The following is a 72,089-nucleotide window of genomic DNA, read 5'->3' as shown; positions in this document are numbered from 1 at the left end:
CTGCCATAGCAAATACACATATTTGTTATGTCCTTCAGGTACCTCATGATACCCTTCATGGTATCCCAATGTTTCCTGCCAAGTGTAGCCATATAGCGTGCCACAACACCAACTGCAAAGGCAATATCTAGACGAGTGGCTATCATGGCATACATCAAACTGCCCACGGCTGAAGCATAAGGGATCTGGGCCATCTCGGCCCTTTGCTCATCGGTCTGTGGACAATCGGCCTGTGATACCTTCACATAAGAAGGCAATGGACAACCAATAGGCTTTATGTCCTGCATGCGGAAGCGCTCAAGGACTTTATGAATATACTCTCTCTGTGACAAGTAGAGGAGTCCTTGATGCCTGTCGCATCTAATGCGCATACCAAGTATGTGAGAGGCCTGTCCCAAATCCTTCATCTTAAAGCTCTTCTTCAGCTGAGATTCGTATGCGCGCGTAGTGAGTGACAGAAGGTCCCGAAGAACAAAAGAACTCTACTTTTTACACAAAAACCAATGAAGAAAGCTTACACGACATGAACAAGAGACCAATTGGGTGCAATCTCCCCCCATGCCTTGTGTGAGCGCTCCACAAAGCATGTATTTATATATTATTCATCTTCAAGCTCAAGAAATAGCCCAATTTACAAAATAGCACGCTTTAGCTTTTGTGTTTGCTTTTGTGCCACTAAAGAAGTAAAGCTATTGGACACCCAAGAAGTCAGGCGGTACCCAAATACAATATCCAATACAAATATTTAAATCATGCGCCCATGCGCCATGCCTAAGATACGCGCCGATAAAAAATTGATGATAATTTGAAGAGCATCTAGCTCATCATGAGCTTTCCCTGCTATCAGCATATCATCCACATAGAGTACCAAAATAAGCAATGAACCATCACGGGCTTTCTTCGTGTAAAGACACGGATCCATAACACTCCTGCTGTAGCCCTGTGACTACATAAAGGCATCAAACTTATGATACCATTCCCTAGGTGCCTGCTTCAAGCCATAAAGACTTTTCTTCAACTTGCACACTAGGTGCTCCCTGCCAGGTTCTGCAAAGCCCTTAGGCTGCTCCATATAGATCTCATCATGCAAGTCCCCATGTAAGAAAGCCATCTTGTAAAGGATATAAGAGTTTTCTTCTTCTTCTTCTGCATCAGCTTCAACTCTACAACCACGACCCTATCACCACAATTCTCCAAAATGTAGCTCACACAAAATCGAATCCAATAGAAAATCACCACGTTCTTTTTACATAAATGAACTCACAACACAAACACTACATACAATACAACCATCTGAATGACTCCTCCAAAAAGAGAGATTTTCATTAAAAAGCATCCACCATACATTGGAAAGGTATCAATGAAGATGATCCCTCTTGAAAGATTGATGTTGTCGAAAACGATCCATAGACAAGGATTCATCTACAAATGTTTTGGGAGGATTTTGAAAAAACTGAAGACAGCACATCCTTTCCAAAATGACCAAGTATTTGGTAGGTAAACAAAGGGCATGAAAATAAAATATATCCAGCTGCTGGGAATCAATGCTCACATTGACATTCATGCACAACTTTGGAATAGGCTTGGAATCATTATGAGAGTGCCTATACATATACGCCAGGTACCAAGCAAAGTGAGCAGTTAATCGCACTGAGGGATCTGCAGACTGTGAATACTGCTGAGCAAAATGAATATAGTTCTGATAAGCTTGACTGGTCTGTCCATTCTCCTGGAATTACTGGCCAATTGATCTGAGGTCTTGTAAGGGAATCATTCGAACTCCATCCCCTTCTTCTAGAAATCTGATGATCAAACCCGTCATAGTCACTAACCAACTGAGGTGGTTGAGATATAGAAGTGTTAGGTGAGGAAAGTGGAATAAGGAAAAGTGGATGAAGGGAGGGATAGGCAAAATCATAAAAGGAAGAATGATTTAAAGAAGGAGTGGCTGAAATTTGTAGGGAATCACTAAGGAAGGGTGTTAAACGATAAATAGGAAATGTGGAGGGTACATGAATGGATGGAGAAGGACAGGGTGGAGAAGGGAAAAATACTCTATCCTCAATAAAGGAACAATATGTAAAAATGGGAATTTGAGGGAAAGAGGAAGGTTGGAAAAGAAGGGGTAAAATAGTGGTGGAATTAGATTGACAAAGGGAAAGATATAGATCATATCGGTGAGCCATTTGTTGGTAATATAAAAGGGTAGGAACAGAATGTCCTAAGAGAGATCTTCTATGATAGGCATCAAAGAAGGTAGAATCAAACAGATTATGTTTTGAAAGATAGGCTAAGAAATCCATCCTCAGTTGATTAGTACTCTGGGCATAGGTAGGAGCTGTGTTTTGTCTTTGATTCAGGACCACAGAATCAATCATGGTATGCCAGGAATTATCATGACAATCAGCCACTTCGGAGGAGTAACTCTAAAACATGTCAGCTATGCGCAACTCCAAATGGTTGACATACAAAACAGCTTGTAGAACCACATCTCCCACATACCATGCCATATCCACCTCATCTGGAATCAACAAGTCGCCTCGTAGATACATGTATGACATCAACATGGTATCTGTCATGACAGAATCTTCAAACACCATCCTCACCACCTCTGTCAGCAACTCAGCAGACCAAGCCCCACTCCATCCATCCTCTGGAAGAGGTAAATCCATCGTGGAAAGCTTCAAGTAGAAGGCCAACTTCTGTAATTGGTAGTGGACAAAGAAAGAATGGTCTGGTGGAACATATTCTTGAAATTGCTCAAATGTAGACCATAACAAGTCCATTATGGACTGCAATCTTTCCACTTTATCTTGGAATAGAGGACACAAGGTAGCCTGTCTCTGAAGAGCAGCCAAGTCCTGCTGTGAGAGAGAAGGGATCAAGGGAACATTAGGGCTTGGAGGAACAGACTGTGACTTTGCCAGTTGATCTTGCAACTGCTTGATTTGGGAAGCTTGGGATTCCACTGTGTCATTAGCAGTCTGTAAGGCTGAAAGTTTGTCATCTAAGAGAGTTTGGAACTCTTGCGCTTCTCTGGACATCCTCTCCTTCTCCTTTGAAAGGCTAGTAACCGCCGTTGATTGAGCCTCTAGTAACTGGATCTTCAAAGAAGAGATCTCATCTCTTTGGGTGGCAACTAAGTGGGTTTGTTGTTCCATCTGCTTAAACAAATCTGCTAGGGTATCCTTAGTAGAAGCTAACTCGGATGTTGCCTTATGCAACTGGTCCTTAGACTGCATGAGTACTTCATAAAAGGACGCGTACAGCTGTTGAATACAGGCTGCCACTTACAATTCAATGGAACTCTGAATATCTTTACAGAGAAAAGGAATTGCATCTCCCGAGACTAGATTGTTCAGTGAGGGAATTGATATGTCCAACGAACCTTCTCTATGCGCTCTGAACAGGTTATTACAAGTGAGATACCCAGGGAGATCACTGCCAGAGGTAGCAGGAATGGGCACTGAAGGAAGTACCGAAGGAGCTTTATCCGCTACCCGCTTCAAGCGTTTGCGCTGGATGACCAGGGGAGGTGGAGAATCATCATCCTCTATGTCAATAGGTTCGGACTCATCTGAAGGTGGAGGAGGAGGTACTGGATCTGATGGAGGAGGTGGAGGCACACTCTTCTGTAAACCTGAATAGGTTAAGAAGGCAGACAAATATGATCCATATGTGACATTGATAATATTACCCCTGGTGACTTTGACGAAATGTTGATCCATTTTAGTGAGGAGGTAAGTGCTCCAATCTATAGCAACTCCTTTCAACACCATCCTAGAAGCTGTAAAAAGCTCTTTGGACAAGTACTGGGATGGCGTTTTGGCAGGCATAAACCTGTCCTGGAAAAACTGACAGACCATCTTCCATACGAGATCAGTGATCATAGAAAAGGAAACTCATGAAGAGTTTATCACCTTCTTAACATCCAGCATTTCCCTTGTTTGCTTTTGCAACAGCTTCAGAATCTCTTCATTAGAGAAAAGCTGACGAGTGGTAACAAAAGATTCACCTTTGGAGGGAAGAGACAGAGCCTTCCCGAAGCCTCGAGGTGTCAAAGTCATAGAAATTCCCTGGACTAGTCCTGTCTTCTTGCTGTAGGAGGCCAGAAACTCATCACATAACGATGGATCCTCTGGAAGCAATGGAAAGGAGGCAGCCACAAAAGCAGCAAGTCCCGCCTTCGTGAGAGGCTCAAAAGTGAGTAGGGAAGAGTAATCCCTACTAACTAATGGGCCGTACTGGATAGGAGGAGGAGCGTGAGAAGGCGCCATTCAGATGGTTACACACACACCACAAACACAGACAATCAAGAAGAATACCTGCAAAGCAATAGACAAAAAACCAAGGATAAGAGAACAACTAAAACAATAAAACGTGACTCGACCAACTAACCCCAAGCAAACCACAACCTAGAAAAAATTCGACATGACCTTGAGACATATGTGACTGAAAGCTTCATGTTATGCATCAGACAAACACCCAGAACCCCGTATCAGGCAATAAAAGAAAAAACTACACACCGTACCCGTAACCGTAACAAAGACAGTAAACCAAAACATCACCACATCCGACACATATCAAGACTACATCGTGGATAAACCAGTGTTTGACCATGGTAATAACTCCAATGACTGCGCATACCCATCCCACGAAACGGGTTCATTAAAAATGGAAATTTAAGTGCAGTGAGGGAAAAATTAATTTAATGAAATGTGCATTTTAATAAATTATTAAGAATGGGTGAATTTTTGTTAAGTGATAAACCTTAGCAAGAAAACGGTGGTTCCTTCTTAAAAAATTAAAATACCAATTATTAGGTGAAAATGGTGCTTTAATTCGAATCCCGGACTTCGATACCCAGACTAGGTCTCTAAATGCAAGTTCACTGATTACAAATTAAGGTGATGTGGAGCGCTTTTTTGCCAGCGCGTGCTCTTGTGACGACTGGTTCATTTTAATTAAAAATTATTAAAGTGCCTCTTTAGTGCACTTAGCGCGTGCTAAGTGAACGACGGGTTTATTTTAATTAAAAAAAAGGTATGTTGAGCGCGAATACGCGTGCCATGGTGGTATGTAGGTTTCATTTATGTTAATTATTGGTTTGTTTGTTTGTTTTTGTTTTTGTTTTTGTTTTTTTTCCTCTTTGTTGTTTGTTATTTTTATATTAACCGTGGGTTTTGGGGTAGCTGAAAAAAAATAACAAATAAAAAGGGAAAATACCTGGTAGTGGGTGTATGGAAATGCAAAGAATGTGCTCTCCTCAATCCAAAAATATCTGGATGGTTTTGCTAGATGTTTAGTTGGTGTGTGGATGAAAAAGAGTGTTTTTATTAGTATTTTTGTATTTTTAAGGAATTTAGGTGGAAAATAAAATAGTATGAGAGCTTAGAAAAATATGCCAAAAATAAATAAAAATATTAAGGGAAGTATTAGGAATTTTTCAGAAATCAATTTAGAATTTTTATAGCATTTTTAATGAATTTTTCAAATTGTTTGGGTATTTTTTAAAATATTTTGGAATTTTAAAATGGGCAAAAATATTTTTTTCTGAAATTTACAAGTGTAGAAAAATATGTGGCCATGGGTTGCAGAAATAAAAGGAAATTTTCCTAGATTTTTCTGTAAATTTTTCAAAATTTTAAGTGTTTTTTAATGATTTGTTTGTATTTTTCAATGTTTTTGTTTTTTTTTTGTGTTTGTTTTGTTTTTTTTAATTTTAAAAGGGTTTGCGGGTGTGGGAATTAAAAATCGGGGAAAATACCCAGAAATAAGCTGCGTGGCAGCAACCGACGATCAAAGTCCCGCAGCCGCGCACGAACAATCGCGCGATCAACCGCATGCGCGTACACACCCGCGCGTGTGTTGACGTCTCGAGGGAAAACCGGCATTTGGATGGGGTTGTTTGCGAGGTGCTGCGTGACGGGGGGTTAAGGAGGGGTCAGGTGCTGCGGGGCTGCTGGGGTAGGACAGGGGGCTTACAGAAGGATAGGGGGTGGGTGTGTGCAAAGGTGGGGGGAAAGGGGCCTGGTTAGGGGTGGTGGGGAGTCTGTAGGTATGGGGTGTGAAGGGGGGTTAGTGGAGTGGGTTTAGTGGGTGTTCTGGGGGTGGGAACAGGTTTTAGTGGGGGGGGTAGGTTATGGGGGCAGGAAGGGGGATTAGTGGGAGGGTAGATTTAGTGGGTGGGAAGGGGGGGTTAGTGGGGGGGGTGGAGGAGGTGGGATTGCTGAGGGTGGAAAGGGGGGTTAGTGGAGGGTTAGGTTTAGTGGGTGGGAAGGGGGGTTAGTGGGGGGGTGGATTGCAGGCACGTGGCAGCGAGGGTCAACGGGCTGGAGCGCAGGTTGTCAGCAGGCGGGCACGGGCGGAGCTCTGCGGTGGGGGGGCACAGGGCGAAGGCAGGCAACCCAGGCGCTGCAAGGGCGACTGGGAGGCCGGCTGCGACGGCGTGGAGGCGACGAGGCACTGCAGGGGCAACGTGGAGGCGACGTGGGCGGGCGGCTCCGACAGCGTGGAGGCGACGAGGCACTGGACCACCGGGCGGAGCAGGGCGGCGCGGCAGGGGCGAGGCAGACGCGGGCGATGGACGACGTGGAGGCCGGGCGCAGGGCGGCTCGAACAGGGTGGAGCAGGGCGGCGATGGGCGATGGTCGAGGAGGCAGGCCGCGACGGCGTCCAAGAGGCGGGCCGGACTGGAGGGCGGCGCTGCAGAGGACTGACGAGCAGGAGGGACAGGAAGGAGGGGAAGGATAGGGGAGGAAGGAGGAGAGAAGAACAAGAAGAGGAGGAGGGGAAATGGCGGGGACGAAGGAGGAGAGAAGAACAAGAAGAGGAGGAGAAGAAGGGAAAGAGAGGGAGGTGGAGATGGAGGGAGGGGGGGGCACGCAGAAGGAGCAGGAGAGGGAGAGAGGGAGGGGAGGCAGTTGGGATGGGGAGGGGTCGTGGGAGGGGGGGAGATAGAGAAGGACATGGGGGGGGGGGGGGGGGGGTGGAAAGGGATATGGGCGGGGTCCATAGGGGGGGTGCCCAGGGGTTGGGAATGGGCGGGGTGCCCAGGGGGTGGGAAGGGGGGTAGGGTAGGGTAGGAAGATGGGCAGGGGCCCAAAGGGGGAAAATGGGCAGGGGGTCCCATAAAGAAGAGGCGTACCCCCCCGTCCCGCGCGCGTGCGCGGGGCAGGGGTAAAAAAATTTGCCGTGACGGGATGGAAAGGGTGTCCGGATATGGGGACAAGGCACGCAGATGCGACCGAGGTGCGTTAAAACGCGTAAAATCGAAAAAGGGCACGTTCACGCGCGGGACGGGGCGCGTAAAAACTCATAAAAATAAAGAAAAAATAATAACGCCCAATCCGGACGTCAAAACGAAATGTTGTAAAAACAAAAAGTGGGTAGGGCGACAGGGGGAAGACAGGGAAAATATGTGACGGAGGTTGCGGGAGGGGTAAAGGGCGGTCATGTGCAAAAATCACAAAAAACATATCAAAAACCACAATTAAAAATTAATATCAGAAAATCCGTATATCGGAACGAGGTGCAGAAAAAAGAAAAACTGTGCAGAAAGATGTGCCCGACAATCCTATCACATCAAAACATAGTTCCGACTGAGATAAGACACGTTCACATGGGAAAAACCCAAAAAAAAACCGAAAATGGGATCGGAAACTAATATTGGACGAACCGTGTGCCGGATTGACATGCAATAAGAAGGAAAAATCTCCACAGGAAGGAGTGGCACAGGGTTGTCACGTTAAATCGCAGTTCCGGTTGAAGTAGGAGGGTTTCACATGCAAAAGACACCAAAAATACGCCCGAAAGCTCATTGAAAAATTAATAATAAAAAATCCAGAAGGTGAAAGAGGGTAGAGAAAGAAGGAAAAAGGTGGGGGAAGGCACGAGGGACACAACTGTCAAATCAAATTGGAATTCCGATGCAAACAGGGCAGGTTCACATGAAAAGAGTCAAAAAGATGCACGAAAAAATCTTAAAAAATCGGAAAATTAATATTGGACAAAGCGTGTATTGGAAGGACTCGGAATAAAAAGAAAAAATGTCAGGGGAAAAGTGGTTGTCAGGGCTATGATGTCAGATCATGGTTTCGAAGCAAGCAAAGCACGTTCATATGGAAAAACCAGCTAATTTGCGTAAAATGCTTCAAAAATTAATAACTCGAAAACCGTGCACCAGAACAGGGGTAGATAAAAAGGAAAAATGGTCAGTTCAAAGGGAAGAACAGGGCGATAAGGTTGGATTTGGACTTCGGTGAACGTAGGGTGCATTCACATGGCAGGACCTCAAAATCAGAGAATGAAGGAAAACTGCAAGGAAACAGCCCCAAGGGTGGGTGGAAAATGAATGATCGGGTGGGAAGGGACCGCATTAGGGTAACAGCAAGTCATGGCATACATGCATTAGCAGGTTGAGGCATATGCAGAAGGGTATGCAATGTAGACGCGCAGGGACGCGTCCCCACACTTAAGACCTTAACGGATAGGGTTAACCGAGCAACACGGACTTAGGACCACGCCACAGACCATCCACTAACGTCCCCACACTTAAAACATGAACGTCACTGAGAAACAAAAGTTGTAGGGTTAGAAAAACTTGGCCCAGTTTGTCAAGAATCAAGGTTGATTGTCAATGGCACATCCTGTGTCGTTGTCGGCTCTGCTGGAGGTACCAAGGCATCTTCACAGCACTCGTCCGTCATGGCAGGGACCACGCGGCAGCACCCAGGGAGGTAGCTGATTGAAGGGATCGCAGGAAATTTGTCGATGATGAGGGATGTTGCACTCAACTCATAGTCACTCATATGGAATGAAAGAACTGTCACTCACCCCATGACGAATATCACTCGAGGAAGAATGATGGAAACCCATATCTCATACCCGGTTTAGAAATCGACAGGGGAATGGTGCAGAGGGAGTACGCCAGGGTGCACAGTTGATGGTGCATTAGTGCGTCCAACCCGTTTGGCATAAGTGCAAGGAGGAAGGCAAGGGAGCCTTAGAGTGCAGTGTACAAAACAGGGTGACGTGTCATGTGATGACGGTAGAGACCTGTCCCGTGGGTGCATAGGGAAACGGGAACATACCTGACTCCAAGTGTCGTAACGTCCCTCAATCTCACCTCTCGATAATTGATTGAAGAAACTCCAGTCACACTTAGCCTACCCTCGCTCTCACGCTCTGTTGATAGATACAGGAGGGCAACCATGTCCTGAAACCCGTTGATGTAATCCTCACAATCACTTGTGCAAAGGTTGTATGCCTTGTGCGCATTTGATGGTGCAACTGTGCATCCCGCCCTGTGCCGGCATACGGTGCGAGAAGGAAGGCCAGGGAGCCCTATAGTGCAGTGCACAGAAATAAATTGTGCTTTGTGCATTGAGAGGCCCATCCCTGCATGCAACACTCCATTCACACTAGTCACCTCTCATTTGATTTGAAGGGAAAAGACTAGTCTCTCGGCCCACCCTCTGTCTCACACTCTGTGGATAATTACAGAGGGCAACCATACTCACTTTCCCATCCGGTTAGGATGAAAGCTCACATCACTCGATTGTTTGTCGATGAAGATCGTGTCGTCAATTGTTGAAGAGGCGTATCCAGGAAGGTAGCCATCAAATCGAATGTTGTGTTGGATAGGTCATGTCGTCTGCTAGAGGACAATTAGACACTCTGCAGAGAGACCCAGGACACAGCGTACCAAGGGAGGTAGCTTCAGAATTGGATCCTGGGGATATCAATTAATAAATCCACTTTCTGGATTGCTAGGTGTTGCCACCTTTTCCACAGCCAGCTTCCCGCCCAAGGGTGTTTACCACCTTTTCTTGGAACGAGGCCTGTTATGACAGGGAATTTCTTCCTTTTCTCTCATAACAGATTTGTGTTTCTTATCTTGTTTTTTTTTTCTTTTTTTTTTCTTTTTTCCCCCTATTCCCGAGGGTGTTTCCTCCTTTTCTCGAAGAATAGGTCGGCATGACAGGAACCTAAGTCATTTTCTCGCATGACCGATATATATTCTTTTTTTTTTTTTTTCTCTTCGAATTAAGCAAGGGAATGGTAGAAAGACCATTTATCAGAACCAACCTCACCACTGTCGCTGGTGGAAAATAGAGGATAAGAGATCAAGGCTGGAAGGTAGGGTTGAGGGGACAGAGGGTTGCGTCCACCTCATCAGGAGTGGCTGAAGAACGGCTATCAGAAGTAGCATCATAAGAAGTACAGTGCCGCGCCAACGAGGGAAAGGATCAGATGACCATGATTGTCAAGATCCTCAAGGAGGGAAGTACTTCTTCAGGCGATATCCATTAATCAGGAAGGGATCATCAGAGGCATCAACGGTCTGCACTTGGACAGAGCCATTAGGGTTGACAGCAAGTACCTTATATGGGCCCATCCACCGCTGTTGGAGCTTACCAGGAAACTTGCCAAATCGTGAATCATAGGCTAGGACCAAATCACCTTCTTTGAACTCCTTGTGCTTGATGAAGCTATCATGGTAAGCCTTGCGTCGAGCTTGCGTGGCTTCCATGTACTGTAGAGCCATCCTACGAGTTTCGTCCAAACATTCCAGGTGCAGGAGACGACGTTGCAGTGAATCATCGTTCCCCAAACGCTCTTTGATAGCCACTCTCAAAGAGGGTAATTCCAGTTCAACAGGGAAAACAACTTCTGTACCATACACCAGCTGGAAGGGTGTCTGTCCTGTTGCTGCCTTATGGGAGGTTCTGTACGCCCAGAGGGCCTCTGTAAGTCGATCATCCCAATCACGACGATGTGCGGCAATTGTTCTTGTCAGAATCGAACAGAGAATCCGATTCATGACTTCGACTTGGCCGTTGGATCTGGGGTAATAAGGAGTGGACTTGCGATGGCGGATCTTATACAACTCTGTCAACCCTTCCATGACTTTGTTAAGAAAATGAGTACCTCTATCACTTACTAGCTCTAAGGGACTGCCAAAATGGGTGATGATATTCTCGTACATGAACAGGGCCAATCTCATCTCCTGCAACACATCTTCTGAGCACTTCATATTTGCCTTTCTTGTATAGTGCAACGCCTAGCAAGGTGTAGGGGGTTGATTCTAACATGAGCTTCTTCCTCTCCCGATTAGAAATACCAGGAGGGTACTATTGGGTTGCCAGTAGATTGGTAATGTCTGTATACCAGGGAGTTACAGTTTCTACCAGGAATAGGGAAGCATCAGGGAGGTCTGGATCATCCTGCTCCTCATCTGCAGTTTGTGGGATACGTGACAGATGATCAGCCAGAACATGGGAATGACCAGGCTTAGTAATCACCTCAAAGTCGAACTCCTGGAATAGAAGGAGCCATCTTATCATTCATCCTTTCACATCTGCTTTGTTCATCAGGAAGGACAAGGCCTCATGATTCACATAAAATTTAAAGTGGGTGGATAGGAGATAGTGGCAGAACTTCTCTAGGGCAAACACCATTGCCAAGCACTCCAGCTATGTCACTGTATAGTTCCGTTCCCTATCAGTGACTTTTCGGCTTGCGTAATAGATCGATTGATCCAGCTTGGAGGAGCCCTTTTGGCAGAGAACTGCGCCTAAGCCTTCAATTGATGCATCAGTGTGTACATGGAACTCTTTCGTCCAATCAGGAGGTTGAAGAATGGGTGCCTCAATCAGACAATGCTTCAGAGTGTGGAAGGCTTTGTCACGTTCTTCCATCCAAGTAAAATCTGCATCTTTCCTCAGAAGCTTGTGCAAGGAGGTTGCCTTTGTTGCAAAATGGGCTATGAACCTTCTGTAGTAACCCACATGGCCTAGGAATCCCCTTAACTGTTTGAGGTTGGTGGGTGCTGTCAGAGCTGCGATCTTTTCGATCTTTGCAGGGTCTGTTGATATTCCTTGTGCAGAGACAATGTGGCCCAACAAAACTCCAGAAGAGACCCCAAAAATACATTTGTCGGGGTTGAGGAAAATCCCATACTCTCGGCATCGGTCAAAGCATTGTTCCAGGTGTCCCCACTGTTCACGGATCAAACTATAGACACAAAAGTCATCCAAATATACCTCAATAAAGTCGTGCAGATGATTTTGAAATGCGGCCATCATGACTCGCTTGAAAGTAGTAGGGGCATTGCAGAGTTCAAATGGCATCACTCGGTAAGCGTAGGTGCCCCATTCTATGGTGAAGGTTGTTTTGGATTGGTCTTCTTCTGCAATTTGGACTTGGTTATATCCGCTGAATCCATCCAGAAGGGAATAAAGCTCATGTCCTGCCACTGTGTCCAATAGTTGGTCTGTGAAAGGGATAGGAAAGTGATCCTTCTTGGTCTTGGAATTGAGCTTGCGGAAATCCACACATATACGAAGCTTTCCATTCTTCTTGGGTACGACCACAATGGGTGAGACCCATTCACTATTTGCCACTCGATAGATGAACTCGGCTTCCAAAAGCTTCAACAGCTCTGCTTTCACCAATGTGGAACAATTCGGGTTCATTCGCCTCTGTCGTTGCCGTACTGGCTTGGCATCAGGCTCCAAGTCAATATGATGCTGACATATTGTGGGATCAATCCCCTTTAGGTCTTTGTAGGACCATGCAAACACGTTCAAATTCTCTTTCAACAAGTTGTACAAAGTTGACAACTCCTCTTCTGGGAGACTGCTACCCACCTTCAAGTGGCGTTTAGTGCCATCTGCAACCACAAAAGTTAACTGCCTTTCACCTTCTACTTCACGGATGAAGGTCCTGCGGACTGCTTCTGGATATAGATCCGACTCCTTCAAGGGAGTGGTATCCTCTTTTGATGTCCCACTAGAACCAACTTCTTCTTTTGGTGGAGACTTAATTTGCTCCTTGAGATGTTGAAATGGAATTAGAGCCGTTTCGGGTTTGGTTTCAAAATTAATTACCTCTTGACTTGAAGACTCATCTTTTGATGACACATCTAAGAATGTCACATAACAGGGACCCTCTGATTTCTGTTGGGTTTGTGGGACTGGTGCTTGTTGGCACGGTGCATCATCATCATCTTTTCTTGGCAAAGGTGGTTGAGGACGGCAAGAGCCATTGCTGAAAGACGACGTGTTCTTCTTAACCCATGTCTTATAAAGATTTTGCATATGAGAAGATCCATTTACCAAACCAAATGGTACCATCACCATTCTGTTCCATAGCATGAGCTAGTCTGCTTCTGATGCTTCTGGAACTTCTTCTTCATATATATCCTCTTTAGGTGGGATAGATTCTTTTGGCTCACTTTCATAACCTTCTTCGTCCATATCATCTCCATCCTCTTCTGTCTCTGTCTCTGTCTCTGCTTCTGCTTCTGTCTTTGTGTTTGCTTCTGTCTCTGTCTCCGCTTCTGCTTCTGCTTCTGTCTCTGTAGAAGCTCTGTAAGAGAAGAACAGGTTCTCTATTTCATCTTCTGCCTCTGTCCTTGGCTCTGCTATGGCCATGTAACAGGGAGAGCAGTACATCCATGCTTCTATCTCACTGTCAGAATTGATTTCGGAAATCGTTACTGGTTCAGGCAGGAAGTATTCACCCATTGATAATGGCTTTGCATCTTTTGGGAGTTGGCTTACAGTATCCACTGTTAAGGAACGTGCCACTGTTTTCTTGGGAAGGATCTGTTTGATAGCATCTTCGTCTGCGGATGTTCCATCGGTAGCCTCATTAGGCGAGTCAGAAGATAATTCCAAGGAGGTGGATCCATGTCCTTTTTGAGAACCATACAGTTTCAGCACCACTTTATTGGGTCCTCTACCCAAGGTCAAGGTTCCTTTGAACCAATCCGTCCTTGCTCTGGCTTCAAAAAGCCATGGTCTGCCCAGTAAACAGAGGGTAGGATGTACCATAAGAGTTTGGATTCACCATTAGATAGGTTAGCCAATAATCTTTTCCAGCCACTATAGTCTTCACATATGGGAAAATGCCCAAAGGCTTGATTCTGCTCTGATCCGCCAGTCTGATGAGTCATTGGGTGGGTTGCACACCTTGTAGGGCTAGATCCTTCATTGTCACATCCGTCATAATGTTCACTGATGAACCTCCATCAATCAGTGCATTTGCAATGAAGTAGCCTTCTATCCACACGCCAGTCTCTGGGGTACCCGGATCTAGGAAGGCGTTAGCTACATCCACTTCTTTGACAGGCTCTGGAGCTTTGTTGTACTTTATCGCTGTTGAGGGAGCAATCCTTAAGCCACGTCTTCTTGTCAATATACTTTTGAACCTTTTTCGGCAAACTGGGAGACAACATCAATAATTGTCGGAATGTGAGGTTTGGTTTAAAGGTATCTAGATCTCTAACCAGATCGTATTCCTTAATAGGATCCACTGGCTTCTCTAACTGGTTAGGGAATGGGGCAACACCCATTTTCATTTTCCCTCTTTCTTCCAATAGAGGAATTATGGAAACTTCTTCTGCCACTTGCGGCACCTCCGCCTCCTTTGTCTCCTGGACCTCTGGTCCTGTCTCTGGAACTGTCTCTGTAACTCTCTGTGGCACTGTAGTGCTCTATACGGCACTGTCAGGCTCTGTTCTATTATGTTCTTCTGGTGGAAGATTGAACTTCACTGTTCTGGCAGGAGGGTTATTTTCTTTCTTGATAGGTGGTTCCTTCTTGTCTGCACGTGTGATGGCAACAACTTCCAATTCCACTAAATTGGAGATAGGCTCTTGGGCCTTAGCCAGACTATCAGTAGCACTGTTTTTCATTGGGGATGGGCTTGGACAGTCTTTTGCAATGTGGCCTTCTCCTTTGCATCGACTGCATAAAGGCTTGTAATCCACTGACCTTCTGGGATTTGGACAATTTGGTGAAATGTGTCCCTTTTCTCCGTATCTGTAACACTCCACTTCTGTTCTCTGACCACCGCCAGACTGTCTTCCTCTGTAACTTTGAGAAGGAGATCTTCTGGGTCCGAAATTAGGACCAAACTCTCTAGGCTTGGGTTCAATATCCTGTGTTGTCATTTTGGATTCCAGCAACTTGAATCTTGCATCTTCTTCCTTTCTTCTCCTATCATGCATCTCTTTCAGAGAGTAAATGTTCTTTGTATGGTTCTTCCGCAAACAGTAGGAACAGAAGGCTCCAGGGATGGTTGGTTTTCGTGTACATTCAGTGGCTAAATGGCCTGCTTGATGACACTTACCACACCAAGTATTTGACCGCGTTACATCTCTTCCTGCTCCTACAACGTTGGATATGCTAGCGGTATTCACTTTCGGCGTCTGTAGCTATTCTGTAATCACATCCATCAACTCCTTTTTGATGTTTGCAACTGAGTTGGATAAGTAATCCTTCAAGCTTTCTCCTCCGGAGGTACTGGCAGTAGGGTTTTGAGGAGTCTCTATAATCACTGCATAAACAGGTTGGGCTGGTGCAGAGGGATCTCTGTTCTGATTCTGATTCAGAGCTCCTGTTTGAACTGTTGGGTGGCTGTTGGCTCCAGTTGGTAGGGTTCCACTGTTGCTACTAATTTTGCATTGAGAAAATTGGTTGGGACCATTGTTGTTGTGGTTGAACCATCATTTGAGGCATGGATTGTGGCCACTGTGGATTTGGTGCATTGTACTGTGATACTGGAGGCATCTGCTGGTAGGGGTAGGGGACAGTCCCTGGGACTCCATTTGGTGGGTACATCATTCCTGGCATCAGAGGAGGTAGGACTCCTCTTCCTGGATTTATCGCCAATCTAGCTTCCACTTCATCGTACAGTTCTGTTGCAGCTTGCAGTGTGGCTGGTCTTTTTTCTTAACCAATAGGATCAGGGAGGCATAAGGGGAAGAGCTAGGCTCTATGAATCCCATCTCAGTGAGCTCCTTGACTTGCTTTGCTACTTCCTCTCTCTCACATTTAGAGAGTCTGTATGGGGGTTTATTGATGGGCTTGGCATGGGGCTCCAAGTCGATCGGGTGATCCACCAATCTTTTAGGGGGAAGGGTAGTGGGAGGCTGAAATAAGTCTTCATACTCATCCAAAAGTGCTTTTAGTACTGCATTTTGCTTCCCCAAGGTGTGTTGGTCATCATTATCCTTATGCAAGTGCAAGACAGATTTGGGAGCGCTTCTTGAATTCCTTTTTGAGTTGTCTTGCTGTTATGAGCTGAAAATCTGCATTTTCTTTGATTCCCTCCAAGTGTACAAGCTGCCCATGCATTACGAACTCCATGTACAGCTGAGAAAAGTCCATAGAGATCTTTCCCAACTATTGAAGCCAATCACATCCCAATACAATATCCACGGGGCCCATATCAAGGGTAATCAAGTCCACCTTTGTTGTGTAATTTTTAGCCAGCATGAGAGACACTTGTGTGCATACATGGGAGCTCATTTCCTCATTTCCATTGGCCACTTGAACCCGAAGGGGTTGCTGTAATTCAGTGGGAACACATGCCAAACGGCTAAGAGTTGATTTATTTACAAAGCTGTGTGTGCTACCACTATCTATGAGGATGTATACACTCTTGCCATCAATGTTACCATGCACCCGTAAGGTGTTCGGACTCCTAGAGCTGGTCCATGCATCCATGGAGATTGAGCAGGCTGATATAGCGGTGGGTGAGGGGTGCCAAGGGTCATTCCCAAGCATGTTATCAACGGGCAGCCACCGGGGTCAAAAAGGAACCCGTCCGGTGAGTCATAAAACTGATCGGGATCAATATCCTCCTCATTTTCAGCATTTTCAGCAAGTGTCATTATTTGAGAGCTGTCATGCATATCCTTTTCCAGCTTGTCACTATCTTCCAGCACATACATGCTATTAAACTTGACAGTGGCGTTCTTATAGGGGCATTTGGATGCATGATCAGTTGTGTACTTATCCCCGCATTTGAAACACAAGCCTTTGGATTTTCTATCCTTGACAACTTCAGGAGGAATGAATTTTTGACCGTTGGAACCGAAGCCATTCCTAGCCTTATTTTCAGCATACTTTGGGTCACTTTTGAAGGGTGGTGTTGTCCCAAAACTGCTATATTTCCTTTCAGCATTAAAACTGGGGTAAGTAGGAATTTTGGGGCTGCCATTCCCTGCATTATTACTGCGATAATTAGTAGCATATGGGGGTTGCCTACTAGGGTATCTTTGCTGACCGGAAATGGGTTGCGTGCTCTCATTGCGGCGGTACTTTCGACCATAGTGTTCGGCCAATTCTATGGCTGCAAACAGGGTGGCTGGCTTTTGAGCCATTACATCAGCTGAGATGCGCATCCAGCCCATAAATGTATTTATGCAATTTGGCCTCATCACTAACTGCCTCAACATACATGGATAAGTTCATAAACTGATTGGTGTACTCCCTCACGGTGAGATTTCGCTGATCAAACTGATACCATTGCCTAGCCAAGCGTTCTTTTTCCACCGAGGAGACAAAAACTTGGATCATATGCATTTTGAACTCTTTCCAATCACAAAACTGCTGGTTTTCTCACTGAACAAATCTCCAACATGTGTGGCAAAACCTTCTAAGTGAAGGGAGGCAAAAATGATCTTTGCTTCATCGGTACGGGAGTAGATGAGAAAATAGGCTTCCAATTTAGAGGTTCATTTCTCTAGTTCAGCTGGGGATGAGGATTGCCCATTGAATTTTGTAAACACGATCTTGTCACGCAGCTCATTTGGGCCTGGTTGCCCATGAATGCCATGTGCTACATGCTGCCCATACATGCCTTGCTGTCCAAAATTCCCATGGGGGCCATGCTGCCTGTGCATTACATGAGGACCAAATTGCCCATTAGGACCTTGCTGTCCAAAATGTCCATGCTGCCCATTATCATATACATGCTGCCCATTGCCATATGCATGCTGCCCATGCACTCCGTGCAATCCATGCTGCCCAAGGTTTGCATTGGGGCCATTCCCTTGAGTGTGCAAGTAGCTTCCATTACGGGGGAGTTGGGGTGCCAATGATGGGCTGGAAGGATTCGAGACGGGGGAGAGAAGGAGGGGCTCATCATTCCGAGCAGAGGGCTCACCCGTCTCATAAGTGCTATGGGGAATGCCATGGGTACCACCAAGTCCTTGTGGGCTGCGCCCGGTCTCCAAGGGGGGAGGGCGGTTAGCCTCACGGGGAGGGACATACTCCTTGGGTCGATCCGAGGAGGGGGCAATGGCGGGAATGAGGGCGCCCATGCGCTCTACGAGTAAATCCATCTTCATCTCAGAATGACGCTGATCTTGGCGGGTTTCCATCTCCCTGTGGCGTTGCTCCATCTCTCGATGTCGATCAGCATGGCGGGTCTCATGTTGGCATAGGGTTTGGTTGAGCAGAGACAAACGATCTATCTCGGGGGCACCTTCTTCAAACAGGACTTCACGATCCTTCTAGGCTGAACTAGGATCGTTCATTGAGGCACGGGAGTCCCTTATTTCACGCTGAAATTCCTCCTGGGCCTTTGCTTTACCCTTGTGGCCTGCCATTCCAAGTGTAGTCTACTAGACCCCCTGTTACAGAAATGATGATAACTTGAGCTAGGGAACTCCGATTGCCAAAATTTCTGATTCAAATGAAAGCCCTCGATCCCTCTACGAGGATATGTAAAAATATCTCCGACAGTAAATGATCAGGGCTTTGCTGTAATCACTTTTTGTGGGCTGACTATGTAGGACTGCTGCCTGTCCCACAGTACCTCTGGGCACAAAACTGAGTGTAACTCCCAAACCGTAGGGCAGAATGGAGAGATTTTTAGCTCAGATCGAAGAGGAAAATGCCCTCTTCAAATCAAGATATAGAGCTCATGCTCAATCACACAAGAAAGCTTTCCTGTAATCAGTTCTTACGGGCTGATTGTGTAGGACTGCTGCCTGTTCCACAGTGCCTTTGAGTACAAAACTGAGTGTATCTCCCAAACCGTAGGGCGGAATGGGGAGGTTTTTAGATCAGATCGAAGGGGAAAATGCCCTCTTCAAGTTAAGATATAGAGCACTCAATCACACAAAGAGACTTTGCTGTAATCAATTCTTGTGAGCTGACTGTGTAGGACTGGTTGTATGCAATACCCTGCAAAGGCTCCCTCAAGAAGCATTCTTTATCCCAATGGTGAGGGTCTTATCCCAGACATCCAGGGCCTCAATGGTGGCTCTCAATGTCCCATAAAGCCATACATTCTTTGCATCCATATCTTATTGCTTAGACTAGTTTCATATTGCATTTCCTGCCCTTCTTGCATTGCATCCACCATACATTACCAAGCGGTTTATGACATTACCAATGCATGTAGGGGTTTGTAGGCTCAAGTGATCAGGGTTCGGGCTATTCCATCAAATGTACCTGCACCTGCAATAATCTTTGGGCTTCGGATCACTAGGAGGTGGGCAAAGTTCCCCCCAGGCCGGGTTGTGCGCCCCTTCAGGGTCTTTGATGGCAAGGGGGGGTCACCCCTCTTTTGTCTTGCCACCTCACATGGCATCGGGCTTTTCCTCACCCGGAATATACATAGCAGACATTTATTAATTAAACAACTAGCATGAGATGCATTTCTGGAATCAAAATTTTGAGCTTTTTATGAAGTGCATGGAATTAGAATGGGAAATAGGGATAGGGAGCTTACCGGCAGTGACTCACTGCCTACTCACCCTTATACAATGGATTTTTATCACTTCTTGACTCAGCCAATTCACAAAAGCCAAACGGGTTATGGGTAAGCAAAATATAATCACAATGAAGCTTCAGCATGAGTAAAATCCATTTCAGCACTATAAGATCAAAGAGAAATGACTAGGGCAATTAATCAGCATGCATTCAAGGTCTGGGTCTCCTATTATCTACTTGGACTCATACATTCTCTCAAACAAATGGATGGGATTCAACAAGAGGCTTAAATGGAGAGAATGAGAGCCAAGAAACAGTTACCTTGAGTCTTTTGGAGAAGAAGGCAGCCACACTGATGCCACCTCAGTCCTCCATGAGAGCTCCATTTGATCCCGAATGCTCCATGGCTCCAAAATGGGTATGCTTCTTCAAGAAAGCTTGGGGCAGGATGGTTCAGGACTTCTCCATGAGAGTTCTTGCTGAAATGGAGGTCCTACTCCATAGCCATGGCTGTCCACAAGAGCATGCCTTCAAATCTTGCTTGTAATCTTCTCCCCGTTCTTCTTGATGGCTGAAATCTTGAACAATGTTCAAGAGGGAACTCCCGGGGACCAAGGAGAGACCAAAATCTTCAGGATTTCTGAGCTTGATGCCAAGGTTTCATGGCTGCCATGGACTGCACCAGACTAGGGTCTCTTGAGTGCCAAAGGGGAGTCCAAGGGCTGAGAAAAATGTCATTGATGCTACCCAAGAATGTTGCCAAGGACCAGGGCTAAAGTCAGGAAGGAGGGGAGGGCTGGGGGGGTTGCCCTATAGGCCAGGAAGCAGCCCGTTTTTTGCGCCGCAAATTTCGGGCTGCTCCTGGGGGCCACAGGCAGGGTTGAACCACGTGGTGCTACTGCTCACTGTGCTCCTCTCACTGAGGGGAACACCTTAGGTCCAGCCCATCTTGCTGAGGAAGAGGAGGGGGAGAAGAATTCCTGGGATTCTTGAGCTGGAGCTTCCATGGTAGCTTGGGAGAAGAGGAGAGAGAATGTCTTCTTGAAAAGTAATCGAGTCTTTGGCCTTCTCTAATTGTGCTGCCCTCCTTTTTGCCAAAAACCCTAAAAAACTTGCATGAAAATTAGTGACAACCTGTCAAATTTGTCTGCCTGCCTCCAGATTTGTCCATGGTTCTTGGGAAAGCTCCAAGAAAGGCTGCCACAGTCTTCAAGAGGGTTGACAACCTGCCTGAGTACTCCTGTGTACCTGTGAAAGAGATGTAACTGGAACTTTCTAACTGTGGGAAATTGTGAGAGCCCTAAATCTATGGGGAAAGAGAAGGATCAAGGACAAAGCTCTGATACCACTTGTAATGAAGGAGACCTAACTGTCCTAACTAAGGGGAAAGAGAGAGAGAAGGACTGCAGAAGAAGAGGGAGAGGAGAGAGAAAGGCAAGAAGAAGAGAGAGAAAGAGGGAAAGTGGAAGAAGAAAGGAAGTCATGAAAGCTTGAGAAGGTGAAAAGAGAGTTTCTTGATAATTTCTGTGATCCTTCAAAATACCCTCTTACACCTTATATACCGTCAGTGAGACTGGTATGTTCCCATGACATATTCCCGTGATCCCCGTTCATTACATTGTCCAATGTTCGAGTGTTGCTATTTATGAGAGAGGTTTTAGTGCTTGAACTATGATAAATAGTAAGCTATGTAATTGTTTGGAGATTAAGAGTTTAGATGCATTAATGAAAATCTTTATTGAAGGGCTTCTTAAAGTCAATATGCATTATTTGCACTTTCGTTGTCTTGATTCTTTTGACTTTTAACCATTTTCCTATGTTAAACTTATTTTTTCCTTGGTTGCTTCTATCTTTTGAATACAAATCTTTCACATTTGTTTTTAGATCATGCTTGCTTTTAATAAAATATGCTTGTAAGTTTTTTTAAATAAATTTTTTAAACTTTGGTTGTATTTCATTATGTTCTCTTTCACGTTAGTTTTGTTTTTTTTATAAAAATATCATGGATGCTTTCAATAAAATGTGTTTGAATTTTTAAAAACTTTTTTGAAATTGTTTTGCTTATATTTCATTATGTTATCTTTTATGCAAGTTTTGTTTTTTTCTTTTTGTTTCTTTTATGTTATTTTAACTTCTTTTCTTTTGAGTTGCTATATTATACGTTCTCTTTTAAATATTTGCGCTTTATGATGTATATACTTCTTTGAGGCCATAGTCTCACTAAGAGACATAGAAACCACTTGTATACATTTGTTTATATCTATTAAAATTTTAGATAAGTAATGTAGATCAAGTTGCTTAATGATAATAAGGGTTTTCATTTCTAAGGTGTAAGAGATAGGTAATTGAACAAAATTTAAGGAAAAGCTTAAAATATAGACCCTTTCAAATGATGGAACAAAAGACAATTATCCTTTCATTAAAGATTTAAAAGGGAACTTGACGAATTCAACTTGTAGGATTAAAAGAATTGGGCCGGTTTAATTCAGAATGTTAAGGTTTTAAATGGTTCAAATTTTATGGAACCAATCTTAGGCTAAGAGGAGAAGGATCTGTGCTAGGTTCACAAAATTAATTTCCCCGAACACTACCTTATAGGCTTATAGTGACCGGCACACGCTACTTTCGTTAGGGACTCCGAACACGACTTGTGAAGTTTCAAGTAAAGTTGGAGCCACGTGTAAAGACGTGTGCCACGTGTGATCTTTTTTGGCGGTCACGTGTCGGCGGAACCGTCCGTCCTACAAGAAAACTGTATAAGCCTCGAGTCTTCCGTCACGACTGACGACTCGCGAACGAAGTCCAGCTACGTCAATTCATCAAGTCCACTATTGATGCTGCCGTAATGGCACGCAAAGATCTCTTGGTAGCTGCGTGGCATCCAAGCAACGGAAGTTGCTTTGCAATTGCTTCACTTGCTGCAAGTTGCAACAACCCCTTGACCATTATTCTTGAATTCATGATTATTCTCAATTAAGGAGAGTACCAATTGATATTGCATCCAACCATAACAAGATGGCCACATGCAACATCCCCATCATGGGAATGGCAATTGCTATCTACATCTACAACCAACCCCAAAACCTTGAGCCTCAACCTCCCACTCATTAGTTGTGCCATACATATCAAGCTCCAACCCATCAACGAAGGACCATTGACACACTCAATAGCACATTCTCAAACAACTCGACATTGGCCAGTTCCACAAGCTACACCATTATAGACACTAAATTTCCAAGAATAGTACCACAAATGATTCTAAATGTTTATCGTGCCACTACTACCTCACCACTCGCTTATAGATTGATGTCATGACCACTACGTGCATGTAGTGGCCGTGACGTTCAACCTATACTCCGGGCCATATTGCATTAGGACGAAGCACAAGCACACATAAGTGTAAGCTAATGTAAACTTAGCATATCAAGATAATGGTGGCCAATTAGATCGATCATCTCTAGAATATTTTCACCCTACATACCTTTGTAAGATAGATACTATGGCAAAAGAATGAATTGTCAAAATAGCCCAATTAAGTATATGTCCCAACCATTTTAGTACACATGGTTCTATCAATAATTAAAAGCAACAAATCCTTTATATGAACTATCACTGGTCATTATTTACCCTATAAGAAGTGCCCTTACATTCTGGGCAAATAGATTAGAATAATTTTCCGTGTCAGTTTTGGAAACTAGCTACATCCATTAACTCCCACATCCTTATGTGGCCCCTCCTTCCATTACCAACCCATATATGCAACATGCATATTGCTAGGTAACTACTTAGGGGGTGCACCTTATAGAGCATATAAGATACCATGTGAGTTCAAAAGAAATTATATTTTATTTAGTAAAATTTATAGTATTATATTTACAAAAGAGATTCATAATTACAATTTGAAAAAAAAGTGTAAGTTAAGTAAAATAAAAAGGGTCATTTTATGGGCTTATAGCATGTAAGGAAAGGATATTCCTTAGTACCCTTTGATTGAATGCTATATATATGATTTCTTATAGGTGCACCTTCCCAAGGGTAACTAGCTACCTCTAGAGTAGATGATAGTTGAATTGTTTATCTTCATGATGTCTCGATTAGTCTAGGTCCTAACATATCAGCTAGTATGAATCCAAGCTAGAATACCCCCTGTAAGTTTGGTTCCATAAGGAGGACCCTCCCACTCTTGGCCACCAAAAAGGAAAAAAACTTGGCCAAGAGCCAAGCTAGAGTAAGAAGGGTTCGCAAGGCTATAAGAGTAGTGATAATTGGACAAATATCACAAATATCACCATTAAGCAATGGCAAGATTTATAGACAACTAGCTATATGCAAAGATCTAATAGACAAAGCTCAAATTCTCAAAAGAGATGTTTGATAGCTTTTAAGGAGGCAAAATCTAAAGCTCCAATTGATAAGATTGTAAGTAATTCCATGAGTTTTCATCAACGATCTTGTACTTATTCTATGTATTAGTCTTCTGGGTTCAAGTACATTTTGCACTCATCTTGACGACCAATATTGTGTACCCAACATGTAATTCATTTGTAGAATATAAACACAACACATGGTGCTATACATGGCAGCGGCACAATTTTTTTCTCTCTCTAACTGTCGCTATTAGCATCACAAATTTACTATACGCGTTGCAATATGCGTCACAAATTGTCGCTATATGCATCCCTATTTGTATCACAAAACCAACAAAAATAGTAACGCATATAGCGATGGTTTTGTAGAGACACTGATACCGATGCGTTTAGCGATGATGGGGGCAAAATTTTTAATGAACATTTGCGTCACTTTGAACATCGGTATGACACATGTATCTTGTACTGAACATTATTTCTAGCTAGAATTATTAATTGAAAAAAATCTAGAGATGATAAAGATAAGTTCACTCCTATAGGGGTAAGTGCATGAAAATATATCTTAATATGGCATCTCAAATAATATATTTTATCTCCATCTTCCATAGACAAAAATGCATCGAACCTTATTCCTATCATAACATTAATGTGTGCACTTCTCAAGGCCACTTTCACTTGTTATGTGAATAGGCCATCCTACATTGATAGCCTCATTCCCAAGGTATGCCTATTACCAAACTAACTCATCTTTTTAGAAACACAAAAGGCTTGTAAATAGGATCTCATCAATGATATGAAAGAGAGGCTTACTTTACCTTAATAGCCTGACTCCCTTTGAGAATACCTCACCTTTTCTGAGAATACCTCACCTTTTGGGATCATGTGATCTAATCTCCTTCACTTATTTCACATCTCCTTTTTGGTCTTGTTTTGGATTGGACCTTCTACATAGAACTTCACACCACATTAACAAGGGCACTTTTAGCACTGTTATTTTGAATTGGTCCCCCTACATAAAATGTCACACCATATTAACTGGGGTGCATTGAGATACTTACAAGGTTTTAAGTTCTAGTAAATTCTATGCAAGAATCCCTTCGTGGTTTTTTCTTGGCCAATTCACCTTATTAAATTGAATTATATATAGAAGCATGTGTAACACCAATATGAGAATCATAAGACACTTGAGAAGCCTTCTATTGAACTTTATATAAGCTTCCCATCTCCCATTTTATTTTGGCTAGTCAAATGTAGATGCTATATGCATAGATTTCAACATCTAATGATGAACCCCACCCTCCCCCCTCGCCCCCCAAAACACACATATGTGCCTGAGTGCACCACTCAATGTGCATCCATATTCCCACTAAATTTTAAAAGTTAGTAGTTTGGACGTGAAAGTTAGACTCCTTACAAACTAACCATTTGAAAATCCAAGAAAATGACCATAGCAATATAAAATTATCTTTATAATATTACTTACAAATGATCTCAACATGATGAAGTTGAGTTAATGTATGATGATATCAAATCCCAAATATAGCTAGCTCTAATGTCTTATGAAGTAGGATGTTGCATACTTAAAAGGCCATGGTTGATTTTACATTCATACAATGCTTATACACAACTGGCTTTATTTACACTCAAAGGCTCATGCCTTTGCAAAATCAAGACTACCCTTGTTTGCTTGAAGTGCCTTGCTATAAAAATTCTTATAGTAGTCTCCAAATACCATTGGCTTGAAACGAGGTGGATTCTTTTGATGTATCAAGCCAGGGATGGGGGTTACAATGGTATCATAAGTGGATCCAACAAAACATGCTATTGACATTCTTGCCTGCTTGAAGTTGGTAAACACCCTATGTTTAATACTCTTGTACGTACCATTTGTCACTATCTTCCACATGACATAACAAGTCAAACAAAATTCATGATAAGTAATTAACCATTGGAAAATAGAATAACAACCTCATAGCACTACACATGGTAAAAATAAAAACCAAACCTAAAGTCGAACGATGGTAAAACCTTGTGAGAAGCCTTCTAGTTCTCTGGGACCACTCTACCATAGGACAGACCCGTCGAGGGTTCTCTCCACCCACTTCCCTTGATAGCTTTAATTTTCTAATTAGGTCCTACCACAATTATGTGTGACATTTAAAAATCAGCTTCATTAATTAAGCCTTTTAGGAAACAGAGTTCATTCATGTAACTTATAGCATAGACATGAAAATAGTGCAAGCAACTCTTTTGACAAAAAAGTTCCCTAACTTATTTTCCAGTTAATCTTTGTCTCCTGCCCATATAGGAGAAATTATGTAACCCTTTCATCCAACAGAAGTACCCGATCCAAATTACATGGCACCATACTTTCATTTTTTATCAAGTATCTAGAATAGGATCTTCCAACGCCCTAGATGTTGGGATTAACATAGCCTAAAACTCCGTTTCGGACTAGGCAATGGGGTGTCCAGAGCTCCATTGACCCCAAGAAACCTAGGAGTGAGACATAACTTCCATGGATGGCCTTTTTACCACTCGACCTTCGGCCCGTGAATTGAGCAGTGCCCTCTCGGGGTAATCCGCGGTGCAATCTTGGAGATGATTCACCTATGCAAATATACTTCCTTAATTAGTCCAATTAATAATCAAACACAATCAAATCAATCAACTTAATATCATCTTCCAAGGAAACATTCCTTTATTTCCAATGGCAATTTGTCATCACATACCCCTGCCATGCATTTACCATCTACACAAATACTTGGAATAATCATCAATTCACATCCCACAATTAGTTTAATGCAAAAGAATTTAGGATGTTATTTGATCAATCAACAAAAATAACGGTATCCTTTTCCAAACATTGCAAGAATAGTCGCGATAACCTTTCCATCACGTGTTTGCTCTCCCCCTTAGGATCAGATGATTTCTAAGTAAAATTTGCTTAACACATGCTTCTAGCGACTAAGGCATATGTTAAGGTTTCAAACAGTGTATAATACATAAGTTCTATTAATCACTTACATTGATCGATAACCCAACCCTCTTCCCAATAGGTACAGAAGCATCTGTCTTTCCTTCAACTAAGGGTTTCCCAATCCCTAGAGCTCTCCTCTTGCCTTTGAAGATTGGGATTGTTATTCATACGTAGCCCAATCCTCGAGTTAGATTGATGAAGGTGGTAGTTGCCAGACGGTCCCCAAGGTATCTTAGTTTTAGCCCTTATGATTGTTATTTGTGCTAACTATGCATAACATCAAGGTTCCAATCTACCAAACATGAGCTATTACACTACAACAAAAAGGCTCCATAGACGCGCTTGTAGACACAATATTTGAACAGTGATAAAAAATGTCGGGCGCATTTATTACCGCGTCTATTGCTGCGCCTACAATTTCGCATCTAAAAGCGCGCTTTTGGTCAGAGTTACACGCCCATGTAGACGCGCATATAGACGCCCGTATTGACGCGCTATGTAAATATATAATCATATTTATAAAAAAGTGGATATATTCATATTGTGCATCTATACACGCATGTATCTATGTGTCTAAAAAAGCATTTACTCTGAAAGTTTTTGACGAGAATAGACGCGCATTAATCTTGCAATTTAGACGCAATGATAGACGCGCAAAATAGAGGTATGAAAAAAAAACCAAAAAGCATGTGGCTTGTAAAGCCACATGCTCTCTGTTTTTTTTCCCCCCATCAACATCAAACTGTATGCTTAGGGAAAACAGAGAAAGATTATTTCGAAGATTTTTGTACTAAAAATAAAACAATGTATGTAGAACACAAAATTTCATATATATAGATGAAACGTTTTTACATGATGAGTTCTAGTCCTTGTGACCTCAAGCATGGTCATGGTCGCAAGCACTAGCTGAAAGTAATACATATCAAAAATAAAAATTACAAGCCAAGGCGAGGCATGCATGCATGGGGCTCCTCTACATCTCCTCAGAAGAGGAATCATCATCGCTACCACCACCGCTGTCGTTGCCACCACCGCTATTACTCGTCCCCCCTTCGCTATCCTCAACTGCATCAAGATTCGCCTACATAAAGGATTAAGGTATATAAATGCCATTACAAGCAATAAATTAGAGTTACCTATACTTTTCATGTAAAAAATAAAACATACCTCTTCTAGTGGTGGAATCCTCATGGCACGATTATATTGCTCCTCTGTGATGAGTCCCTCCTCGTAGAAATGCTGCCAAGTGGACGCCCGGTTATGACCTCGATGGTAGCCTACCTCTCTAGGAGTAGGCATCCTACCAACGATATGATACTACAAAACAATTTGAACATACAACGTATTAGAACACACTACATAATGAAGTGAAACAAATTACAAAATTTATTTTTTTAAAAAAATCAAATAATACTTACAAACTCAGCCTCCCATGACTCCCTGCCACCCGATCCATAATGCGACGATCCCATGGTTTCCATCTGGATATGTCGCACCTCTGCATGCTGGCGACTTGTCATTTTCTCCACTGCTCTCTTCTTGGCCTCTTTCCACTCCCTACAGTGGCAATTGGGTGATTGGCCATATCCAGGGCACCCCTGCTCTTGTCTCCACAGTGACTCCTTGGTGCGCGTTGTCGTATTGCTGCGCATTCGAGGTGTGAAATCCACCCAAAAGTTGTGTGTGTGACATTTGTTACTTTGTACATAGTTAGTTGTTGTGTTTACATTTATTTTCTGCGTATGAGTATAGTGGAGAGAAGTTTGGAGGCATAGTGATGAGCATGAAGGGATGCTTTCAGTCTATATTGAGCAGGGCTAAGGAGAGAAGGCTTTACATTGGACAAGCATTACATGTTGATGCCCTTGAGAAAGGATTCACATTAGACTATGTTTATAGTACCTTGCTGTCTATGTATAGCAAATGTGGGAGCATTGTAGAAGCAGAGAAAGTGTTTGATGGGTTGTCTGAGCACACTGTTGTGTTATGGAATGCTTTGTTTTCTCTCTATCTAGAGGTTATGATCTGTTTCCTGAGTTTGGGATGGATTTATCTGCACGTATGGTGACTATTCATGTATGGTTGAAGTTCAAGCCCTCTTCAATGGAATGATTTAATGTCAATATATATTCAAAATGGAGGTTTAGGTTGAATGGTTTCTACAATGAGGTGGAATTGGTGAACTGCTTCCTGAGAACGAGCAAGTTTCCTGCAATCTCATGAGAGTTAAGGGACTGATAGACTTGATCTTCCATGGATTTGCACAGTGACATGAGAAGATAGAGTTCCTGGGTTTCTGTGTGTGAGCTTTCTAAATGATTATTAAGTAATGATCAGAGATTGGACACATAAGAGGGGAATTGCAATCCTGAGCCTTGCCTTCTGAGTCAAGGTGATGATATTGGCAGTCATCAAACGTGTAGCAAAAACTCAAAGGGCTCAATCTTGTTGTCAGATAGGAGCTGCCTTTGCATTTTTCTGAATTACAGCTTTTACAAGAATCAAGAGGTCAGGACTCAGTACTCCATCACAGACATGTCGCCTCTGATACAGACAATGCTGCAGAGCTTCCTCATGTGGAGGACTTCTTGTGTATTTTACAAGACTGCAAGAAACAGAGGAATCTTGCTCTTGCAAGGCAAGTGTATGTGCATGTTTGCCATATGGGGCTTTAGCTCCTCAATGTCTTTGGGAACTATATCCTTCAAATGTTTGCAGACTGCATGAGTATATGTGATGTTGAGAAACTGTTCAACCAACTGATGGACTTCAATGAGTACTCTTGGGTATCTCTAAAGTAGGCAGCTAGCAGTTCTGGATGAGTGAATGGCATGAGATTTTCCACTTGCAGTAGCAAGCAAACCATCACTTAAGGGTTGAAGGGCATTTAATTTTGGGCAATCAGATCACATTGGACATGGTTGCAACATAGCAAGGAGAGGATGGGCCATCATCAGATGGGATACCCACAAATACGGTCAGAAAGAAGAGACTCAGATAATGATCAACAAACTAACAAATGACTAGTCACTCTGTAATTTCTTTTTCGGTTTCTTTCCCCCCTTCGCTTGGAGTTTGAAGTAGCTATGAAGGGTGGCCATGGAAATCGTGACAGTGTAGGCAGAGGATTGTGATGCTTTATGAAAAATACAGGCAGGGCAGTGCAATCCGCTTCCATATCCAGAATGGATGTCCATTCAATCAGAGTTCCGACTGTCCTGTTAATTCATGGTTGAATTCAATTCATGACTCCAAATGAATTCCAGTAACCCACAGATCGATCCTTAATTTTGTTTGATGTCTGAATCAGCTGCAGGGGACAGTACACCAACACCTTTCCTTAAGAGATGTCCATCTCCTCTGCTAACCATATGTGCCTCCATTAATTATACACACAGAACCACAAAACTGCTACGAAAAGCCAAAATAGTGTAGATGTTGGGACCGCTTTTCTGTAACAAAAAGCTTCGTGCTGAATAGAAAAAAGAGGAGCTACTTTATTTGTTTTGGAAGAGGAATTTAGGGGTGGCTTGAAAAAGGAAGAGTGGCTCGAAAGGGGGGAACGTGGCTTTTTGTGCTGGGGGGTGGAGATGTCGTGCAAAAATCTGTGATTGATCATATACGAGGAGAAAGGTTGTGAAAGATATGGCCTTAAAACCTTTTAGCTCAGCGCTGAATGCCCTGGAACAGTGCAATGCTGTATATGAAGAGACTATCATTCTGGAGTGAACGCTCTGGTGTTTCTAGATGCGCAGATTACAGAGCAATTGTATCCGAATTGCCATCATCAGCTTTGTGGGAAGATCTGAGTAATAATAATCACAACAGTTGTCGCTCTGTAACACAAAAGAAACAGATTTCCTATGAAGCAAGTCGTCTTGATGAAGGGCAGTGTAAGTTTATTGATGCACAGAGATATTTCCTGCTTCAAGGGATATGGAAAGCATAAGGAGACACTGAAGACTGTGTTGCAGGATCAAGAGGATGCTCTATTATAAACAGAGACACTGAAGACAGTGTTGCAGACAGGATTGCAGACAGAGAAGACAGAGAAGGACAATAAAAAGGGAAAAGGCTGTTCAAAAGAGTCAGCAACAAATACAATATCAGATTCCAAGAGCACAAAGAGCATGAAACTATCAGATACAAAGACTACATCTGCAGATGAAGTAATATAATGAAAAATTTGGGCTCATGTTACTTGCAAAACTAGTCAGTTGGGGTCAGTTGGAGGCCTTTGGTTCTTCACATGTGAGATTGGATTCAGAATTCTCAGAAGCTACGAGAGGCTGTGGATAAAATTCAACCAATCCCATTCAAACCAAAATAGGGATAAAAAAAATTATCACAGATGAGAAGGCAATGACTATGAATGCTTCAGTGGCTCTGACGACTTTGCTGTCATGCATTGAAGCTGTGTAGAGCTACACTGATCACCATTCTCATTTCTATTTATCTTCAATTATTGGCTGAAATAAAGAAAAACAGAGATTTGATATCATTTTTTAATCTTGCTTATTTGCTTGATTAATCTTCAATCTTGGAATTTTTCAAGGACCTCTGTGGTTGCGACTTTGCTTTTGAAAACCCTTCGACATCTTTGGTGAACCCAACGTGAAAGCGTCGCAGAAATTTCAGGATGGGAGATGCTTCAGCCTCTATTTCAGCCTCTTCTACAATTCCAGCTGCGTCCTCTACTTCAGCTCCATCAATGACTACTGCGTCAAGTACTTCAACAGAGGATCTAAAGCAGATTTTGCAGAATATGTCCATGTATATGCAGCTCCAAAATCAGCAGACAGAATTGTATATGCAGCAGCAGAACAGCAGTTGTCTCAGCAAAGGCAACTCTATTCAGAGCAGGAGAATGCAAACAGTGCGACTAAGGCGATTGAAGCAGTTGAGAATGAGAAGAAGCTATTTGATGGCCGTAATGTTTCAGCATATTTGAAGACATATGAGATCAAGATGGGGTTTTTGGGAGTTCCAGCTGGACTTATGAGTAAGTATTTCCTTCGTCTTGTCACACCCGCTTTGAAGGCAAAAGTGACTGATCTTTTTATTCAAAATACACATTGGCAAGATTTTAAGAAGGCCTTGAAAGAAGAATACTTCCTTGAGGACTTTGGTATGGCTACTCGACGGTCATTCCGAGAGTGGGTCTACATGCCAAACAAAGGTCTAGCTGCTTCAGAGTTGATTCGAGAATTTGAGGAGAGGTATAGTCAGCTTGATGCCATTGTGAACAAAGAGCATTGGATGTTGAAAAAGTTGAGCTTTTCTTGCAAGCTGCAGATCCTCCTATTCAAGAAGAATTGGGTGAGCTTCTTGAGGATCACACAAAGCCTATGGGTCTTAAAACGGATTGGCAGGATGCTCAGGATGCAGTCTCGACTTTAACCAAGAGGAGGATATGGAAGACTCACCTACAGAATGGTTCCATGACACCTACACCATCATCTGCTCCTATGCCTGCTTCTATCCTTGTTATTTCTTCTCCTCCTCAGCCAGTTTCTTGGCCTATGCCAGTGCCTACTGTTTCCACTCCTCCTATTCCTCCTGTTCCACGAACGATGCCTATACCTTCTGCTCCAAAACCATCCACTCCGTCAGTGCCTACCTCTCTTGATGACATAATCAAAGGCATAACAGATTTGACACTGGAGTCAGTCAAAGCGGAGTTGGTGGGAAAGTTGAAAGAGCAGTTTGCTTCGACTGCGCCTACTACTTCTTCTAGTGCTCCTACTGCACCTAGGAGTGCTCCTACTGCACCTAGGAGAGATCGGAGATGTATTTGGTGCGATAGTACGGACCATCAGCATTGCAGGGATTGTGAATCTTTTTAGGATGCAAGGAGGAAGAATGTGGTATATTGGGGACAAGATGGTAAGATTTGGTTGACTGAGACAGGAGCTCCGCTTGCTACCAACTTTGGTAAAGGTGGAATGAAGAAGTTAGTGGATGACATGGCTGCGCATACTTCTTATGTGATAGCTAGAGGTGATGCTTCTGCATATGGAGTCTAGATTGAGAAGGGATCAGAGACTCAGTCAGCACTATGGACTTATGCTATGGAGACTGCAAACAAGGGGAAAATTCAGCAAACTGTTTTGACTAGTGCAGGCTCTAGCATCAGATCAGAGACAGGTTGGGACTCGCTTGTTGACAGGTACTCTATTTATGCTTATTTGGCTAAGTCTCAGGGAGCAGATGTACTTGTTGAGGAGAAGCGTAAGAGGGATGAAGAAAATCCAAGTGCAGCTAAGAAGACTAGAGGGGGTGAGTTTGTTACTCCACCTACTGCAGGACCGTCTTCAAGACTAGGGCCAGAACGACAGATGGAAGATGCTCAAAAGAGAGAAAAGAGGCAAGAGCCTAGAGAGAGAAAGCAGCCAGGGTTTAGATTGATGTCCGATATTGAGACATCTACGGACATGAAGAAAATCTTTAATGACAAGATACTTGGCAGTGAGGTGACTTTCACTATTTTTGAGGTTTTGGGCATCTCAAAAAGAGAGTTTCAGGATCAGTTTCAGGAGGTCTTGAAGAGGAAAAGACATGCATTGCCTACCACTGATACACATGGAGTTTTGATTGGGGAGTTGGATGAGGATGAGGATGAGGTTATGGTTGAGAATGCTTCTGTTTTTCCGCAGGAAGAGAAGAGGGTTCAGCCTATGCATTATGCTAAAACTGATGAGCCTGTCTTGATACCGAGTAGTCACTTTTCGCGGAGCCATTGGGCTAGGGCAACTACAGAGACGATGGTAAAGATTGGAGAGAATCAGGTGCCTTATGTTGCATTGGTGGATCATGGTTCAGAGATTAATCTCATAGTTCGTGGAGTTTATGAGAGTAATAGATGGCCTATGGATGTAGAGCATGGGTGGCGAATGAGAGCCGCCAATAACACTGCAGGTGATTTGTATGTTGCCTTTCCTAGTGTCAGGGTTTCTACTGGTGATGTAGAGGAGGATTTTCATTTCTTTGTGCAGGATTCATGCTCTTATCCTATAATTCTTCGACAGCCATTCATCACAAAGATGCGCATGGAAACAAAGGTCATGGATGATGGATCTACTTATGCACGGATTCGCAGTAAAGATGGCATGAGAGCAGTTCAGTTTATGACTGTGTGTGTGAACCATGCTAGAAACAGAGATACTCTTAGAGGTGCACCTTTGCCCACTGTGAGGGATTCGGGTTTTCATTAGATACCGCCGTTTCACGAGACGACGGTGGTACAGAGCAAAGGAGATTGGAGTTCTCGTCTCCTGGCAATGGTGTTTTCTCCTCCAGTTTTGTTGGGATTTCAGCAAACAGTTCGATGAGTTATCAGAAGACTTCTAGGTTGCCTAGAGCTGCCAGGCAGTATAAATGCAGGAAGGAGAAAAATTTGAAAAATGCATGAATTTTGGAGGATGATGAGCACATAGATGGGATGTATGACAGTATGATTTGTGCAGATACAATGGAAGAGATAAAAGATATGCTAAAAACTGATATGTAGAGTTGTCACAATAAACTGAAATTGCAGATTTTGTGTCACAGATTGAGTCAGAGGCTGAGGTAACTCAGCAAAGAGTGTTGAGTGCTGAAGAAATTCAGCAAATAGAGTTTCCAGCTGGTTATGATCAGCTTTCAGAGACACAGAGGGCTGAAAACTTTCAGCCAACAGAGTTTACTGCTGAAGTATTTTAGCATCCAGAGTTTAGGGCTGTTCCTATGCAGTCCATAGAGTAGAGGGCTGAGGATATTCAGCCATTGGAGTGCAGAATTGCTGATTTACAACAAGATTTGAGTAATGCAGAAGAGCATAATGAAGCCAGGGTTGACACGAAATACAAAACTGTGGATAAGAAGGTGAAGCCGGTTGCTGTACCGCTTCCACCTGACAGTGATCAGCAAATAGAGAGGGCTGCTAAACAACCAATTTTGAGGAATCCGGAGCATATTGGTCATAAATTTTCAGCAGAGACTCTTGCTGAATTGAAAATTGGAAATGGTGATTTCTTGCTACCCATAGAGAAGCAATGCTTTCAGGAGATGCTTGAGCGACATGGAAGGGGATTTGCTTTTTTCCCGCATGAGATTGGATGTGTGAATCCTGATATTGTTGCTCTTATGGTCATTTTTACTATTCCTCATATTCCATGGAATCTCCGACCTATTCCAGTGCCTAAGGCACACCTGCCAAAGCTGATTGATTTATTGAATGAGAAAATCAGGATGGGAATTCTTGAGCCTTCATCTGCACCATACTCAAACAGGTGGTTTACAGTTCCAAAGAAGAATGGTACTCTCCGATTTATTCAGGACATGCAGCCAGTGAACAGAGTTACTATCAGGAATGTTGGTATAGGTCCAGTTGTGGATGAGTTTGCAGAAGCATTTGCTGGACGTGTCATCTATTCTTTAGGTGATTTGTATTCAGGATATGATTAGTTTCAGCTGGCTTTGGAAAGCAGGGACATAACCACTATGAGAACTCCTATTGGGCTTGTCAGAATGTGTACCTTGCCTCAAGGTGCCACTAATTCTGTTGCGCATATGATGAATGCCATGCATAAGGTCCTTCGAGATTACATACCTCATCTTACTATGCCTTTCTTGGATGATGTGCCCATTAAGGGGTGTGCAGAAGAAGAGAAGAATGAGAGTCTATATGAGCAGGGATGCAGATACTTTGTGGCTGATCATATTTCAGCATGTGAGAAGATTTTGGCCAGGTTAGAAGAAGTGAACTTGACACTTTCAGGGCAAAAATCTGTTTTTGGAGTGAATGAGGTTGTCATTGTTGGACATATGTGTGGGTATTATGGCACGAAACCCTCACTTGATAAGGTGAATGCTATAGGCAAGATTGCGGAGTATTGTTCTACCACTTCAGAGGTACGGAGATTCATTGGAGCTTGTGTGTTTTATATGATTTGGATACCTCATTTTGCACACATAACAGATTGTTTATATCAGCTTCTTCGAAAGGGGCAAAAATTCTATTGGGATGAGAGCCACACTACAGCCATGCGGAAATTGAAGAAGTTATTGCAGAATGCTCCTACTCTCACGAAAGTGGATTATAATTGTGGAAAGCCTACTGTATTGACAGTTGACACTAGTCCAATTGGCATAGGTTGGGCTATGGGTCAAGATGATGCAGATGGAAATAGGTATGCTATTCGGTTTGGGGCGAAAGTCCTAAACGAGAGACAGAGGAGATATCTGCAAATCAAGAGGGAGCTACTGGGGATTGTCACGGCTCTCAAATGTGACAAGGAATACTTTATTGGTGCTTTAGTTGTGGTAGAGATAGATTGCTTTCCATTGATTAGTATGATCACGAGTTGCTCTACTTCGGATATAGCTATGCTGAGATGGATTGCATACATCAAGTCATTAAATCCGGAATTTAAACACATAGCAGGGAAGGATAATCCAGTGGCAGATATGTTGTGTAGAGCCAGATATGATGATGAGGAGACTCTACTTGCAGAAGAGGATGATGCAGAAATTTTAGCCACTATGGTTGATCATGTTTGTCATGTCTATGATATTGTGGCTTTCATAGAAGAACTCTATGTTGGAGATTGGTTGCAGATTGGCAGGTACCTTAGTACACTAAGCAAAAGAGATGAATGGACAGATGAAGAGTTCAAGAAGATCAGAAGGAAAGCCTATGGTTATTTTCTCAAGGACAGATTTCTTTGGAAGCATCCGAAGAAAAGAGGCGGATTACCTTTGCGGGTTGTCTGCGATAGAGAGACACAGTTACAGGTGATGAGGGAGTTTCATGAGAGTCCTTGGGCTGGTCATAGAGGAGTGTGGGCTACTTATGAGAAAATCAAGGAGCAATATTGGTGGAAAGGCATGTATAGAGATGTTTCTCACTTTGTTGAGACTTGCAGAGACTGCCAGATGTATTCGGTAGTGCGTCATCGAGATGAGCTTCATCCGACCTATCTGCTATGCATTCACTATAAGTGGGTAGTTGATTTGGTTACTATGCCTATGGGTCTATGGCAGATGAGGTATATTGTTTTGGCTAGAGAGGATCTTACCAATCATGTTGAGGGCAGATCTTTGAGAACGAGGACCACTAGTGTAGTGTGTAAGTTCTTATTGGAGGAAATTTTTTGCAGGTATGGTTGTGTGGGTAAGATCACTACGGATCGTGGTGAATTGGATGCAGATGAAGCTAGGGAGTTTTTCTCTCAGCTAGGAATCAAGTTGGCTCTAACTACAGCATATAATCCAAAGGGAAATGGGAAGAGTGAAAGAGGGCATCCGCCGATAGTGAAAGCATTAGCCAAAGCATGCAGAGGACGGATTGGAGAATGGCCGAGACTTCTACCATTTGCTTTGTGGGCTGATCGTACGACTCATAGTGTTACCACAAGATATATGCCTGCAGAGTTGATGTATGGTCAGAAACCTGTTATGCCGACTGAGACTTGTGCTTTGACTTGGTTAGTTTTACCTTGGCAGGAGGATTTGACGAGAGAGGAGCTCTTAGCTCTTCGGATTCGACAGTTGGAGAGGAGACCAGAGGATATTCAGCTAGCTATTGATAGGTTGAAGGTTGCTAGACTAAGAAATAAGGACAGGTTTGACAGCAGGCATCGCTTGCGGCCTAGAGCAATAGAAGAGGGAGATTAGGTATTGGTCTTTGATAGCAGCCTTGAAAATCAGCATACTGCACTTCGGAAGATGGTGAAAAGATGGTTTGGGCCGTACATAGTTAGACATGTTTTTGATAATGCAACATATGAGTTGAAAAAATTGGATGGGACCTTACTTAGAGTGCCTATTGCTGGAAAAAGAATCAAGACTTTCAAGAAAAGAGATGATGAAGATTATGCATTGGAAGAATTTGCAAGAGAAGAGCAACGAGAAGAAACTCCAATGGAAGAGACAGATGATATGATATATAATCTTGTTGATATACCGGAAATGCATAATGAGGCGATTGATCTGTTTGTGGAACTTGATGATAACGATCATGGGTAGTTGGCCCATCCGGAGGATGCGCAGGATTAGAGGGGGTGGATGTCGTATTGCTGCACATTCGAGGTGTGAAATCCACCCAAAAGTTGTGACATTTGTTACTTTGTACATACTTACTTGTTGTGTTTACATTTATTTTCTGCGTATGAGTATAGTGGAGAGAAGTTTGGAGGCATAGTGATGGGCATGAAGGGATGCTTTCAGTCTATATTGAGCAGGGCTAAGGAGAGAAGGCTTTACATTGGACAAGCATTACATGTTGATGCCCTTGAGAAAGGATTCACATTAGACTATGTTTATAGTACCCTGGTGTCTATGTATAGCAAATGTGGGAGCATTGTAGAAGCAGAGAAAGTGTTTGATGGGTTGTCTGAGCACACTGTTATGTTATGGAATGCTTTGTTTTCTCTCTATCTAAAGGTTATGATCTGTTTCCTGAGTTTGGGATGGATTTATCTGCACGTATGGTGACTATTCATGTATGGTTGAAGTTCAAGCCCTCTTCAATGGAATGCTTTAATGTCAATATATATTCAAAATGGAGGTTCAGGTTGAATGGTTTCTGCAATGAGGTGGAATTGGTGAATTGCTTCCTGAGAACGAGCAAGTTTCCTGCAATCTCATGAGAGTTAAGGGACTGATAGACTTGATCTTCCATGGATTTGCACTGTGACATGAGAAGATAGAGTTCCTGGGTTTCTCTGTGTGAGCTTTCCAAATGATTATTAAGTAATGATGAGAGATTCAACACATAAGAGGGGAATTGCAATCCTGAGCCTTGCCTTCTGAGTCAAGGTGATGATATTGGCAGACATCAAACGTGTAGCAAAAACTCAAAGGGCTCAACGCGCAAAAAACGCAGGAAAGCACAGGTTTGAAAACAAAGCCACAAATTTTTTAAATTTTTTTAAATATTTGCATAGAGCATCTGTAAGCGCATTTAATTGCGCGTGTATATGCGCAGATAATACCTATTACACGCGTTGACAGACACGTAGGAACAATTAAACTGATTAGATGCTAGCTTTTGGTTGTTTTTGGATCAACATGACATGACTTTCCTAGTCTTTCAATATCAAAATGTTTGCCTCCATGTTGTAAGTATCAATGCATGCATTTAGGGAATATGACATATATAGATTGTATGTGCATAGTGGTCCAACAAATTAAGCCTCTTTCTTATTTGCAGGCATTATATATTGTAGTTAAACTCTAACAGTTTATATTGTGCAAAAAGGTGTCATTGATTTAAGCTAAGATCTTGATCTACATTGCTATTCATACAATTTCATTTATGTTGGGTTGGCCAATCTGCTTGATTAATGCAAGATATGTAAAATATTACACGGCGCAGCGAACAGAATCTGAGAAAGAGATAGAGAGTACACAACAGATAAGAGGAGAATCAATAAATTCTTTAACTCCAAACAACTGATACAAAGATGGCTCTATCCACCCGTGCGCTTCCACTGTGTGAAGCTTAGATGGCGATCTAGACAGAAAATAGGTGAAGAGCTTCAGGCTAGCTGGAACAACAACTCTGATTGGGTGAAAGATGAGTGATCGATGGCTGTGAAGAGGTTTAGCTTTTATAGCCTGCGAAGGCCATTAGGTCAGCCTGACCGACCTACCATATAAGCCTCCACTAGTTGGCCAGGGAATATTCCATGAAATATTCCCTTTACCATCGGGCTAGGGGCGTTGCCCCCGGACCCCCGACAGGGGGGCCGTTGGCCCCCCTGGGACCCCAAAATAGGGGTCCCTTTTAACTCCCTTACCACGCAACTCAATGCAATGCGCCTCGAGTTGCTACCAACTTAACCACTCCGTTTAACCCAAAGATTAGACCCACAATGATCACCTTTTTGCCATCCGGTCACATAGACCTCATCTGATATACAAGTCAGGACTCCACCAATGTCCAAGCTCACATTTGGCTTCTCCTCATAATGGGGGCCTTACAACTTTGAGCACCATGGATCATTGGTGGCACCTAATGAGGGTGGGGCATTGATCATATCTGACAAGATATACTTGATATGATGTTTTTGATTGAGAATACTGGTGAAATATATAGAAAATCTTGAGATGAGAGATGGTACACTAGAAAATCAATTGACCTATGTGGTGACATATATAACAAAGCTTGAGGATAAGAGATAACACATTGGCAAGTCAATTGGCACATATGTGGTGACTTACAAGACCATCCCACTTGTAATTGCATGCAAGTATCAATAGGTGGATAAAGTAGGAATGGTTTTAGCTAGAGAGAGATAATGCAATGAAGGTGTATATGAAAGAGATAGAGAAAGGCATATTATCCATCAATCAATCAAAGATATGTACATGAAGTGAATTGATATAGTAATTAGAGTATCGTCATTTTTAGGATGCTCCATTGATTTGTGCAAGTTCTCATAACCTTGAAGTAGATATCCAACCACACTGTCCATGGAAGGAAAACTGCACCTCATCAAATTAACCAAGTTAATTTACTTATACATTTCATAGATAAGAGATTTGTAGTTGGCTTGTTGGTATTGCAAAGTATCCTTACAGTGATCTATTTTAGTCACCAACAAGTGGACACACTGGCTAAAGATGATGAAAAGAGAACATGTGCACATTGGCTACATATGGTCCACCTTATCTAAAATTATATGTGAGATATAAGTGCACCTTGACATGATTGGAATAGGTTGAACATGCACAAGCCAACTGATTTACATCAATCTACTCATGCTATGAATTGGCATGCATGTCTTGCTTTTGCTTTGATTGTATTGAATGTGATGTATATTCCTCAAGAATAATGAGAATCAAGGGACTACCCTAAAAAGTGAGGGTACTCCCTTGAATCACCGATTAAGCTTTGATCTATAAGTTTATGCATGGCTAGGTTAAGTGCACAAAAAATGAGACATGTGAGTGTATTGATCAGTTCTCTCTCTCTCTCTCTCTCTATATATATATATATATATATATATAGTAAATGCACAAGTCAAACTTTGATCTATAAGTTTTAGCCATGGCTAGGCTAAGTGTACAATAGATGCAACATGTGCATATATCAATCACTTCTTTGATAATTATGTTATATATACATCCAATCATCATGCCCTATCCAATCACATTTGTATAGGGCATGATTGGATGTATATAGGGCATGAAATCACATATATATAATTAGCTTTGAATGATTTGATGTATATTTGTAATACTCAGAAAGAAGTAAAGTTGGTAATGTATATCATGTCCTATACATGTATGCTCTATACATGTATATCATGTCGTATATACATGTATATCATGTCCTTATGATCCAGATGTAATTATATCATATATACATCCAATCATGCCCTATCCAATCACATTTGTGTAGGGCATGATTGGATGTATATAGGGTATGAAATCACACATATATAATTAGCTTTGAATGATTGGATGATATACATGTATGCCCTATACATGTATATCATGTCCTTATGATCCTATACATGTATATCATGTCCTTATGATCCAGGTGTAATTATGTCGTATATACATCCAATCATGCCCTATCCAATCACATTTGTATAGGGCATGATTGGATGTATATAGGGCATGAAATCACACATATATATGCTTTGAATGATTGGATGTATATTTGTAATACTCAGAAAGAAGCAAAGTTGGTAATGTATTTAAACAAATACTAGCTGCTAAGAGGTTTGGTCATATTCAGGGACTTTATGAGAAATGAAAAATATGTACATTTATTTTCGCATCCATAGACGCGTTTATAAACACGCATATATAGATGTGTTTTGTATACTAGCATGAATAGACGCACTGATATACACACTTATAAATGCGCCCGCTTTATCACGTGTACAATGCGCATCTATTGGGCCTTTCTCTTGTAGTGTTAGTTCGTGTAGTTAGCAAGAGCTTGGGCAAAGCCTAGAGCTTTAAAAATGAATTTCCTTAGGCTAAAGTACTTATCATGCCTTCCATTAAGTGTGCGAGCTACATGATGCCAGGAGGCATATTCCACAGTGGATTCCGTGACCACGGTGGATTCTGTGAGGTTTTTCGGTGGATTCTGTAAAATTTTATTACTGGCGCTCATATACAAAGTGGATTCTTTGTGCGAAAATTCGACAGGGACGCCTATCCTTTTCGGGCGTTTTGTTAATTTTATGTGTACATGGGTGATTCCATAGCAGGTGATTTCGCAAAATACATATTTAAATTAATAAACATTTATGAGTTTAGAGTGCACACTCGTAATAAATTAAGGTTAAGATTGATTTCTAACCAATTTATTTTTGTAGCTGAAGACTGCTAGGTATTCACTTTTGTCGGTTTAATTGTATTATTTTTCAAACAATTGTGAATGCTTCAGTTGATGTGTAGAGTGAGCAGCGGTGGCATTGGAAAGCATTCGAGGATAGCGTGTATTCAAATTATCATCAATTTTTAATCGGCGCGTACCTTAGGTGTGGCGCCTATATTTTGTCACGCTTATTTATTAAAGCGCTGGATATTTATTTATTATTTTTGTAATGCGCATGGGCGCAAGATTTAAATATTTGTATTGGACATTGTATTTGGATACCGCCTGACTTCTTGGGTGTCCAATAGCTTTACTTCTTTAGTGGCACAAAAGCAAACACAAAAGCTAAAGCGTGCTACTTTGTAAATTTGGCTATTTCTTGAGCTTGAAGATGAATAATATATAAAATACATGCTTTGTGGAGCGCTCACACAAGGCATGGGGGGAGATTGCACCCAATTGGTCAAGTTTAAAAATCATCATGTTGAAGAGGCCCAATGGATGCACGCTAGAGACCTATGTGCTTTCCCCACACTACTAGCTCCACATTGAGCTAATAGCAATTGAGGACAATTGCTATCCCACCCCGGGGGTATGATGCCAGGAGGTGTATTCCATGGTGGATTCCGTGAGGTTTTGCTGTGGATTCCGTAAAATTTTACTACCGGGGCTCATACACAAAGTGGATTCTTTGTGCGAAAAGTCGATGGGGATGCCTATCCTTTTCGGGCGTTTTATTCCACGGTGAATTCTGTGAGGTTTTGCGGTGGATTTCGTAAAATTTTATTACCAAGGCTCATACACAAAGTGGATTCTTTGTGCGAGAAGTCGATGGGGACGCCTATTATATTCAGGCATTTTGTTAATTTTATGTGTACATGGGTGATTCCATAGTGGGCGATTCCGCAAAATACATATTTAACTTAATAAACATTTATGAGTTTAGAGTGCGTACTCGTAATAAATTAAGGTTAAGATTGATTTGTAACCAATTTATTTTTGTAGTTGAAGACTGCTAGGTATTCACTTTTGTCGGTTTAATTGTATTATTTTTCTAACAATTGTGAATGCTTCAGTTGATGTGCAAAGTGAGCAACAGTGGCATTGCGAAGCATTGGAGGATAACGTGTATTCAAATTATCATCAATTTTTTATCAGCGCGTATCTTAGGCATGGCGCATGGGCGCACGATTTAAATATTTGTATTGGATATTGTATTTGGGTACCGCCTGACTTCTTGGGTGTCCAATAGCTTTACTTCTTTAGTGGCACAAAAGCAAACACAAAAGCTAAAGCGTGCTATTTTGTAAATTGGGCTATTTCTTGAGCTTGAAGATGAATAATATATAAATACATGCTTTGTGGAGCGCTCACACAAGGCATGGGGAGAGATTGCACCCAATTGGTCTCTTGTTCATGTCGTGTAAGCTTTCTTCATTGGTTTTTGTGTAAAAAGTAGAGTTCTTTTGTTCTTCGGGACCTTTTGTCACTCACTACGCGCGCATACGGTGTCCGATCTGTGTACCAGTGGTATTAGAGCGAAGCTGAGATGGAGAGCTTCCAATCGCTTATCATCTCACGTGAAGGCGGAGCTCTTGGAACGATCGAGCTCTATAATCAATCTTGTGGCAAACGGTCGATACGAGCGTGTTCCTGGCTGTCAAGAACCCCCTTCTGCACCCTCTGATCGCGAAGGACCTCTCTCGATAGCCGGCAGCAAAGCTCCTTTATCAAGTCGTGGAATAACAGATAAGAAATCCTCCATAGCTTCACACCTTTCAAGCTTAAGTAAAAAGCTTAATAAGCTTTACAAGAACCTTATTAAAAAAAGCTTCATTAATCAAATTTCTGCGCATGCAGCGACAGTATGAAGCACTTGCCGTCGACGCTGGTGAAAAGATATTGAGGTTCACGAAAATCACGCTGTGTCAACAAAGCTTTAAGCTTTAAGTTCTCCAAGTTCCCCAAGTCATCAAAGTCACAAAAGTCATCTTCAACGATTACCATAGCGACAGTTCGTACTCAGAAGCACAGAATCAGTCTACTACCCTCTGAAAGTCCCTGTTCACACTTGCAGTCTTGTTGAACCAGTTTTAGCAAAAACAGAAGTTCACATATAGACTATACGAAGTCTATACGCAACAGTATTTTCTTGAAAGACGATTGTGACAACGAATTCTGCAATCATAAAGGAGAGATACTACAAAAGCCAGACAAAATATACAAGCCTTGTAAACCCGCCTTTGGGCTACGCTCATCCCGCTAACAAGATTTCGAGTGTATAAGGTCTTTTGGAATTTTTGTAGGATAATTGAACAAAACATAGACGATTTTATGGCTGAAGGTGATTTACCCGAACCAACAATGGAGCAAAAGTTGGATTTGATTATGATGCAGCTTCAAGAGGAACGAAGAGCCCGACAAGCTTTGCAAGTTTAATTGGCCAATTTGCAATGATCTACCACCGACCAAGATGGATCGCAACCTGAAGATCTTATATGATGTACCATTAATGCAACACTTGAAGCCCAATCCATTCGCAAAGAAACAAAGATAAGTAAAAGAAACTTCAAATTTTGTACTTTCAATGGATCACGTGATGGAAAGACTGTACTTGCTTTTATCAGTCAATTTGATGATTACTTCCATGAAGAAACATATGGTGAGAAAGACAAAATTAAATGTGTCACTAACCATTTAGTTGACCGAGCATCCTTATGGTGGAGTGTGGTTTGCAAAAGTGTTGATTGTCCCACTACATGGGAGACTTTCCAAAAGAAATTTTTGCAGAATTTCCTTCCTCCCCAATTCCATGAAAAAGCAATCAAGCAATGGGATCTTCTACAACAAAGGGATCGCGAACCTATTTCCCAATACACTGAACATTTCTGGAATGCCTTATTACAACTATGTATGCTCGAACATGTACCTGAAGTAACTCATAAACGCAAGTTTATGTCTGGCCTACTTGGACATTTCTACGCGGAAGTCAATATGTTCAAGCCAACAACACTTGAATATGCAATTTCCTTGGCCCATGAAACTGAAGACAAAATTGGCGGACGAGATAAGCGACCACAACAATTTCCAAATAATGGTAACTATGGTTCCAAACAATTCAATTCAAATATTCAAAGATTCAATCAAAGTCGTTTCCTTCCATCTTCATTCCGTAAATCTTGGACACGACCACTGCCTTGCCATCAAACACAAATCCAAACCCTAAGCCATCTCCATAGTCAAATCCTAACATTCCTAAACTTCCTGCCATTACCAATAATGTATCTAAAGCAAAACCCATAGTTTGTTACAAATGCCATCAACCTGGACATCTAGCAGCCAATTGTCAATCCAAAAAGCCATCCGTCCATATTAATTATCTGGGAGCAATCGAAGATGAAGAACGTGAGGAAATGCCAGACTTTACAGAAGATGATGACGACATTGGTACTACTTCGGATACTTTGCCACGTATCCAAACTCTCCATATTTTATTAACAATGAAATGTTTTGTGCATGGTAAACAAAAGACTATTTTACATGACGATGGGAGTACACATAACTTTACTTCCGCAAAATTAGTCAAAGAATAGAATTTACACACTGTTTCTACACATTATCGCATCAAGGCTGCATTCATAGGTACGAGATATAATGGAACACAAGAGGTGCATAATTTAGAAATTAAAATTGGTGATTGTACTGAACGAAGAAATTTCTTAGTTGTACCTTTGCAGTCTAGTGACATTATCTTAGAAATGCCTTGGCGTCATCAATACAATCCTGATATAGATTATTCTACGCATTCAATTAAAATTTATTTTCAAGGAAAACAAATCACACTGCATGGTATGCCCGCTTCCAATAATTTTCCACTACTTACTCATACTCAGGCTAAACGTGCATTACGTAAAAGTAGCAAATCCTATTTAATATGGGTGAATGAAATTCAAGCTAAAGAAAAACAGATGCATCCTAGACATACACAATTTCTTGCCCAATTTCAAGATTATTTTGCTGCTAATTTACCACCCGGATTACCACCATCATGTCCTGAAGATCATAAGATAGATTTAATTCCTGGAACACAACCACCATGTAAAGCACCATATAGACATAACCAAATTGAACAGAAAGAAATTCAAAATCAAATAGAAGAATTACTTAACAGAGGATTAGTTCAATCTACTAGTTCTCCATTTGGTGCACTTGTGTGATTAGTGAAAAAGAAAAATAATACCTATCGTATGTGCATTGATTATCGTGCCCTAAATAAAATTATTGTTAAGAATCGATAACCGATTCCTAGGGTAGATGATATTAAGGATAAACTATAAGGATCTGCCATATTCAGTAAGATAGATCTTAAATCTGGATATCATTAAGTAAGATTGGACAAATTTGATATATTGAAGACTGCATTTAGAACACAATTTCGACACTATGAATTTTTGGTCATGCCTTTCGATTTAACTAATGCACCAGCCACATTCAGTCGTATGATGAATCGCATATTTCTGAAACATCAGCATTGTGTCATAGTTTTCTTTGATGACATATTAGTTTTTAGTAAAAATGAGAATGAGCATTATGAACATTTGTCTTTAGTTTTAAAGTTATTAAAAGACAATCAATTATATGCTAATCCTAAAAAGAGTGAATTCTTCCAAACAGAAATTGAATATCTAGGACATATTATTTCATCAGAAGGTATTAAAGTCGACCCTAAAAAGATAGAAGCAATTTTAAATTGGCCCATACCCAAAAATGTGCATGAATTACATTCTTTTGTAGGTCTTGCTAGCTTTTACAGAAAATTTGTAAGGAATTTCTCATTACTTGCATTACCTTTGACAAAACTCTTAAAGAAAGGTATTGTGTATAACAGGTCTGACAATCAACAAAAGTCCTTTGATTTGTTGAAACATGCTTTAACTCATGCTTCTGTATTGCAATTACCTGACTTCAATAGATCATTCTTCTTAGTAATTACTGACGCTAGTGGATCTGGAATAGGAGCAGTCCTTATGCAAGATTCTCATCCCATAGCCTACTCTAGTTGCAAAATCAAACCATCTGAACTTAAATATTCTACCTATGACAAAGAATTGCTAGCCATAATACAAGCCTTACATCAATGGAAACATTATTTAATGGGATCTGAATTTATGTTCAAAACTGACCAACAAAGCATTTATAGACATCTTCTTAGTTAACCACAAATATCTGACCGACACATTAAATGGGCCGCTTTTATTCAAAGTTTTCATCCCATTATACAATATCAACTTGGAAAAGAGAATGTTGTTGCTGATGCTTTGAGTAAAAGACCGACAATTCGAAATATTTCTGTGATATCATTTGATTCCCTTATTCCTATGAAAGATACTTATCATCAAGATCCTACTTTTCAATTTGATTGGAATAAACTAGTTGCAAATAATTGGATTCCTATTGATTCATTGTCTTATACTAATGGATTTATGTTTTATGAAAAAAGATTATGTGTGACTGTTCCATTTTGATCATTTATTTTGCATGAAATTCATTATCCTCCATATCAAGGTCATAGCGGAATTATATCTAGTTTGGGTACATTGATTGAATATTTTTATTGGCCACATATTATGGACACTGATGTATCTAACTTTGTATCTAAATGCCTAATTTGTGAACGAGTTAAAAGACACCATGGTCAACAATATGGTTTACTAATGCCATTATCTATTCCATCAAGACCATGGGAACAGATTTCAATGGATTTTATCACTAGTCTACCTAACACTAAAGCTAATCATGATATGATTTGAACTGTTGTAGATAGGTTTAGCAAACAAGCATATTTTATTCCATGCAAGTAAACTTTAACTGCGTCTCAAGCTGCTCAATTGTTTCTGAAAATTGTTTTCACTAATCATGGTTTACCAAAAGTCATTATTTCTCATCGTGATTCTAGATTTTGCAATAATTTTTGGATTACTTTGTTTGCTAACTTAGGAATACAGGTTGATTTTTCATCAGCATTTCATCTTGAAACAAATGGTCAAACAAAAGCTACTAACACTACTATTTTAGATCTTTTGCGTGCTTACACCATTTTAAAACCACACACATGGGATACATATCTACATTTACTTCAGTTTACATATAACAACACACCACATACAGCCTCAAAGAAAGCACAATTTGAAGTTATTTATGGATATTGATTACCTACAATTGTTGCATCATTATCAAACAAAATTAAAACTACTGATGATATTGCTAACATGCATGCTACTATTTTTTATGAAGTTAAAGATATGATTGCCAAAGCCCAGCAATCATACACAAAACAAGCAAACAAGAAAAGACAGGCTATGAATTTTAAGGTTGATGATTATGTTTGGTTATGAATTGAAAAACGCAGATTACAAAGTGTAGATAAACACCCAGTTGTCAAATTAGCACCTAGATTTTATGAACCATTCAAGATCATACACAAAATCAATGAAAATGGATTTAAACTAGAATTACCACAACACCTTCCATATCAGTTTATTATGACCTTTTAGAGGCCAACTACCTGTACACCCTGTATATGAAAACCCTCCTTTGCTAGATGATGAAAGTGAAATACTTGAGCCTGAAACTATTATAGATACTAACTTTATGACTACTAAAACTGGCCGTAGATATTCTAGATATTTGGTCAAGTTTAAAAATCATCCTGTTGAAAAGGCCCAATGGATGCACACTAGAGACCTAAGTGCTTTTCCTACATTGCTAGCTCCACATTGAGCTAATAGCAATTGAGAACAATTGCTATCCCACCTCGGGGGTATGATGCTAGAGGCATATTCCACAGTGGATTCCGTGAGGTTTTGCGGTGGATTCCGTAAAATTTTATTACTGGGGCTCATACACAAAGTGGATTCTTTGTGCGAAAAGTCGATGGGGACGCCTATCCTTTTCGGGCGTTTTATTCCACGGTGGATTCTGTGGCCATGGTGGATTCCGTGAGGTTTTGCGGTGGATTCCGTAAAATTTTATTACCGGGGTTCATACAAAAAGTGGATTCTTTGTGCGAAAAGTCGATTGGGACGCCTATCCTTTTCGGGCGTTTTGTTAATTTTATGTGTACATGGGTGATTCCATAGCAGGTGATTCCACAAAATACATATTTAATTTAATAAATGTTTATGAGTTTAGAGTGCGCACTCGTAATAAATTAAGGTTAATATTGATTTCTAACCAATTTATTTTTGTAGCTGAAGACTGCTAGGTATTCACTTTTGTCGGTTTAATTGTATTATTTTTCAAACAATTGTGAATGCTTCAGTTGATGTGTAGAGTGAGCAATGGTGGCATTAGGAAGCATTGGATGATAGCGTGTATTCAAATTATCATCAATTTTTGATGGGCATGTATCTTAGGCATGGCGCCTATATTTTGTCGCGCTTATTTATTAAAGTTCTTGATATTTATTTATTATTTTTGTAATGCGCATGGGCGCATGATTTAAATATTTGTATTGGACATTGTATTTGGATACTGCCTGACTTCTTGGGCGCCCAGTAGCTTTACTTCTTTAGTGGCACAAAAGCAAACACAAAAGCTAAAGCGTGCTATTTTGTAAATTGGGATATTTCTTGAGCTTGAAGATGAATAATATATAAAATACATGCTTTGTGGAGTGCTCACACACGGCATAGGGGGAGATTGCACCCAATTGGTCTCTTGTTCATGTCGTGCAAGCTTTCTTCATTGGTTTTCGTGTAAAAAGTAGAGTTCTTTTGTTCTTGGGGACCTTCTGTCGCTCACTACACGCTCATACGGTGTCCGATCTGTGGCACACCACTACATCATACTGATGGTGTGGTGGAGACACACCTATTATTGCGAGGATGGGAAGATAACAATGCTTGAAGCCTTACATGCTGCTTATAAGCTTATCATATGGTATCTAAATACAATTAACTTTTCTAAATTCACACATTTGGGGAATTCAATCCTTCAAGTACTTACAATGCAGTTTATCCTTCTTAATGTCCTATTCTTGTGCGGCATAATACGGCCCTAGCATGTCTCATGCTAAAATTAAGCAAGCATCTATTAATTTGGAAATACATTACTTACAACCAGTATCACAGGCGGATTGGCAGTGATGCCCTTGCCCAAGGCTTCGTTGTGGTTTGTGGGATTGCCACCCGCACTCGACATTCTTCGCTTGGAGGCCATTCCTGATCTTCCTTACTTTATGTGTAATTCCTGTAGGAATTTTAGCAACCTCTTGAGCAAAAGAGGGGGGGAAGCTCGCACGATAGGGATTAAGTTTGTGGGAAACGAAATGAAAATCGGGGAAGAAGGAAGAGGAAACGCGTATGGCCACTGTCCTCTAAGGAGGGGAAGAGGGAGGAACCTTCTAGGAGGTTCTCTCCTTTTCTCTTTATCTGTCTCTCTCTCTCTCTTCTTCTTCTTCTTATTCTCTTATTCTTTTCTCTCTCTCCCTTTCCCTTCTTCTGCTCTCTCTCTCCCTCTTTCTTCTTCTCCCTCTCTCTCCCTCTCTCTCCCCCTCTTCTTCTTCTTCTTCTTCCCCTCTTCCTCTTCTCCTATTTCTCTTTCCTCTTCTTCCTTGCAGCATCCTGGCCCCTCCTCTAAGGCTTCATATCTCCCTTTTTTTAAAACGATTGGGGGGGGTCATTTTTGGGGGGGACGTGGCGTAGTGGTGGTCTCCCCCACCCATCACTTGTCTGTTGCATGGCGCAACAAATGGATAGTAGGCCCGTGGCCTCATTGACCTTGTTGTCTTTGCCATATTCCCCTCCTTTTGCCATGTCAACTGCAGCTCCCTCTCCCTCATCGTCATCATGCTAACTTCCCCTTGACGTCATCCTCCTCTCGTTGTCTCCGTCACTTTCGCCACCATATTTTTCCTACGTTTCCTTTGTAGTGGCTAGCGGGAAAGGATAATAATAATAATAATTTGAATATTTGAAAATTAGGGGGGTTCTTGTAGGCCGTGGGACATTACATCCTCTCCCCCTTAGAGAACTTGAGATGTCCTCATCTCGGAAGGAACTGGTGATTTCATTTTGGAACATGTGGGGTAGGACCCATCACACATTCGTTGCGACACTTTGATTACTCATAAGCATGCATTCATTTGAAACAAAAACTTATCATATTAGAGTTAATTCGAGTTTGGGTTACAAGAGAAAAGTTTATTGTAGTTACATCTCATGAATATCTTCTAGGTTTTTCCTAAGTATTGGATAATTTCCTGTAGACTCTAGACCACTGAAGCTTGTGCAACTTCATTTCTTGTAAGCTCGAGTTTTCTTTGAGTCTTGTTGGGATAGTGGACGTGGATATATCCAATGTTGTCACTCGGAGCATTGATGTTTAGGGTGCTTTGGACATTCCCTTTTGAAATGACCTAACTCCCTGCAATAAAAACATCGCCGAGCTTTATCACCTACGGTCACAAGATTCCTGGTCATCCTTGGTAGGATTTTCTTTGTTAGACCGAATTTCCTTAGGATCCTTTTAGCGAATCGAAGTGGTCCTTTATCTCAAAAACTCTGCTCCCAGACTGTCCTTCACTTTCTTCGGGAGTAAGCTCCAAGGATAATCAGCTTTGCTTGTAATACTAAAGAATACTTCCAAGCTTCAACATCTGGAAAGACCTAATCAATATTAGTTGAGAAGAAACAACTTAAGAGAAATTCATTACAAATTATAAATGTCAAAGTTATAAATGTCATTCCTTGCCAGAGTATCTCTAGTCATTTGCAAGTTCTAGGCTCAAAATAGATGCAACTCATATTACTCAGGCTAATTGTAGTTGCAAGAGTAAAGTTTATTCCAATACAAGTTGTATTTCATGTTGATCACAAAATTTCTAGGACTTCTAAACATCCTAAAGAGATGTTGTAGGTTCTAGGTCTTCATCTTCATCAAATCCCTCTATATATCTGAAGACTGCACTTATGTAGCTTTGTTTCCTTGGAGGCTCCATATCTTCTGGACTTAAGTCAACAGGCAGTCTACTTGGACGTGTCGTAGCTCATTGCAATGGAAACATCAGTGGTTGGGAAATCTCCCTTGGATGTGCCCTAACTCTTCGTACAAGTGACATCTCTTGTCCTGATCTCGAGAAACATATTTTCCTGATCCAAGTTCTTGGATGATTGGCCTTGCTCAAAGTAATGCATCTTGCAACTCCGTTGGACGCATTGCTTCAAGACAGTGGTTTAGAGGAATGTTCAGGCCATGGTAAAACTTGGATACTTGCTGCACAATATCCATAGGTAGTGTGTATTTTAGTGGAGCTACAAACTTCGAGTAGTAAGCTTCCAAGGTTAATTCCAACTGCTTGAGCTTGAAGAATTCATTCATTTGGTAGGTTGGTGAAAGGTATCGTCCATGTACATCTTTCAGCTGAGCCCAAGTAACAACGGCTTTAGAAATACGTGTGTCTTTGCACCATTACTTCCACCACATTCGAGCCTGGCCAACTAACTTGAGTTTGGCTATCATTGCTTGATTGGTAGTAACAGTTCCCGAAGTAGAGAAATAGTCATCCATCGACTCAATCCATATCTCCGCCTCTGTTGCAACATCTATTCCCTCTCCGTCAAACTCGGTTGTCTTAATTTACTTGAGAAGGAATTTCTTATCTTGCACATCAGCATTCGTGGGTGCAAAAGGTGCCTGACAATCAAATCATTCCACTTAGGTTATTTTATTTAAGATATGTCTACAAACCTTACATTAATCAATCATGAATCATTACGAAGTTTAGCTCTGATACCAACTGTAACGTGTCTGCCTATCGGCTCTCCATGCACATTTTAGCGGTCCATCGAGAAACAAATCTAAGTATCACCGCCCGACACTCCCATGGAATGTTTCGAGGTTTGTCGCCTAGGGTCTCTCAAGTTCGCCTCGCAACGAAACTTTCATAGCTGAACCCATTAGGATCAACCTGAGATCTGGGTTCCTAGGGACCAAGGTCTCCTAACAACATTCTAGGGACCACCCTACCATAGGACAGACCCGTTAGGGGTTCTCTCCACCTGCTTCCCTTGATAGCTTTAGTTTTCTAATTAGGTCCTACCACAATTGTGTGACATTTAAAAATCAGCTTCATTAATTAAGCCTTTTAGGGAACATGGTTCATTCGCGTAACTTGTAGCACATACATGAAAACAATGCAAGCAGTCCTTTTGACAAACAATTTCCTTAACTTATTTTCCAGTTAATCTTTGTCTCCTACCCATATAGGAGAAATTATGTATCCCTTCCATCCAACAAAAGTACTTGGTCTAAATCACATGGCACCATAATTTCCTTTTTTATCCAGTTTCTAGAATAGGATCTTCCAACGCCCTAGACGTTGGGCTAATGGCAGTGTACAACTCCGTTCTGGACTAGGCAAGGGGTTTTTAGAGCTCCATTGACCCCAAGCGACCTAGGAGTGGACACAACTTCCGTGCATGGCCTTTTAACCATTGGATCTTCGGCCCGTGAAATGAGCACTGCCCTTTGGGAGTAATTTGTGGTGCGATCTTGGAGATGATCCATACATGCAAATATCCTTCCTTAATTAATCTAATTAAAAATCATGCACAATCAAAGCAATCATCTTAATATCATCTTCCAAGGAAACATTCCTTTATTTCCCATGGCAATTTGTCATCACAAACCCTTGCCATGCATTTACCATCAACACAAGCACTTGGAATAATCATCCAATTCACATCCTACAATCAGTTTAATGCAAAAGCATTTAGGAAATTATTTGATCAATCAACAAAAATAATGGTATCCTTTTCCAACATTGTAAGAATTATTGCGATAACCTTTCCATTGTGTGTTTGCTCTCTCCCTTGGGATCAAGAGCGGTTCTAACTAAAATTTACTTAACACACCCTTCAATTGACTAAGGCATATGTTAAGGTTTCAAACACTATACAAGACATAAGTTCTATTAATCACTTACATTGATCAATAACCCAGTCCTCTTCCTAATAAGTACAAAAGCATGTGTCTTTCCTTCTCGACTAAGGGTTTCCCAATCCCTAGAGCTCTCCTCTTGCCTTTGAATATTGGGATTGTAATTCATACCTAGCCCAATCCCTAAGTTGGGTTGATGAAGGTGGTAGTTGCTAAACAGTCCCCAAGGCATCTTAGTTTAGGCCCTTATGATTGTTATTTGCGCTCACTATGCATAACTTCAAGGTTCCAATCTACCAAACATGAGCTATTAGTTCGTGTTGTTAACAAGAGCTTGGGCAAAGCCTAGAGCTTTAAAAATGAATTTCCTTAGGCTAGATCATGGAAACACACCTATTATTGTGAGGATGGGGAGATGACAATGCTTGAAGCCTTACATGCTGCTTATAAGTTTATCATATGGCATCTGAATACAATTAACCTTTCTTAATATACACATTTGGGGAATTCAATCCTTCAAATACTGACGATGTAGTTTATCCTTCTCAATGTCCTATTATTGTGCACCATAATACTGCCCTAGTGTTTCTCATGCAAAAATTAATCAAGCATCTATTAGATCAGAAATACATTACATATGATCGGTATCGCATGCGGATTGGCAGTGATGCCCTCGCCAGAGGCTTCGTCGCAATTTGTGGGATTGCCACCTGCACTCGACATTCTTCACTTTGGGGCCATGCCCGATCTTCCTTGCTTTAGTTGTAATTCCCATAGGAATTTCAGTAGCCTCTTCAGCAGAAAGGGGGGGGAAAGCTCACAAGATAGGGATTAAGTTTACAGGAAAGGCAATAAAACTCAGGGAAGAAGGAAGAGGAAATGCATATGGCTACCCTTCTCTAAGGAGGGAAAGAGGAAAGAATCTTCTAGAAGGTTCTCTCCTTCTCTCTTTATCTGTCTCTCTCTCACTCTCTCTTCTTCTCTTCTTTTCTCTCTCTCTCCCTTTCCCTTCTTCTCCTCTCTCTCTCCCTCTCCCTCTCTCTTCTTCTCCCTCTCTCTCTCCCTCTTCTTCTTCTTTTTCTTTTTCTTCTTCTTCTTCTTCTTCTCATCTTCTTCTCTCCCTCTCTCCCTCTCTTCCTTCTCTTCTTCTTCTCCTCCTCCTCTTCTCCTCTTTCTCTTTCCCTCTTCTTCCTTGGAGTATCCTGGCCCCTCCTCTAAGTCTTCATATCTCCCTTTTCATTTTACGATTGGGGGGGGGGGGGTTTATATATAATAAGAAGGGGGGTTATTTTGGGGGGGGGAGGGGGGCGTGGAGTAGTGGTGGTCTCCCCCACCCACCACCTGTTAGTTGCATGGCGTAGTAGAAGGATAGTAGGCCCATGGCCTCGTCAACATTGTTGTCTTTGCCATCTTCCCCTCCTTTCTCCACGTTGACTACAACTCCCTCTCCCTCGTCATCATCATGTTGACTTTCCCTTGACGTCACCCTTCTCTCGCTATCACCATCATCTTTGCCATCGTATTTTTCCTCTCTGTCCTGTGGCGGATGGGGGGAAAGGATAATAATTAAAAAAATTTCAAATATTTAAAAATTAGGGGGGGTTCTTGTAGGCCATGGGACATTACACCTTAGAAGCACATGCCATTATTTTGGCAAATGATTGCAAAGTATAAGATTATAAGCTATTATAATCATAGAAAAAATATAGCCCCAAAGCTGAGCCAAAAGGGAGGGCAAGAAGTGTGGAATAAAATAATATATAGTTGTCCACATACATTAGACATTAGAGTGCTCAAACAAGGCATCTACTCTCATGGAAAATGTTCATAAAATTTTTCTAGTATTGCTATCCCCATAAAATTGTAGTAACTAACCATACATATCTAGGCAAATGATCAAAGGAGTAAGATCCCATTGTTAAGAATATATAGGTAGCAACCATGATATATAAAATACAACTAGCAGTGTAGCAACCAAATACTAATAACTGTTAAAATATTCAAGGTATCAAATACATAGATGCATACAACAATGTATATCAAGCATGTATCAACCACTAACAACCGATTGATAATGGTATCCAAGTTCTCAAAAGTAAATCAATCCACAATAATAATGTATGCATAGATCAACTAAGCATGTACATGAGCAAGAGACTCCCCCTATCTCTAATCAACCAAGCTCTGCAAGGTAAATACAAATGGCTTCCACTAAAACTAGATCTGGAATGTAGTAAGCAAAGCTTGGGACATAAGTGTATAGCATCCAAGAAGTGCAAGTACATCATATATAGATTTGGAAGCATATGCATCCAATATGTCTTTAACCCACAAGTTAATTATCACTAATGCAAAGCTCTAATGCCCAAATACATACAATGGAGCTCAAATATGAAGCTTAATGCACACTATAAATAAATCGAGGCACATACATTAATGCCAAGCATCTTTTGAGAAATATGCAATCACACCTATGTGATCACCCCTTTGTATGGAACAATAGGGAAAGACTCAAACAGCTTACTAGAGAGGATGCTTGACATACAAGATGGTTGAATCCCATATAAGCAGAGTGGAGAAAAATAAAACCATCATAAGCCTATAAAGTGATGTACCTTCTTATCATTCAATGATGGAATAAAATTGTACTTTGTCCTTTCAGTCATAGTCAATGATATACTCAAGATTGTGTTTATGAGTCCAAGCTTCCATCTTGGAACCTAATTCACTTGAGTAATAGTTAGTCTATTCAATCTATGTCACCATGAACATTGTCTTTATGTTCCATCAACCATAGCCATGCTCTAGATCCATGCTTTTTAACATGGTATCAGAGCCATGGTGAGCACGAGTTAGCTCTACTTAGCTCCTCTCTCTACTCTCTCAGTCTTTCTCAACCTCAGTCCAACTCAATGTCAGCTCGTGACTTCATTTGCATTTCTACCTTCAATGAAGCTTCCATGGTAGCCATAGCCAGCAGCACCCTATCAACTTGAAGCTTTCATATCTCTCTCCACAGGCCAATCTCTCTAAACTTCCTTTTGGAGAAGTGTTTCTTTGCTTCCAGACCTCCTCCCTTGCACCTCATTCATTGAGATTGGGCAACTATAGCTTCAGCATTACCTCTTTTCAGAGTTGTTGCCATAACTATGTTTGTGGACAATACCACCTACCTAAATTGGAGGAGTTGGATCTCCACATACATGCCATATATATCCAACCTCTCTTCTGGGGAAATATTCATGAACTCCCTACACTCCTACCTAGCACATTATAGTGGGACATTGGTCCTCCTAATTGCTTAGCATTGCGCGAATTTGAAGATGCTGCCTGATCTGCGCCTGATTCTGTTTGTAGAATCGTTCTCTCTCCACGCAGTGTAATTCCCATAGAGACCATAGGTCTTTGTAATGTCTACACCTAAGCTCTCTCCCACTTAGAGGTTTTTCAAAATGGCTACCTATGTGAGCTGCAATGAGTGAAAAATTAGGCCCCTGTCTTGAAACCCTAAAGGGAAACCATAGCCAAGTTTCTTCAAGCTCATAAAACACTTCAATTTCACCTACTGGAGTTCTTGCCACTCTAACCTCAGTTTCCAGCAAACATTTAGGCATCAAACCAACAAGGAGGGGATTCAAGTGACAAGACAAGCATCTAGTTCTTGACTTGAAGGAAGAATTGTTTATTCCATTTGTAGGAATGGATAGACTTACTTGTTCTAAAGTGCAAACAATGATTCTATTTGAAAATTTTGCACACATTCCGGCTACCTTGGTCATTATGCAAAAACAAAATATTGTGACCTCTTTGCTTGAGGGGGACATGGACATGAAGACTAAAGACCATAAAGAAGAAGACAAAGTCAATGAAGACAAGAAAGACCATAGTGAAGAAAAAGACCAAGCATATCAGAAAGAAAAAGACCAAGAAAAGGAAGACCATGAAGATAGAAAGAGCATCAAAGAAAGAAAAATGGACTACATCAAAGAGGAAGAGAAAGAAAATAAGATTTGTTATACCCATCATAACATATCTCATGAGGAAAACCACAAGGGCATATCGATCCTTGTCTCTACTTTTCACTAAAAAAATTTATTCTATCTACTTTCCATTAATGCTCTTGACATACGCCTTGTAAAACTCCTCATGTAAGCCTATGCGTAATAGCCCTTGCACACTTAGTGAGGCCTTGTAATAGCCCTTGAATGTTAACCATGTTTTTTTTTTTGGGTACCCACACTTAGCCTTTTTTAAACCACCTCTACTGTAACCGTGCTTGTGGCATACCCACACTTAGCAAGGTTCTACTCATGACACCCTCTATACACTTAGTGCTTTCTTTATGGTTGTGATTCAAGAGAAGTGTTGAGAATTATGCAATCACACATATGTGACAACCCCTTTATATGCAACAATAGGGCAATATTCATACAGCTTACTAGAGAGGATGCTTGAAATATAGGATGCTCGAATGCCATAAGCATAGTGGAGAAAAAGGGAACCATCATAAGCCTATAAAGTGGTATACCTTCTTATCATTCAATGATGGAACACAACTGTACTTTTTCCTTTTAGTCATAGCTAGTGTTATACTCAAGATTGTGGTTATGAGTCCAAGCTTCCATCTCGAAACCTAATTCACTTGAGTAATAGCTGGTTTATTCAATCTATGTCATCATGAACATTGTCTTTGTGTTCCATCCACCATAGCCATGGTCTAGATCCATGCATTTTAACAACATCCATATAAACATGCAACATCCCCAATGTCCTATAAGCATCCAAAGCATCCACATAAACATGTAATATCCCCAAATGTCTTATAGGCATTCAAAGCAGAAAGCTCCATTGTTGTATGCTTATTGTCCAAAGTATATTTTAGAAGAATAAACCCTACTAAAAAAAGCTAAATAAGCTCTATCCAATGCAACTAGCACCTCAAGGCAAACACAACATTTAAGCATTGAAATATTATCCTAGAAGCATCAATGAAACACGAAGGAAGAAAATTCTTACTGTCATGGTATGTATACAATAGACCTCTCCACTATAATAGCAAAGAATTGATTTCTTCCACTTCAAGATAGTGCTTAAATGCAAGTTAGTAAACTTGGGAACTAATGCCATTGATTTGCCAAGACACAGCCCACATTGATCATGTTGCAACAATGCCTACTTCACTATATGGAGTACTTTGGTAGGCTTAGGTAATCCTAGAGAGGCCCTCAAGCAACCTTTGATAGGCGCTAAACAAGTTGAAGGTCAATGCATACCTGAAAGAGGGTTGTCCTTGCAAGTGTAGCCCACACTAATCAAGAAAGGGCTATGGCATCAATTCCTTCACTCTATGGAGCACATTGGGAGGCTCAAAAAATCCTAGAGAGGCATTGGAACAAGCTAATTTGAGAGGCCTTGAATAAGCTAAAGGTCAATGATGAGTCAATGGCTGCCATTAAAAAAAAAAATGAAGCTTAACACAAGTGAAAGTAAGAAGATGCAAGAGCTATGGATATTCAAGTGAAGAAGAGACCAATATGTTGGAAATCCAACAATCACAATGTGCAACCTTCCTTTCCTCATTCTATTGCCACTAAAAGAATAAAGAATAAAGTGGCAGTGATGGGTGACTGTCACTTGCAATGCACACATATGCTGGTACATTGTACAAGTAAATGTAAGTGGCTAGGCATATCTAACCTTTAACCCGAACACAAGAAAAAGCATTCCATCCTATAATGATGAGTGCCATGGGACTAGCATTCATCTAGGAGGGGGTATTGCTAACTATAACTAGCAAAAAAGGCTAAATTCTAGTGAAGATATAATGTGTTAGAAACATCGAAAGGATTAATCATTTTGAGATGTCTTATTTTAATTTAGAAAAACTATCTATGATATGCAAATATAATATATTATAATTATTTTTAATAATCAAATTAGTATTTTGTAATATTATGTTAGAGCTAGACTTGCCCCTATGCAATTTGTAATACCCCCCATAGTTAGATTTGAAGACTTGTAACTAGATGAGATGATGGGCACTAAGCTTCTATTTACTTTTTCTAGGATTGATCCCCTTAATCTAATATATATGCACGAATCAAAACAAAACCAATCAAAGACTAAAAAGATGGGTAGGCCATCTTATCCATTGGAGCAGAGAGAGAGAGAGAGAGAGAGAGAGAGAGAGAGAGAGAGAGAGAGAGAGAGAGAGAGAGAGAGAGAGAGAGAGAGAGAGAGAGAGAGAGAGAGAGAGAGAGAGAGAGAGAGAGAGAGAGAGAGTCTGTGTGTGTGTGAGGGAGAGTGCAAGACAATTGGAGAAGAGGGGGGTGTGTGAGAAAGAGTAAGGGACCATTGGAGAAAATGTCTCTCTTATGCTACGTTGTTCCTCTTCTCTTTCTATGCAATCACTTAGAGTATATATGGATCATATTGGAGATATAGAGTAGCAAACTAGGAGGCATATTACTTGAATCATAGAACCACATGCATAACCATCAAGCAACAAGGATTACAAGATGATAGGTAAGTGGGTTAGCTCTGTATAGCCTAAATTTAGTCTTGCATTTTTCTTCTTTGTAGATCAATGAGTACTAGATTGGATAGAGTGTTTATTGCAGAGAAAAACATAGTGTAGCCGATATTATTGTTGAAGCTCTTGAATCAATAAGAGTTCTAGCAAGTCCCACTATTGAGAAAAAATCCCAATACAAAGAGTTTAGAGTGCTCTCCCATATATATATATATATAGCATTTCAGCTCTCTCAAGACTCCATTTGGGTCAACATTTTTAATGGCCCAATAGAGGTTGAAAAAACGTTTGCTAGAGCCTTCAAGCCTTTTAAGAAAGATATAGGGAGGTGGAAATATATATGGGATTATGAGAGAAGGAACTCAATGCACGTAGACTACATAAGAAAATTGTTCCATATCTTCCAAAAGACCTCCATCTCCTAGAAGAAAGAATTAATTATTGGATTCCTTTCCTTGGCATATTTATCCAATTAAATAAATCATTTAACCCTTGTAGCATCTACTAGATGGATAATAAACCCCTTCTCTACTACTTGACAATATTCCTTGTAAGCAAAACCAAAAAATCAATAGAAATGGTGTCCCAACTAGCACCTGCAATAAGGCACTATAGACTTCATATGATATGGGCAACTAGCATTCAAACAAAAAACACTTAGTTAGTGTTGCCAATATTACTCAAAGTCCTATGGTTTGATAGAAAAGTAGAAAAATGGATCTAGGAAATGGAAAATGACCTAAATGGGACTTAGAAATGGAATCTACAAACCACATCTTTCTTAAATGCAAAGCTAATATGAACAATCTTAATATTTTGCAAGTTTGATTCTTCTATTCCACCCTTGGGTATCAACTCAAAGGAACTTTTAATTGGGGAAATTTATAGAATGCCCTTGTTGTGTGGAACTAGTTAAGAAGTATTTACCTTTGAAAGGTCTAGATATGCAAGAATAACATATTGTTGAATCAAGAAATGGAATACCTTACATTTAGTCTTAAAGTGAGCATTTTGTAGGCTCTACAATATAAAAATAGAATTGATGATCATCAAAAGTGGGTAAATTATAAGAAGAAGAAAGTAGATGATACGGGAAAAGCATAAGCTTTGAAAGGTTCTACAAGTATGAAGCAAAGAGATGCATGCTTGGAGAAAAGAGAAGTGATGTTTAATGCTCTTCACAAGTAAACATGCTATTTTTCACTCAAGGAGTTCACTATATATATTCTCTATATCATGTGCATTCAAGGCCTATTTATAAATACCCTTATCTATAAGTTTTCTATGAATTAAAAAACTCTTTTTAATTCAATTTATAAATAATCCCTTTATAAGATACCATTCTATATGTAAAATTTGTATTAAAATGGTATTTTTAAAATCCCTTATTTTGAACCCACATTATACACACATATATTAATGAGTGAATCCCCCTCCCCTTGAGAATATTTTATAGAGTATAAGAGATAGGGCCATGGCCAAAAAATTCTTCTGTTCATATTTTAATTTCTTTTTTATATCTTATAGTTACCTCCAAGAAAAAAATTTGTTTAGGATAGTGTCATACAAGGTGTAGGGAAGGGAGGTGGTCCGCAAAGAGAGAGAGAGAGAGAGGGAGGCAGGGAGAAGAAAAAGTGGAAAATTTATGGAGAGAGAAAGAGAGGGGGAAGAAAATTGAAAATGGAGCGAGAGAGAGAAAGCAAAGGGAGAGAGAATGAAGAGAAAATTTTAAAGAGAGAGAGTTGGGAGAGAGAAAAAAATGAGGGAGAATCCAATCATTAGAAACTGTAAGATGTGGTTTTTTGGGAGGTGGAAAGGAAAGATTTTGCTTCAAAAAGCTTCATGTGTAGCATTCTTGACACATGAAGCTACTTGATTCTCATTTTATTTCAACTGCAACTTTTCTTGTATTATCTTAGGGAAAATTTATATCATAAAAATAATGGAAAGTTGGGATGGCACTGGGAATGCAAAGGCTTTAAAAATGAATCTTTTTCATCAAATTTTAATGGATATTATGTCATTTTATTTTATTTTTTAAGATTACGATTGTTTAAATGAAGAATAAGATAATTTAAGATAGTGTCATGTAAGAGGGGCTTCACACAAAGTGGCATTTGGATGTAATTGTATGGTTGTTCACGCAACGCGAGTGACATCATCCAAGAAAAATCAAAATGAAAGAATGATAAACAAATGATATCCAAAATGGGTATCATTAGTGATTCTAGAGGCCTGCTTCAACCTTGCATGAGCACTTGCAATCACTAGGGAGCTGCAGACAAGGTTTGTCTCTAATCCTGCCTCTGTTAGGCTTTTGCTCTATATGTATATATCTCTCTCTTTTATTAGTTGCTTCCTTTCTCAAGGAACAATATCCATTTTTTCATTTTGCACGTGGTTTGATGTCTAATTGAGGACAAAGGATTGGTGATCTCCATAGGGAACATCATAGGGAGCATCATCCATCAATTCCTCCAAGCTTTCTCTCTCTATCTCCCACTCTTTCCATTACATTTATTAGTCACTCCATTTCTTTCTTGAGCATCCTTCAAAGATTTATGCAAAGCTCTACTTATGAATATCCTTCAAAGCTTCGTGTAAAACTTAGTTTATTCACAAACTATCTCCTTTTTTGGAGGAGCTTGCGGCAAGGCAATGACACCCTTTGATTCCACATCCATGATCGTTGTCTTCTTATTTTGTGAACTAAATTCTCTACATGCAATGTCATGTGTGCATGCAAGTAAATACATTGTGTTTTCAATTGCATATTCTGGATTGTTATTTGACATTCTACTTCAATGATTTTTTCATTTTAATTTTGTGATTTTTTTCCCTCTAAATTTGTTCTCTCTCTCCCTCTCTCTCTCTCTATCTCTTGTGCATTTGAATTCTTCCACCCTCTACGTGATCATAATCATCTCTCTTCTATTTTGGGAGGAGGTGTTTGATCGAGGATAGCTTTGTCTTAAGGAGATAACCTAAAAAAGTGTAAGTGTACCACATGTGATCAATAGAAGGGTTATCTTATTTAGTAAAACTTATAGGATTATATTTATAGAAGGTTCTTTTTAATAATTTGAAAACAAATTGTAAGTTTGTTGAAGAGAAAGGGGTCATTTATTACCGTACACCATGCAAGGAAAGGGTATTTTCTAATATCCTTTGAATGCACTTGATATACTTTGTTTACATATAGTGATCCTTTATCATAGCTTTCACTAGCTCAACTATCAAACTTAATGAAATGCTTATTATTTCAATTACTTCACCGATAATTTGGCAACAACTACCTCTCACATAGCCTATATATTCTTTGAACTCATTGATCTATCCATTCTTCTCCCAAACCACACAAAAGTAAGAATGAATGAATTGGTAATGTGTAATGAGCTCATCACCATACCTTCTTCTTAATATTGCAAAGTGAAGGCTTGATGGTGGCTCCATAATCCATGGGATGGTACTCAATCTGCAACCTTTACTCCATATCTCTCAATCGGATCCATAAGCACTCAATCCACGAGATGAAATGTGAAGAAGAAGAAAGACAACTCAATCTCTCCTTCAATCTACCTCTCACCCAAGAAGGGAAAGAAGAGAAGCATGTGCAATGAAGGAACTTCAACTTTCAAGTCCCTCCTCCTCTCTCACACTCTCACACTCTCACTCTTCCTCATTCTCAAGATGAAGCACAAGTAGATAGACTAGAAGAAAGAAAAAAAAACATACTTTGAAGTTTGCACACCACAAGAATGAGCTTATCCATTTACTTTCTAGTTTTTATGCATGAGGTTTGGAGTTTAGGCTTCCACTTAAGTTGGGCTCCCATCTTTACTATTTGGCTCTTGGTCAACCTTTCTCGATTTATGCATATATATTAAATTAAACTGACCATCACAAAAGTGAATGAAAGCTAGTGATCATTATGGATGATTTTCTTGGTTCTCTTATTATTGATGTTAAGGAAGATAATGCAACTATTAAGTTGGATTACAATGAAGAAACTTTGCAAGAACTTGAAGAAGTGCCACTACTCGTATTGCAAAATTGAAAGGTGAGAAGGATCGAAGCTTGCACGCGAGCTATGGCGGGAGAGCAAGAGCAAAAAAGAGAGAGACAAGAAATGGGAACTCCAACAGTCACAATGTGTGACCGGGCCTTCCTTTATTTACTAGTCACAAAAAATGAATGTAAAGAATAAAGTGACGTGACGGGCGCCCGCCACCTGTAGTGTGCAGTGGCGGGTATTGTCAGTGTAGTAATACACGCGGCGGCACGGCGGAGGCGCCTTTACCCCAACAACCTCCCACTTAAAGGCGAATCTACCCCAGTGAGAGAGAAAAGAAAAGAAAAAGACAGTACAACTGTACATAGGTACAAGGGATGAGGAAAGGCAACATCTCATCCAACGCCCATCAATCTCCTGAGGAAGGCAAAGCGCTTAGTAGTGAGGCTTTTCGTGAGTAGATCTGCAGGATTCTCGTCAGTGGAGATCTTGACAAGGTCAACAGACTTGTCCTCCACGACACCACGTATGAAGTGATACCTCACCTCAATGTGTTTCATCTTCGCATGGAAGACCAGATTCTTAGCCAACTGAATGACACTCATAGAATCCGAATGCAGTGTAGGTATAGCATCAATCCCAAGGTCAGCAACTAGACGGCCTAGCCATATGGCCTCCTTGCAAGCCTCAGTGGCTGCAACATACTCGGCCTCAGTGGTAGACAAAGCCGTACACTTCTGAACCCTGGACATCCAAGAGACAGCACCTCCAGCATAGGTGAATACATAGCCAGAAGTGGATTTCCTACTATCTGCATGTCCTGCATAATCGGAGTCAGTGTACCCCACGACCCCTGTATCCTGGCTGCCATAGCAAATACACATATCTGTTGTGCCCTTCAGGTACCTCATGTTACCCTTCACGGCATCCCAATGTTTCCTACAAAAAGTGTAGCCATATAGCGTGCCACAACACCAACTGCAAAGGCAATATCTGGACAAGTGGCTATCATGGCATACATCAAAATGCCCATGGCTGAAGCATAAGGGATCTGGGCCATCTCGGCCCTCTGCTCATCTGTTTGCGGACAATCGGCATGTGATACCTTCACATAAGAAGGCAATGGACAACCAATAGGCTTTACATCCTGCATGCGAAAGCGCTCAAGGACTTTATGAATATACTCCCTCTGTGACAAGTAGAGGAGTCCCTGATGCCTGTTGCGTCTAATGCGCATACCAAGTATGTGAGAGGCATGTCCCAAATCCTTCATCTCAAAGCTCTTCTTCAGCTGAGATTTAAGAGCATCTAGCTCATCTTGAGCTTTCCCTGCTATCAGCATATCATCCACATACAGTACCAAAATAAGCAATGAACTATCACGGGCTTTCTTCGTGTAAAGACACGGATCCATAGCACTCCTCCTATAGCCCTGTGACGGCATAAAGGCATAAAACTTATGATACCATTCCCTAGGTGCCTGCTTCAAGCCATAAAGACTTTTTTTCAACTTGCACATTAGGTGCTCCCTGCCAGGTTCTGCAAAGCCCTTAGGTTGCTCCATATAGATCTCATCATGCAAGTCCCCATGTAAGAAAGCCATCTTGACATCCATCTGATATAGATCTAAGTCAAGCTGAGCAACCAAAGCCAAGACCAAGTGCAGGGTGGTCATCTTAACCACAGGAGAAAAGATTTCATCAAAGTCTACACCATGCTCCTGCTTAAAACCCTTTGCTACTAATCTAGCCTTGTATGCCGGCTTGGGGTGTCCAGGGGTACTTTTCAGCTTGTACACCCACTTGCATGGCAAAGCCTTCTTGCCCTTAGGCAAGGCAACCAAATCCCAAGTCTCATTCTTATGCAAGGAGTCAATCTCAGACTGCATAGCCCTCTCCCAGGAGTGATTATCACCCCTGTGCATAGCCTCATCATAAGTGAAAGGCTCTCCTGCATCTGTAACCAAAATATAATGCATAGAGGGTTGAAATCTATCACGTGGATGTCTGTCTCTAGCAGACCGTCTCACTGCAGGCTCTGCTGCCTACCCAGCTGCCTGTCCAACACCCTGACCATGAGCATCTGTTGCAGCTGTAGGCTGTCCAACTGGCTGTGCAGGAGCTCTAGGCTCCTCCTCAAAAGATCACTCTACGGATCTCAACCACCTTCTCAGGCTGCCTGTGCATCTTGTCTTCATGGAAGACTACATCATGGCTGCGTACTATTTTCCACGCCTACGGATCCCATAGGCGATAGCCAATCTCTCCTGAATCACCATAACCAAGAAAGATGCATTTAATACTCTTTGGATCCAACTTACTCCTCTTATCCTTGGGCATATGGCAGAATGCCTCACATCCAAAGACATGGAGATGCGCATAAGAGGGTGGCTTACCAGCCCAAACTTCCTCTGCAACCTGGAAATCCAATCCACTAGAAGGCGATCGGTTTATGACATGCACAGCCGTACTAACTGCCTCAACCCAAAAGCTCTGTGGTAGGCCTGCATGGCTAAGTATAGAGTGGACATGCTCCTGAATAGTCCTATTCATGCGCTCAGCCAAACCATTCTGGGCGGGGGTGTAAGGGGCGGTCAACTGACGCTTAATGCCCCTGTCATAAAAAACTGCTCAAAAGCACGTGAGACATATTCTCCCCCATTGTGAGTCCTAAGGCATTTCAGCCTATACCGAGTCTGGTTCTCAACAAGAGCAAGCCAACGCTGAAAGACTGCCAAGACATCGGACTTTTGCTTTATGGGATAAGCCCACACTTTCCTAGAAAAATCATCAATGAAGGTAACAAAGTACTTCGCGCCACCCATAGACATACACGGCATGGGTCCACAAATATCTGAATGCACCAAAGCCAAGGGCTCACTCAAGCATGGCCTACCCGATTTCTTATGCGTAGACCTATTCTGCTTACCATAAAGACAATGATCACACGAGTCAAAACGTGCATAGTCCAAAGGCGAAAGATACTGCAAACCAGATAGCATTTTCATTCCCTTCAAAGACATATGCCCCAAATAGGCATGCCAAAGTGATACATGTGGGATAGAACCCACTGCCAAAACATGGTCTACAGAAGAACCAGATACAACAAGAGGATAGAGGCTGCTAGCCTTGGCGCCTCTAGCAAGCACAAGTCTGCCTTTGGTAATCTTCCAGGCAGAATCCCCAAAACAGACATGAAACCCTGCATCATCCAACTGTCGTGCAAACATAAGGCTGCGCATAAGCGCAGGTACATGACATACATCCCTGAGCAAAAAGGAACTACCAGTGAAAAACTGCAACTGAATATCTCCATAGCCCACAATATCAAGAGACCTGTCATCTCCAAGTCTGACTGATCCAGATACAATATGGTAAGAGTGAAACCACTCACGGTAAGACGTCACATGGAAGGACGCACCTGAAACCAATAACCAGCACTGTCCATACATACTAGGTGTCTCAGTCAAGTGTGAGGCATCTGAAGAACTAACTGCAAGTATGAACTCATCACTACCATCAGAATCCTCGGTCTGCGTGACATTAATTTCTTCAATCTTGACGTTGGACTTCGCAGGTACTATGCTGCAATCAGAGGACTTCTCCTGCACTTTCTCTTTCCCCTTATCCTTGCGCTTCTCATTGCGCAACTCATGACACTGTGGTATGATATGGCCCTTTTTTCCACAATGATAACAAGTGACATTAGCGTTGCGCCCATGCGACTTACTATGCGACTTTCCATGAGATTTAGACTGACCCTTCTGAGAGTCACAGCCACGGCCATTCCCACGTTCATTCCTGTCATTCCTGCCTCTAACTGTCAAAGCATGTGAAACACGAGAGGCATCCAAGTTTTTGCGATTAACCTCTTCCTGCAGAAGAGCACTCTCAACATCATTCAGTTTCATAGTAGCACTAGAGGCACATAGGGCAGTGCGGAATACATCCCATGTCTCATTCAGAGTTCCAAGCAAGAAAAGAGGAGTTACTTCCTCTCCAAAGGTGATATCCTACAAAGTCAGGTTCTTCAGTATAGCATGGAACTGGCTCAAGTGAGCAGACATAGTCGCATTATCCTTCATGTGCAGATCCATAAGCTGCTTCAACCAGTACATTTGACTTGCCAGACTTTTCTTATCATAAAGATTATTGATCTTATTCCATAGATCCCATGCACTCTGTGCTTCCTCAAATACATTATAATGTACCTGTTCAGTGAGAGACAATACAATCGTGGACTTGCATAGCTCATCAAGTTCAAGCCAGTCGTCATTGTCCATAGTTTCAGGCTGCTCCCCACTCAACCGAAGTGGCTTAATCTGAGATTTCTGCACCAAGACCTGCCAAATTTGACTCTTCCAATAAGAGTAGTTGGTACCATCCAACTTTGTGATGTTAAATATGGCATTATCAGTCGAAGAGGACGCCATAATGCAGGCTGGAAATGCACAGACAATGTAAAACTGCTGGTTGTTTTACTGTAGAAAATGCCCAAAATCCACTAAAATGAGCTCCAAATGGCGAGAAAAGTGTGTCAAAAGATGCTGCCCACTTAGTACTAGGTGCGGTACACCAAATCAGGATATTTCAGCATAAAAAATACTGCTCAGTCCACCAATAAATGCTTGCTATAATAAATTTCAGAATTGCAATAATGAGAGCAAACTGTCCCAAAACTGGATCTAATGTCAACTAAACAATGCTAGGTCCAAAGCCGCCATAAAGAGGACAAAGCAAAGCCAAATGACAGTGAAAATACATGAGCATAACACCGAGAGATGTCAAATAGCATCTGCCAGTAAGAGGCACACCCCCAGACAATCTAGGAAAAATGTAGAACCAACTGCCAAAACCTGACACAAATAGGTGTCTGCTCAAAAGAAAGTGGATCCAAAATTGAGACTCAGTTCATAAGCATCCTGTGAACCAAGACATATACTCAATGCAACATCCAATTGTCGGAGTATAATCCCAAAGTCTCAATACATCTATAACTGCTCAATGTCGACATAGACTGCTCCAATAGCATGTAATCCCTGCTCAAGGTCAAGTAAGCATGCAAGATGCTCCCACTGGCACAAAAGGTGTACAATCGAGTTAAGGGCTCAAGCAACCCAAGACAAAGTACCAGTGACAAATGACCAAGTCAATGCGTCATACGCTTCCCAAGAGCATGACATACATGAAGCAACTGATGTAGCAACCACTAAGCAAGACATAATCCCAATGGCAAGATCTCTGTCAAGTCAATACATCCAGTAGCAAGCCAAAGTCAATATCCCTGTGAGTCGGAAGTGCTCAAAACATCCAAATCGGAGCTCCAAAATATCTGTCAAGCATGGACGAACTAAGAGGCATCAACCACGGACCAAAGCATGTAATGTATAGAGCTTATCCGTCAAGTACAGACAATAGGCATAAACTGCCCAAATGCCAATCAAGTCAACCAAACTACCAATGACAAACCAATAACAACGGAGCAAATTCGATGCTCAAAAGCATTCCGGAATCACGATCATGAGTTCGAAGTCGATCCCTAAAGTGTAATACATCATGACATAACCCATAGCATACATCCGGTATCGATAGAGAAGCAATACATGTGACAAATGAGCTTCAGCCCGCTCATGTACAACAACTCTAAACACCCCAAAACTCTCAATTTCCAGCCCAAAAGCAATGCCAAATCATGGGCAAATCGAATGCATACATTCCCAAGACATTAGGCATCATGTAGACCGCATATGGGCATCAAACAAGGTAACCGGAGTAGAGTATAAGCATCAAATGCCAATGCCAAGTGTGGCTGCCCTGCTTCTAGCACTGTATAACAGTAAATGACAGTCCCAAATCAACCAATATTTCAGGCCAAAATCATGGCATAATCATGTGCAAACATTCCCAAGGCACTAGGCATCATGTAGACCGCATACGGGCATTAAATAACACAACCGAAATGGAGTGTAAGCAACAAATGCTAATGCCAATGGTGCTGCCCTATTTTCAGCCTGTTACATAGTTTATGACAGTCCCAAATCTGAAGAAATCAGCCCCGAATGATCAAGACCAATGCCCAAAGCTTGAATGACATCAAACATGAAGTCTATAGCCCTCTTGATCAAGGTAGAGAGCAAGAAGCAATGGCCAAGTGTGGAGCTGAAGTAGACGAGCGCTAACAGCCTGGAAAAAAATGGCGCAATCTACCCTGTTGGTGCTGAACTTGCTATTGCTCCACGTGGGCTGAAAGGGGGTAATGGGGGGCTCAAGAAGGGCCTATCAAAGGCCTATGACAAGCCTCTTTGAGCCTTGATAGGTGTAAGGCACAATATGAGGGGAATAAGCTTTAAGAGTTTGAAGCCATGGCTGCCCTTGCTATTTGCAACCTGTAGACTGAAATAAAACCTTGAAAGAATGATCAAATACCTCAGTACCAATGCCTTGAAGGTGCCTCAATAGGCCGGGAAGGTGGTCGGGAAGCCGGGGAGTGACGGGAGCTTGGGGAGATCGGATATGGCTGCCGGGATGGAGATCCAATGCGTGAAGGGCGTCGATGCGAAGGTAGAGAAGCACCAAGTTGAGCTCGAGCAAGAGGAAGCCAAGCTTTGATACCAGTTGAAAGGTGAGAAGGATCGAAGCTTGCACGCGAGCTATGGCGGGAGAGCAAGAGCAAGAAAGAGAGAGACAAGAAATGGGAACTCCAACAATCACAATGTTTTACTAGTCACTAAAAATGAATGTAAAGAATAAAGTGACGTGATGGGCACCCGCCACCTGCAGTGTGTAGTGGCGGGTACTATCAGTGTAGTAATACACGGGGCGGCACGGTGGAGGCGCCTTTACCCCAACAAAAATGTACCATCTTTGTATGTTTTTATTTAGGATACCCATGTTTTTAATATGCAAGATAATATTTCCAGTCATTGCATTGCTCAATCTAGAGATCAAGTTAGTGTTCCACTGCAAGAATTGTGGGATTGGAATATTCACATTGTAACTCCTTTGCACAGGAAGAGTAAGATTGCAAGATTGGCACTATATTTCATTTGCAAGAGTTGGTTGAATATGAAGAATTGTAGAATGTACTCAGTTTTATGGTTTTTTAAAAAATTTCTACATGAAATACACTCTATGATTCAATCTCCAATGGAGATGATTCATTGACTTTTTGTTGAGCTTGAAAAGGAGAAAATGTGGCCAATGTTACAGTAAAATTGAATCTTTGTTTGTCAATCGGCTTCAAGAAGAGAAAGCATTACTTTAGTAGTAGGTTTCTCAACTAAGAAATGCAATGTATTTCCAAGTTTCTCATTGTTTTGAAGTCATTAATGTTCTTGAGGAAGTTGTTCTATAGAAGGATAATGAAATTGTTGATTTGCATGCACAGTTGGTATTTTCTTATGATTCAAGTCAA

This window comes from Lygodium microphyllum, chromosome 8 (genome assembly GCF_053477565.2).
Source record: "Lygodium microphyllum isolate KBCC chromosome 8, Lygodium_microphyllum_v1.1.10, whole genome shotgun sequence".
In the NCBI taxonomy this organism is placed as follows: Eukaryota; Viridiplantae; Streptophyta; class Polypodiopsida; order Schizaeales; family Lygodiaceae; genus Lygodium; species Lygodium microphyllum.
Note: the sequence above shows the minus strand (reverse complement) of the source record.